This window comes from Salvelinus fontinalis, chromosome 12 (assembly GCF_029448725.1).
Source record: "Salvelinus fontinalis isolate EN_2023a chromosome 12, ASM2944872v1, whole genome shotgun sequence".
In the NCBI taxonomy this organism is placed as follows: domain Eukaryota; kingdom Metazoa; phylum Chordata; class Actinopteri; order Salmoniformes; family Salmonidae; genus Salvelinus; species Salvelinus fontinalis.
The window spans coordinates 36225046-36292354 of NC_074676.1; the positions used below are offsets into that span (position 1 = coordinate 36225046).

The 67309-nt window shown below is 43.7% G+C and overlaps 1 protein-coding gene across 1 annotated transcript; it reads left to right on the forward strand.

Annotated features, from left to right (window-relative positions):
- Window positions 1–25727: 25727 nt before the first annotated feature.
- LOC129867270 (neurturin-like) lies at window positions 25728–41672 on the forward strand. The gene is made up of 2 exons (XM_055940557.1): window positions 25728–25975; window positions 37991–41672. The coding sequence occupies exons 1-2, from the start codon at window positions 25741–25743 to the stop codon at window positions 38407–38409; spliced, it is 654 nt and encodes a 217-aa protein (XP_055796532.1). The 5' UTR covers window positions 25728–25740; the 3' UTR covers window positions 38410–41672.
- Window positions 41673–67309: the final 25637 nt, after the last annotated feature.

Sequence of the window (67309 nt, forward strand, 5' to 3'; positions counted from 1 at the left end):
TTTTGCTGGGTATGTTCCCCTCAACAGTATGTATTCTATTCACGTAACACAGTCTTTCAGCCACTCTGGTGGCTTCACATCACTTTTTGGGCGAGCTTGTTAACCTGAGCCGGTGAGACAGGCATTGGGGAGCGTAGCCTTCTGTCCATGATGCAGTGGTGTGACTCTGTAAGCAAACAGAGCCCTATACAGATCCTTGTTCTTTTTCAGCAGCCCCTTGACTGTTTTCACAGCCCTCTCTGCCTTGACGCTTCTCTGTGCATGGTAGAGGCTACTGGTCACGTGTGAAGTCATATTATGCAGAAAAAGCAACCAGGACCTCAGCTACACCTTGCCTGGAAAAAATGATTTGAATCCATTGATAACACCAGCTGATATGGTTATGGGTGTCTTTGCTATTTCAATGTGTCTTGAATAGTAATCTAATCCAAGAGAACATATCCGCCCCTACCTTTTGCCATGGCTGTTTTGGCAGCTCAGTTGCCATCATTGGTTCAGGATGATAAGGTCGACATTTTGCACACACCTCACACTGGGCCACCAGCGTGGCAATTTGAGTACTCAGACCAAGCCTCCACACCAACTGTAGAGCTCTGTCTGCATTTGGATATCCCCTTGTACCCTCAAACTCAGTTTAGCATTTCCGGTTGTAGAGTCTCTGGGATAACTATCGGTTGTGTGTTCATGAGAAGGTCTCCATTACGGTGGAAGTCACTTTGGTGCACCCAATAGGGCTTCAGAAGCTGAGGCAGTTCCTAGTGCCTAGGCCATAGGCCATTCTTTTTTGCACACCTGTACTCTGTCGGCAGATGGGGTCTCGCTGTTGCTCCTCTGCAATCTGCTGCAGTTTGGTCTGAGACACAGGTACGCTGTCTCTTACTCCATTAACAGACACCTGTACCTCACCCTCTAGACATTGCTTCTACTCTGTTAATGGGTGTTTAATTGGGGCCCTGGAGAGTGCATCTGCTGTGATCAGTGCCTTCCCTGGCACATACACCATCTTGTAGGTGAACCTCAGCAATCTGAGTCGGAAGCGCAGAACTCTGGAAGGCAAGTCGTCCAGTGCTTTTGTCCCTAACAGAGCCAACAGTGGTTTGTGGTCAGTCTCTGCTGTAAGCTGAAGGCCAATTAACTATTGACTGAGCATTTCACATGCCCATGTGATAGCCAACGCCTTCTTCTCCACTTGTGCTTGCCTTTGCTCTGTGTCAGATAAGCTTTGTGAGATGTATGTTATTGGACACCACTCCATGTTGTCCTGCATCTGTGTGAGGACTGCCCATAGCCCAAAGGACGATGCATCTGCTGACACATTTGTCTTAGCATGGGGGCGGTACTGGGCTAGCACTCTCTGTGAGGCCATGTGTCCTCTGATTTTGTCAAATGCCGCCTGTTGCATGTGACCCTATGAACAGTCATTCTCTTTGGCTAGTCAGTCTCTCAAGGGTTTGGTTGTGTCTGAAACTTACTCACATATGTGGCCATGCCTAAGAAGGTCCTGACTTCAGCCACGTTCTGGGGGGTGGGCATGTCTGTGATAGCGCTGATCTTCTCCGGGTCCGGCTCTATTCCAGCTGCACTGATTTTGTGTTCCAAGAACAAGACGTCTGACTGTGCAAAGGGGCATTTTTGATTGAGTGTCAGGCCAGTCTTTAATCATCTTCTGTTCTGTCCCGTCCGCACACGAGCACGTCGTCCACGTGGACTATGATGCCCCTCAGCCCATCCAACAGCTGGGACATGCGTCTTTGGAAATGCTCAGGACCGGAAGCGATTCCAAATGGCAAAACGCTGAAACAGTACCGGCCAAACAGTGTGAGCACCCTACTCTCTGGTGACAGGGGTATCTGCCAGAAGCCTGAGCTGGCATCCAGCTTTGTGAAGACCTGTGAACCATCCAACTAAGCCAGTGACTGCTCCACTGATGGTAAGATGTGTCTCTCTCTGCAGTGCCTAATTCAAGTTAGTAATGTCCCCATTGGCTTTTAGGACCACCACCATCCCTGCACACCAATGGGACTCTCTATTTTAGAGACAGACACAATTTCTTCCATCCTTCCAAAGGGATAGGCACACGGCAGGGGGTGATAAGGGCATAGGGGACTGCATCCTCCTTCAGGTGGATTTTGGAGTCACTTTCTAGCCTTCCTAGGCCAGAAATCACTTTTTGGGAATTTATTTTTGAAAACCTCCCCTGGGTCCTCCAGTTCACTCACTCTCTCAATGAGTTGCAATGCTTCAATTGCTGGCAGCCCCGGCAGCGGTCTGGCTAGAGAGTCAATGACGAATACAGGCTGGATGGCACTTCTCTTTACTCTCCAGTTTACACACAATCTGCCCTACCACTGGTAATATCTTATTACTGGGACTGTACAGTTTTTTGTTTGTAGGGAGCCATCTATGCTGTAGCTATACAGCCTAGTGGGGATTTATGTCACTGCTACACCTGTGTCTAGTTTAAATGACAACACCTCCCCATTGAGTTTAATGTCGGAGTGCCAGCCAGCTTCCCCCCCGACTTCCCCCAGAAAGATGCTGACCTACTGTAACTGCTGTTCCTCCTCTGAGACCTCATGCATTTGCTTTGATTGACAGACCGTGTCCTCTCTTGTGACATTTCCTGCATTCCTCATCCTTCGCTAGGCAATCTTTCCAGCTGTGGAAAGGGGATCTCCCACATTTGCGACAAATGCTTGAACTGGCTACTGGGCCTGTCTGTGATTGTTTTCTCCACATCTGTCTCTGTTCCCCTCAGTTGTTTTAGCACGGTATGAAAACGCATGTATTTCCTCCCTCTCTTCACTCTACATAGAGCTGCCACTGCACAGCATCGCCTGCTGTTTTGTTACTGTCTCACTCTGCCTAACCTGGTTTACAGCTTTGGACAAGGTAAACTGTGAATCCAACTGTAACTGTTCAGAAAGTGGGATTTTTCTATTCTCACTAAATCAAATCAAATCAAATGTTATTTGTCACATACACATGGTTAGCAGATGTCATTGCAAATGTAGAGAAATGCTTATGCTTCTAGATCCGACAGTGCAGCAGTATCTAACAGGTAATATCTAACAATTCCACAACAAAACCTAATACACACAATCTAGTAAAGAAATGGGATGAAAATATATAAGTATAAAATATATGGATGAGCAGTGACAGAGCGGCGAAGATGCAATAGATAGTAAAGAATAGATAGTGAAGTATACAGTATATAGATATGAGATGAGTAATGCGAGATATGTAAACATTCTTAAAGTGGCATTATTAAAGTGACTAGTGTTCCATTAATTAAAGTGGCCAATGAAATCAAGTCTGTAGGTGGGCAGCTGCCTCTCTATGCTAGTGGTGGCTGTTTAACAATCTGATGGCCTTGAGATAGAAGCTGTTTTTCAAACTCTCTGTCCCAGCTTTGATGCACCTATACTGACCTCGCCTTCTGGATGGTATCGGGGTGAACAGGCAGTGGCTCGGGCGGTTATTGTCCTTGATGATCCTTTTTGCCTTCCTGTGACTTCGGGTGTTGTAGGTGTCCTGGAGGGCAGGTAGTTTGCCCCCGGTGATGCGTTGTGCAGACCACACCACCCTCTGGAGGGACCTGCGGTTGTGGGAAATGCAGTTGCCATACCAGGCGGTGATACAGTCTGACAGGATGCTCTCAATTGTGCACCTGTAAAAGTTAGTGAGTGTTTCCAGTGACAAGCCACATTTTTCCAGCCTCCTGAGGTTGAAGAGGCGCTGTTGTGCCTTCTTCACCACACTGTCTGTGTGCATGGACCATTTTAGTTTGTAGGTGATATGTACACCAAGGAACTTAAAACTTTCCACCTTCTCCATTGCTGTCCCGTCAATGTGGATAGAGGTGAACAGGTAGTCCACGATCATCTCTTTTGTTTTGCTGACATTGAGTGAGAGGTTATTTTCCTGACTCCAGACTTCGAGGGCCCTCACCTCCTCCCTGTAGGCCGTCTCGTTGTTGTTGGTAATCAAGCCTACAACTGTAGTGTCGTCTGCAAACTTGATGATTGAGTTGGAGGCGTGCATGGCCACACAGTCGTGGGTGAGCAGGGAGTACAGGAGAGGGCTGAGAACGCACCCTTGTGGGGCCCCAGTGTTGAGGATCAGCGGAGTGGAGATGTTGTTTCCTACCTTCACCACCTGGGAGCGGACCGTCAAGAAGTCCAGGACCCAGTTGTACAGGGCGGGTTCAAGACCCAGGGTTTCGAGCTTAATGATGAGTTTGAAGGGTATTATGGTGTTGAATGCCGAGCTGTAGTCAATGAACAGCATTCTTACATAGGTATTCCTCTTGTCCAGATGGGTTAGGGCAGTGTGCAGTTTGATGGCGATTGCATCGTCTGTGGACCTATTGGGGCGGTAAGAAAATTGGAGTGGGTCTAGGGTGTCAGGTAGAGTGGAGGTGATATGATCCTTGACTAGTCTCTCAAAGCACTTCATGATGACAGAAGTGAGTGCTACGGGACAATAGTAATTTAGTTCAGTTACCTTAGCTTTCTTGGGAACAGGAACAATGCTTGCCTTCTTGAAGCATGTTGGGATAGGGTTTGATTGAATATGTCCTTAAACACACCAGCCAGCTGGTTTGCGCATGCTCTGAGGCTAGGGATGCCGTCTGGGCCGGCAGCCTTGCGAGGGTTAAGAGGTTTAAATGTTTTACTCATGTCGGCCACAGAGAAGGAGAGACCACAGTCTTTAGTAGCGGGCCGTGTCGGTGGAACTGTATTGTCTTCAAAGCGCACAAAGATGTTGTTTAATTTGTCTGGGAGCAAAATGTCGATGTCCGCGACGGGGCTGGTTTTATTTTTGTGATCCGTGATTCTCTGTAGACCCTGCCACATATCTCGTGTTTCAGCCGTTGAAGTGCGACTCCACTTTGTCTCTATCCTGATGCTTTGCTTGTTTGATTGCTTTACGTAGGGAATAACTACACTGTTTGTATTCGGCCATGTTTCCAGTTGCCTTGCCATGATTAAATGTGGTGGTACGTACTTTCAGTTTTGTGCGAATGTTGCCAGCAATCCACGGTTTCTGGTTAGGGAAGGTTTTAATAGTCACAGTGGGTACAACATTTCCTATACACTTCCTTATAAACTTGCTCACCGAGTCAGCGTATACGTCAATGTTGTTGTATGAGGCTACCCGGAACATATCCCAGTCCACGTGATCGAAGCAATCTTGAAGCGTGATCCGATTGGTCAGACCAGGGTTAGGTAGACCTAAGCACTGGCGCTTCCTGTTTTAGTTTCTGCCTATAGGAGGGGAGCAACAAGATGAAGTCATGGTCAGATTTGCCAAAAGGAGGGCGGGGGAGGGCCTTGTATGCATTGCAGAAGTTAGAGTAGCAGTGGTCGAGTGTGTTTCTCACTCGTTTACTGCAATCGATATACTGATAGTATTTAGGTAGCATTGTTCTCGGATTAGCTTTGTTAAAATCCCCAGCTACAATAAATGCAGCCTCAGAATATATGGTTTCCAGTTTGCATAAAGTCCAGTGAAGTTCCTTGATGGCTGTCTTGGTATCCGCTTGCGGGGTATATACACGGCTGTGATGTTAACCGAGGAGAGTTCTCTTGGGAGATAATACAGTCGGCATTTGATTGTGAGGAATTCTAGGTCAGGTGAACAAAAAGACTTGAGTTCTTGTATGTTGTTACAATTACACCATGAGTCGTTAATCCTGAAACGTACACCCCGCCCTTCTTCTTACCAGAGAGATGTTGTTCCTGTCAGCGCGATGCACGGAAAATCCCGTTGGCTGTACGGACTCCGTACAGCCATGTCTCTGTGAAACAGAATATGTTACAATCCTGGATATCTCTTTGGAAAGCAACTCTTTCCCTAATTTCGTCGACTTTGTTTACTAGGGACTGGACATTAGCGAGTAATACACTCAGAAGCGGTGGGTGGTGTGCCCGCATCCGAAGCCTAACTAAAAGACCGCTCCGGCACCCTCTCCTCCAGCGTTGTTTTGGGTCGGCCTCTGGAATCATTTCAAATGCCTTCGGAGGTGCAGACAAAGGATCCGCTTTGGGAAAGTCATATTCCTGGTCGTAGTGCTGGTTGTGCTGGTAAGTTGTGCTGGTAAATTGACGTCTCTCTGATATACAATCCGATCTCGGATCAGTTCTTCCATGAGTGCTCCAAACTGACTATGTTCCGCTAGCTTCTGAACAGCTGTGATAAATCTGCCGGCGGTTTCACCCTGCTTCTGCACACATTAAACCTAGCTCTCTTAAACATAATGTTGTGTCTCCCCACGAAATGCGTTTCATAACAGTCTTTAATTGCACTGTAGTTAAGTTTCTCTTCCTCAGTCAACGATGAAACATTTAATATTTCCCCAGCTTCATCACCTATAGAGTAAATCAGTGTATTAACTTGAAATGACAGATTTGCCATGTTTAAGTCTGAAACTACTCAAAGCGCCTGATCCATTTTGGCCAGTTTTGAATGTCCATACAATCAAAATTCTCGTGGGGCTAATGTGAAATCCGTCAGCACTAGCCACTGGCCTGTTCATGTTCGCGAGAGTGCCCATTGAACTTGGAGTTGACAACCCTGAAATCCCGACAGTAAGATGTTGCTAGCAGTAACTTAATCCTCGCTCGTTAACTAAGACCAATGATGATCTGCGCTGTTTATCTCCAAAACTGTGCCCTCCTTGCTATGAAACAGTCTGTCAGCATGGATTTATGATTTACGTGGTAAGTCCTTCACGTTTTTGTCATTATTAAAACCACTCTGACACCATGTATTATTATCTAAAATAAGGAGGCACGACAAGGCCCTAGTGTCAGGATGTTAACTAGCCTAGTCTGCGCATGTCATACACAGCGCATTCAGAAAGTATACAGACCCCTTGATTTTTTTCCACATTGTTACGTTACAGCATTATTCTAAAATGTATTAAATCGTTTTTTCCCTCATCAAATCTACACACAATATCCCATAATGACAAAGCAAATGTATTACAAATCAAAAACTAAAATATCACATTTACATAATATTAACATCACATTTACATACTCAATACTTTGTATTTGTAATTTGTAATGTACTGTTTACTGTTAATTTGTATTGTTTATTTCACTTTTGTTTATTATCTAGTTCACTTCCTTTGGCAATGTTAACATATGTTTCCCATTCCAATAAACACTGGTAAGTGTTGTTGTGTCCCCCTCACCCATGTACACACACACCCCATAATGACAAAGTGAAAACATGTTTAAAAATGTTTTTGCAAAATAGTTGAAAATGAAATACAGACACAGTGGATTCGGAAAGTATTCAACATTTTGTTACGTTACAGCCTTATTCTAAAATGTATTAAATCGTTTTTCCCCCTCAATCTACATACAATACCACGTAAATGCTAATTTATTTAAAAAACAAAACTGAAATATCACATTTACATAAGTATTCAGAACCTTTACTTTGGCAGCGATTATAGCATTGAGTCTTCTTAAGTATGAAGCTACAAGATTGGCACACCTGTATTTGGGGAGTTTCTCCCATTCTTCTCTTCTTTTGTCTTTTGTAGCCTTTTTCCTCATAGCTGTTGTTTTTTATTTACATTTTTTGTCATTTTTATCTGCAACTTCTGAATGTCATTTTTGGACTCAACCAGTACCATTTTTGTAAATATTACCACATGCACTATAAGCACCTGCAACGTCCTAAAACTGCTAGATGCCATTTTATCTTAACAGGAACTGAACTGATAAAGTGTTATTGATATAACAATTTCCAACAACGGTATACAGCAGTAACAGAGGTTTCTTCAAGTTGTTATCTAATGTATACTAGACCACCAATGAGGCTCATTTATTTAGCTGGTGTGCATGCACATAACCACAACCTATAATCCCCACATGTTTCAAACTGACTACCATCATTCCTGTTCCCAAAAACTCCAAGACATCCTGCCACAATGACTACCGCCCTGTAGCACTCACATCTGTAATAATTAAGTGTTTTGAAACTCTGGTCAAGGCACACATCAACTTCATCATCCCAGACACCCTTGGCCCACTCCAATTTGCATATAGCAACAACAGATCCACAGACAACTTAATCTCAGTTGCACTCCACACTGTCCGCCCCCACCAAGAAAAAAGGAATACCAAGAAAAAAGGAATACCAAGAAAAAAGGAATACCAATGTGAGGATGCTGTTCATCAACTACAGCTCAGCGTTCAACACCATAGTGCCCTCCAAGCACGTCACCAAGCTTGGGAACTTCTGACTGAACACCTCCCTCTGCAACGGGATCCTGGACTTCCTCATGGGCCGACCCCAGGTGGTAAGAGTAGGCAACAACACATCCGCCACACTGACCCTCAAAATGGGTTCTCCTCAGGGCTGTGTGCTTAGTCCCCTCATGTACTTCTTATTCACCCACAACTGTGTGGCCACGCGCAACTCCAACTCCATAATTAAGTTTCCTGATGACATGACGGTGGTAGGCTTGATCACCAAAGGTGGTGAGAAAGCCTATAGGGAGGATGTAAAAGACCTGTCAGTGTGATGCCAGGACAACAACCTCTCCCTTAATGTCAGCAAGACCAAGGAGCTGATTGTGGTCTACAGGAAACAGGAGTGGGTGCATACCCCATCCACATCGACGGGCCACAGTGGAGAGGGCTCGAGAGCTTCGGTGTCCACATCATTGAGGACTTATCATCATGTTCCTCTCACACCAGCACAGCCATGAAGTAGGCATGGCAGTGCCTCTTCTCCCTCAGGAAGCTGAGACAATTTGGCATGGCCCCTAAGATCCTTAGGAACTTTTACAGCTGCACCATCGAGCGCATCCTGACTTGTATGACCGTCTGGTATGGCAACTGCGTGGGGGCGTCGGGTGTGCCGTGAGAGTTATTTCAGATTCTCTTCAAAAGAAGTAAGGTTTCAGACGTTTTCGAAAGTTGGGCCAGGACTCCACTGTCCTGACTTTAAGGGGAAGCTTGTTCCACCATTGGGGTGCCAGGACAGAGAACAGTTTAAATGTATTATTATTTATCTTGCTACCAGTCACTTTCTCCTAATCCCTGCCTACATGTACATATATATCTCAATACTCCAGTATCCCTGCACATTGTAAATTTGGTTCTGGCACTGACCATGTATCTTGCTTCCTCTCTTATTTCTTATTTGTCGTGTTTTTTATTGTATTCTTATTTTGTAATTAGTTATACTTTTTGATATTGAATACTGCACTGCTGGGTAGGGCTTGCAAGTTAAGCATTTCACTGTACGTTTGCATGTGAAAAATAGACTTGAGCATGAGTCACCCTACAAGACAGAGTTGACTTCTGGGATGAGGCATACCACCCTTGGGAGCCTACTGGTATTTCCCCTGACCTGCATCACATATAATGGGAGCTCTGGTCAATGCCCTCCATCTAGTCCTCTTTCAACATGCCTCAAAGCTCTAATATTGACAAAGTACCTTTACCCCTCTCTCTGGCTGAGACATCATGTGGTGAATGAATTGCATTAATAGTAGGCTACATAATGGAAGCCAGTTATCCTTACCTATATCAAAGCTATGATGTGGGGGTTTAGAGATTGGTGTGTGTGTCATCCTGAGTCTGATGATCCCAATGGAGGACCACTCTATAGTTACTGACATCTTCAGCATGTGTAGTGGAGTGCTCTCCGAGTCCTGTGGATGAGGCTCATGGTGGTGGTTAACAGATCACCCCCCACTTCCATCCCCACACCTCCAGGCGGTGATTCCCTCCAGCCACGCTGGGTAAATTGCAGCCCACGTGATGGAAATAAACTGGGAGGCATTAGCAGTTCTAATCCAGGCCTGATCTTGGGAGCTATGCTCCGCTCTATAGGCTGCTCCCCTGTTGCCCTGCCGTTAGGCCTTGAAGACAACTGACCGCACAATAACATGAACTATTAGGAATTCAGACCAAGCCTTCTCCTCTTGGGAAGAGAAAATGTAGGTACCGTATCACTTTTCCTGCTGTGATGTTCTCGGTGTAGTGTGTCGAGTTTGAGTCTTTTTGGATTGAGTTTCGCTGAGTTACACAGGTGACCTTACGCACCTTTGATCTAAATGATCGTGCTTCTGTAGAGGCGTGGCTATTGACATTACTGTAATTGAACTTTGTCTGTCAAGTGATGGACTGAACCTGGGGTCCCCTTATGCATGCTTCTCCACCTCCTCCAAACATTTAACCCGGAAAGGACCAAAGCTTGTGGACATCACTGTACATGTACACTTGATTCTCTTGTTGCACTTGGAATCTTCCTACTTTTTAGAGGTTTTCTTATGATATTGCAATTGATCCATGGAATATAGCCTAGTAGTCAGCCCAAACATTGTGCACCATTCACAGTGATCCACCTCAACATAATTAATCCCAATTTGTAAAGCACTAAACAGCAGATTGTGTGACAAAAGCTCAATGCTTGTGTGTTTTTATCTCTACCAAGAGCATGGCATGTGCACATCAATGTCCTAGAATTCAAATATGGGGTAATCTTTATTCTGAATACTTTTTTGTGAGACCTACTTTTGCTTTAATTTCATTGAATTGCAATACTTTAATGTACTGTATGTCAGGGACTTGCACTGCACATGAGCAGATCATTGTAGAGTTGAGTTGATGATGTAAGGTTGCATGTATGGACAACTCCCATAGTGATTTACTTCCCCTTCGTACACTTGTTTATTAGTTACTGAAAGAGCCCACTTCATCACGTCTCCATGTATTTTTACTCAAGTGATTACAGCACGTAAATTACACCAATGGACACTATATGAGACAGACAGATGGGCTGAATTAGTCTCTATTGTTGTTGAGGCCTGTGAATGTCTATAGAGGAAGAGTGGCCTTGGAACATTGTGGATCTGTACCAAATGTGAATCACCTACTTGACTATAGGAGTAAGAACAATTTGGCTTATTTTAGTTTGTTTGGAATTATTCTATAAATACTCATAAAGTTGATTGATGTTGTTTCCTTTGGGTTGGGAATAGAAATGTATAAAGCCTGACATTTAAAGTTACAGCTTATTTTCCAAAACTTCCTTTGTGAATTGAATTGTCTCCTTGTGAGTGGACAGGGTGTAGTGTCCTTGGATATGGGGTCTATGAATAATAACCCTAGTTGTTTTCCTGTCTCACTGTAGTCTGCTCATTTGATATGCAAAAGGTCGCCATGAGAAAAGAATGCCTTCTCCTTGATATCAGTGGAGTAGTTGATGAAGAACTCAGCTAAAAAATACATTGTAGAAGAATGAACTTTAAAAAATGAAATACGAGTGGCTGGACTAGCTCTGTTTCTCTCACACACACACACTTTTTTTCTTGAGAGGATGGTCAGGGGGCCAGAACATAACTACAAATAATTTTTAGACTGCAAATTTACCTCAAGAAGACTAAACATATCATATTTGACTAAAACATAATAATTTCAAACTTTGCTTACATTTGTATAAGATCACAAATATCTCTCTATGTGTGGGAATACTTTGGAACAGTTTTCCAAAATTAAAATCACTTGGAGCTGAGGCTGCACTACTTTTGTGACAAAAAAAAGTACCCTGCACTGCAGACGGCTATATCGGTCCGCTAATACAGGCAAGGCCGGCCTGCTCATTAAGCAGGATTAGGCAACCGCCTATAGCGACAGACTGAAGAGGGTAGCATTTTCTGAGAAACTGACCAAGACTTACCTCCAACAACATAAAAATCCACATAATTCTGTGCCAAAACAATGACAATTTCTCTCAACCAGTTGGCAAATGGGCTTTTTATGTGAGTGTTGATGCCGCCCTGTGATAAGCAGTGCCCACTTTCTCAAAGGCGGGCGCAAAATATTTAGGTTGTCCATTCCCAGGGCACCTCTCCAGTGTACTTTTGGAGAGATCCATCGCTGCCACACTCCACCAACTTTCTGTCAAAAAAATTAACATAAATCATGTAGCAGATGTATGTGGCCTTTTTCTTTAGCCTACAGGCTGGAGATAAAATGTATGACAATGTAATGAGACAGACACTTTTTTACATCATGCAGGTTTCTCCGATCAAATAGCCTCACCTAAATGGTGCCCAATCAAAAGATTTATGTGCTGACATCTTAACAGTAACATATCCTTAAAACAGGATAAGTCAAAGTAAAATGATCAGTGGGTTCAAGTTTGTGTCCATACATTTTTGAGGAGCAGATCATAGCCAAAAAATAAAATACTTGTGCATTTCCAGTTGTGTAAACACATTGCAAATAGGCTCAGGATAACTCCTGATAAAGTTGGGTAGCTGATAATCAGAGCTTAAATACCTAAAATTGATTAGTCACAGGAATCAGGATTAATAAAGCCAATGCAACAGCCTGTTTTACAAATGTTGAGCCTAACATATGGATGGGCATTCATAAAGTTCCATTGCAGGCCTACAAGGTAGGCTACACCCCAGTAAGCACTGACGGACGCCAACGTCTTTTATATGTTGTTATTTTGGTCCTGTCTGGACTAGTCTTTTTTTGGGGTGCAGTCCAGACTGGCCTTGATTTCCTGGTCCACAGACTTTGGTTTTTGGTCCGGTGTGGACCATCCTTGATTTCGCCCTAACACAGACGTACGTCTCTGTTTGGTTCATATTTGGTTGCGGTCCAGATCGGCCTTGATTTCAACGTCCACGGACATAGATTTTTGGTCATGTCCGGACCAAATCTGAATCAATAACAGGTGTCTATGTTTGGTTCGGATAAAAAAAATTGGGGCCAGGAGTAGTAAAGGCCCAGTGCACTACTTTTGTGAGAAAAATTAGTTTCCTAATCTGCAGACGGCTATATCGGTCCGCTAATACGGGAGTTGTAAAGGCCCAGTGCACCACTTTTGTAAAAAATTGAATAAAATAAATACAAATAATTTGCCCTGCTCTGAAGCACCTCACTCACATTGCTCTCTTAGATATCTAAATTCTTATTAGCCAATGCCCGTCACGTGATCGGCTACTAGGCTACTAGTGTAGACAGACACATCTGGGATGCAATGGCGCATGTCTTTCTTATAGAATTGAGGCGCATATTGAAGATGTTAGAACTGTCCACATTTACTTTTCATCAGCTATATTACAAAAGTTGACCTATTCTATTGGTCAGTATAAGGGCACAAGGCGAGAACCAAATGCAGACACAGGAGGCAGATGGTAGAGCTCCAATATTTATTATAACAAAAGGGAGTAGGCAAAGGCAGGTCGGGGACAGGCGAGAGTTCATAAACCAGGTCAGAGTCCAAACAGTGCCAGACGATAGGCAGTCTCGAGTACAGGCCAGGCAGGGGTCAGAAACCAGATCCGAGTCCAAAACATTACAAGGGGATAGGCAGGTTTGTAGTCAGAACAGGCAGAGTGGTCAGGCAGGCGGGTTCGGAGTCAGGACAGGCAAGGGTCGAAATCAGGAGGACTAGAAACAAACAGAGACTGGGAAATATAGGAGCAAGGAAAACCGCTGGTTGACTTGGCAAACAAGTCGAACTGGCACAGAGAGACAGGAAACACAGGAATATATACACCGGGGATAATAAGCGACACCTAAAGGGGGTGGAGACGATCACAAGGACAGGTGAACAAGATCAGGGTGTGACAGTCAGCTTGTCTTTCTGTGCAATAAATACATTTTCCAAACAGACTCTGGGACAGTTGTGGGAGGAGAGATCACAAATTATTACAACCACTCTACATCAACATTTTTTTTTAAAGCAATGAGGCTGATGCAACAGATAACATTTAGCTTAACATGTTGATAAACTATTAGGCTATTTATTCACAAGTGCAACAATGCTATAGGCTATAAGCGCGAATGTTCCAAAATGCAATTAGCAGGAAAACACTGTTCTCCAAAGCTCACTGCATGGGTTGTTAATATGACTAGGATGGTGTCTTTGGCTGCTAAACAATGAAAGAAAGTTGAGAACATGAGAGAATTAGCCTACTGGTTTCAATGGCATATGAGGAAGTGTTTATAAAATAATCCCCTTAAAATGCTTATGGTCAGAACATGGTAAGACATTACGTTTATGTGTAAATAGTTTCAAAACATTCAATGCCTCCGCTCAGATTGCAAGGTGGGTGATGTTGCGGAACTTTCTCTTCTATGTCAGAATCAAGCCTTCAGAAACTAATATGACTTATCCTACATTATGTGTCAAACATGACTGGAGTTTAGTCTCATTAAAGTTTGGCTACATTTTCTGGCGCCTCCCTTCTGTCAGCATCGGTCTGGACATGACAGACAGTAGCCAATATGCTTACATGCTGACCAGACCGTGCGCGCTGATTTTGTCCCCCCACACCAGAAGTGATCAGAACATGCAGGTTGAAATATCAAAACAAACTCTGAATGTCACGGTCGTCTTGCTGTGAGAGATTGGACCAAGGCGCAGCGTGTGCAAAATACATCTTCTTTTATTAAAGAAGAGAGAAAACAAACAAGAAACGAACAACTTTACACAAACTAACAAAATAACAAAACTGACGACCGTGAAGCTATAAAGACAGATAGTGCTGACACAAACACTACACATTGACAATTACCCACAAAAAGCTAAAGCCTATGGCTGCCTTAAATATGGCTCCCAATAAGAGACAACAATAACCAGCTGTCTCTGATTGAGAACCAATTCAGGCAACCATAGACTTTCCTAGACACCTATACTAAACACTAACCCATCTACTCTACTTAACCCCCTACAACACCCTAGACAATACAAAAACACACAAAGACAACCCACCCCAACTCACGCCCTGACCAACTAAATAAATAAAAGAAAAAGGAACAATAGGTCAGGAACGTGACACTGAACCAACTATATTCATTTGGGGACAGGTAAAAAAGCATTACACTTTTATGGCAATTTAGCTAGCTAGCTTGCTGCTGCTAGCTAATTTGTCCTGGGATATATATATATATTAACATTGGGTTGTTATTTTACCTGAAATGCACATGTTTCTCTACTCCGACAATTAATCCACAGATAAAAGGGTAAATGTTTGTTTTCTAGTAATGTCTCCTCCTTCAGGCTTCTTCCTCTTTTTTGGACTTTATTTGGCGGTTGGCAACCAACTTTACGGTCCATTACCACTACCGACTGTACTGGAGTGTGGACCTCAATTCAACTTTCAATCATCGATGTGGGTATATGCTCCTAAAAACCAATGAGGAGACCGGAGAGGCAGGACTTGCAACGTGTAGAGCTTCAGAAATAGAACCAATTTCTATTTTAATGCCTGGCTACGCAGATGCTCGTGAGCAGTGTGGGTGCAATGATTGAATAACATGTATGTGTACATTTATTTTGTGACGCACACATGCTGACCAAACCGCATGCGTGCGCAAGTTAATTTTGTTCACATACACCAGACACGATCAGGAGACACGACATGCAGGTTGAAATATCAAAACAAACTCTGAACCAATTATATGAATTTGGGGACAGGTCAGAAATAATTAAACATTTATGACAATTAGCTATCTAGCTTGCTGTTGCTAGCTAATTTGTTCTGGTATATAAACATTGGGTTGTTATTTTACCTGAAATGCACAAGGTCCTCTACTCCGACAATTAATCCATAGATAAAACGGCCAACCAAATTCCTTTCTAATCATCTCTCCTCCTTCCTTCAAGCTTCTTTTTCTTCTTTGGACTTTATATGGCGATTGGCAACCACAAAGATGAACTGAGTGTGGACCGCAGTTAATTTTTCAATCACCCACGTAGGTATATGCTCCTAAAAAACAATGAGGAGATGGGAGAGGCAGGACTTGCAGTGTGTTGAGTGTCACAAATAGAACCAACTTCTATTTTAGCGCCTGGACACGCAGAACCTCGCTGTCGCGCGCGAGCAGTGTGGGTGCAATGATTGAATAACATGTATGTGTACATTTATTTTCCAACGCTCACGCACGCGACGTGAGCAGTGTGGTCAGCATGTTAGGCTAAAGCCCAAATCAAACAAAATGGGGTGTAACGCACGTGAACGACCGTGTACCTGCTGGATTTAGAATGCATGGTAGAGGGCCTCCCGGGTGACGCAGTGGTCTAGGGCACTGCATCACAGTGCTAGCTGCGCCACCAGAGTCTCTGGGTTCGCGCCCAGGCTCTGTCGCAGCCGGCCGCGACCAGGAGATCCGTGGGGCGACGCACAATTGGCATAGCGTCGTCCGGGTTAGGGAGGGTTTGGCCGGTAGGGATATCCTTGTCTCATCGCGCTCCAGCGACCCCTGTGGCGGGCCGGAAGCAGTGCGCGCTAACGAAGGGGGACAGGTACACAGTGTTTCCTCCGACACATTGGTGCGGCTGGCTTCCGGGTTGGAGGCGCGCTGTGTTAAGAAGCAGTGCGGCTTGGTTGGGTTGTGTTTCGGAGGACGCATGGCTTTCGACCTTCGTCTCTCCCGAGCCCGTACGGGAGTTGTAGCGATGAGAAAAGATAGTAATTACTAGCGATTGGATACCACGAAAATTGGGGAGAAAAGGGGATAAAATTATTTACAAAAAAGAATAATAATGAAAAAAAAGAATGCATGGTAGTGAATGACATAAAACAGACGGGCTGCAAGCTTCAATGCCGTAAAAAGCATCAGGCACTTTCAGCAGTCAATTTTTCTCACGTCTATGCGTAGCAATGCTGGTAAAGTGAACGGATAAATTGCCAGAAAATACACTGTTTCTGCATTGTTATGTCTGGAATTGTGACGTGCAGTGGGGCAAAAAAGTATTTAGTCAGCCACCAATTGTGCAAGTTCTCCCACTTAAGAAGATGAGAGAGGCCTGCAATTTTCATCATAGGTACACTTCAACTATGACAGACAAAATGAGAAAAAAAATCCAGAAAATCACATTGTAGGATTTTTTATGAATTTATTTGCAAATTATGGTGGAAAATAAGTATTTGGTCACCTACAAACAAGCAAGATTTCTGTCTCTCACAGACCTGTAACTTCTTCTTTAAGAGGCTCCTCTGTCCTCCACTTGTTACCTGTATTAATGGCACCTGTTTGAACTTGTTATCAGTATAAAAGACACCTGTCCACAACCTCAAACAGTCACACTCCAAACTCCACTATGGCCAAGACCAAAGAGCTGTCAAAGGACACCAGAAACAAAATCGTAGACCTGCACCAGGCTGGGAAGACTGAATCTGCAATAGGTAAGCAGCTTGGTTTGAAGAAATCAAGTGTGGGAGCAATTATTAGGAAATGGAAGACCTACAAGACCACTGATAATCTCCCTCGATCTGGGGCTCCACGCAAGATCTCACCCCGTGGGGTCAAAATGATCACAAGAACGGTGAGCAAAAATCCCAGAACCACACGGGGGGACCTAGTGAATGACCTGCAGAGAGCTGGGACCAAAGTAACAAAGCCTACCATCAGTAACACACTACGCCGCCAGGGACTCAAATCCTGCAGTGCCAGGCGTGTCCCCCTGCTTAAGCCAGTACATGTCCAGGCCCGTCTGAAGTTTGCTAGAGAGCATTTGGATGATCCAGAAGAAGATTGGGAGAATGTCATATGGTCAGATGAAACCAAAATAGATATTTTTGGTAAAAACTCAACTCGTCGTGTTTGGAGGACAAAGAATGCTGAGTTGCATCCAAAGAACACCATACCTACTGTGAAGCATGGTTGGTGGAAACATCATGCTTTGGGGCTGTTTTTCTGCGAAGGGACCAGGACGACTGATCCGTGTAAAGGAAAGAATGAATGGGGCCATGTATCGTGAGATTTTGAGTGAAAACCTCCTTCCATCAGCAAGGGCATTGAAGATGAAACGTGGCTGGGTCTTTCAGCATGACAATGATCCCAAACACACCGCCCGGGCAACGAAGGAGTGGCTTCGTAAGAAGCATTTCAAGGTCCTGGAGTGGCCTAGCCAGTCTCCAGATCTCAACCCCATAGAAAATCTTTGGAGGGAGTTGAAAGTCCGTGTTGCCCAGCAACAGCCCCAAAACATCACTGCTCTAGAGGAGATCTGCATGGAGGAATGGGCCAAAATACCAGCAACAGTGTGTGAAAACCTTGTGAAGACTTACAGAAAATGTTTGACCTCTGTCATTGCCAACAAAGGGTATATAACAAAGTATTGAGAAACTTTTGTTATTGACCAAATACTTATTTTCCACCATAATTTGCAAATAAATTCATAAAAAATCCTACAATGTGATTTTCTGGATTTTTTTTCTCATTTTGTCTGTCATAGTTGAAGTGTACCTATGATGAAAATTACAGGCCTCTCTCATCTTTTTAAGTGGGAGAACTTGCACAATTGGTGGTTGACTAAATACTTTTTTTGCCCCACTGTATATTTAAACATATCTATTTAGTGTTGATAAGTTTAGCTGCCAATGCCAATAATGCATATTTGAAAACAATAACTTTATGCCTACCTTTGTTGATTTCGAGCAAAGGCATGAGCCTAGGCAGGCTACAGCTGGGAAACTCGAGGAACTCTTTTTTTAGAGAGAATACTGCTATGTAAAAATAAAAACACTAAACACTAAAACACCCCTAAAAAAAAAATAAAAAAAAAAATAATAATAATAATAATAATAAATTAAAACACAAAATTCTTCATAAACTGCTAGGGTGTATTAGGTACAACTATCCTCACATTCTTGAGCCAACATATCAAGAGGCAGGAATGGTAGGACGTATAAGGTGAGTCAAAACACACAACAATAATTCACAAAGGCTACATAGAAAACATAACAAATACAAATGTTTACTATGGATTCTCATGACAATTAAGTTGGCATACAATAGACAGTGTACGTGACTTGACGCTCTCTACTCACGTGCACAAGAGCGGTTGACGGTGTCTTTTCCTGTGTGATTTGGGCTTAAGGTCACTTTGACATGTAGTCTTATCATTTATGTACATACTTTGAAGAATGTAAAATCTAAAATACATTTTGATTTGTTTGACAATTTTTGGTTACTACTTGATTCCAAATGTGTTATTTCATAGTTTTGATGTCTTCACTATTATTCCACAATGTAGAAAATAGTAAAAATAAAGAAAAACCCTTGAATGAGTAGGTGTGTCCAAACATTTGACTGGTACTGTATGTATATACGTCCTCCCCTTAGGCTGCCAAGGGTGGGGGATCTTATTATTTATAAAGAAGACACAATCAGTGTCTTAGATTTAGGCAAGTACACCATTAGCTCTCTTCCTAACTACTAGCACCACACAGAATACCCGACACCACTGCACTTAAGCTGCACAAAAGCTGCTGTGATTCAGTATCTGGATTTATACCCTTTCTCCCACTGAGACCTGTAGGTCATGCCCACTATGGAGGTAATGACTCTATTGTGCCGTTATACCAGAGGATATGACTAGTTTAGCCCGGGTAACACTCCTTGTTATTGCCAAAGTCAAGGCAATGGCAAATTGACATTTGTCAATGACAAGGAGTGGCAAGTGGAATGTTAGCTAAAGAGACTGGTACTCTGGCTATGCTGTCTAGCTAGCTTTACCACATTTCCTGTGTGTCAGTGCTGTACAGAGACACAAAATCATGAGCAACTTCAAAAGAAAGCTGTGGCTATAATGTAATGTAATAACAAAATAATACCATCGCAATGAATCATGTTTCCGCTAGAAATTGACATGCCTACCGCTCAAATAGGAGGTCAGACCATGGCATTGTGAATCAGCATATTAGGCCTACAATATAGTAGTGTGGTATGGATGAAAATGAATAGGACACTTTATATTGTTTGAATGCCTGTTTTCTATGAGCACACACCTTTCCCTATGTGCCAGTTACAATGCATGCAGCATTGCCAAGTGCTGTACATATTAGTGAGTAATCCTTTAGAGCGTGCTGTGTAAGTCCTCAGGAGATGATCTATGGGACTGTTAGTATCTGACTCTACCAAAAAACACTCAACAACAGGATGCTTCTATTTACAAGACAGTAAACCATTAAATCAAATCAAATCAAATGACATTTTATTTGTCACATACACATGGTTAGCAGATGTTAATGTGAGTGTAGCGAAATGCTTGTGCTTCTAGTTCCGACCATGCAGTAATATCTAACAAGTAATCTAACCTAACAATTTCACAACAACTACCTTATACACACAAGTGTAAAGGAATGAATAAGAATATGTACATAAAAATATATGAGTGAGTGATGGCTGAATGGCATAGGCAAGATGGTATAGAGTACAGTATATACATATGAGATGAGTAGTGTAGGGTATGTAAACATGATATAAAGTGGCATTGTTTAAAGTGGCTAGTGATACATTTATTACATACATTCTTCCGTTATTAAAGTGGCTAGAGTTGAGTCAGTATTTTGGCAGCAGCCACTCAATGTTAGTGATGGCTGTTTAACAGCCTGATGGCCTTGAGATAGAAGCTGTTTTTCAGTCTCTAGGTCCCCGCGGGGTGAACAGGCAGTGGTTCGGGTGGTTGTTGTCCTTGATGATCTTTTTGGCCTTTCTGTGACATCGGGTGGTGTAGGTGTCCTGGAGGGCAGGTAGTGCCCCCGGTGATGCGTTGTGCAGACCTCACTACCCTCTGGAGAGCCTTACGGTTTTGGGCGGAGCAGTTGCCGTACCAGGCGGTGATACAGCCCGACAGGATGCTATTGATTGTGCATCTGTAAAAGTTTGTGAGTGTTTTTGGTGACAAGCCGAATTTCTTCAGCCTCCTGAGGTTGAAGAGGCGCTGCTGCGCCTTCTATACCACGCTGTCTGTGTGGGTGGACCATTTCAGTTTGTCCGTGATGTGTACGCCGAGGAACTTAAAACTTTCCACCTTCTCCACTACTGTCCCATCAATGTGGATAGGGAGCTGCTCCCTCTGCTGTTTCCTGAAGTCCACGACCATCTCCTTTGTTTTGTTGACATTGAGTGTGAGGTTATTTTCCTGACACCACACTCCGAGTGCCCTCATTTCCTTCCTGTAGGCCGTCTCGTCGTTGTTGGTAATCAAGCCTACCACTGTAGTGTCGTCTGCAAACTTGATGATTGAGTTGGAGGCGTGCATGGCCACGCAGTCATGGGTGAACAGGGAGTACAGGAGTGGGCTGAGAATGCTCTGAGGACGCGGCTGGGGATGCCGTCTGGGCCTGCAGCCTTGCGAGGGTTAACACGTTTAAATGTTTTACTCACATTGGCTGCAGTGAAGGAGAGCCCGCAGGTTTTGGTAGCGGGCCGTGTCAGTGGCACTGTATTGTCCTCAAAGCAAGCAAAGAAGTCATTTAGTTTGTCTGGGAGCAAGACATCGTGGCCGCGACGGGGCCGGTTTTTCTTTTGTCGTCCATGATTGACTGCAGACCCTGCCACATACCTCTTGTGTCTGAGCCGTTGAATTGCGACTCTACTTTGTCTCTATACTGACGCTTAGCTTGTTTGATTGCCGCCGATTACTCACCCCGCTACACAGAGAAGTCAGACGCAGGAGAGCAGAACTGGGTAATAACCGGAGATTTATTAAGTAAAACCAACGGCATCCAGAACAACAACATAAATAGGGACAAAAATAACCCGGCGTGCGCTCACGGGGAACGTGCACAAGCACTACAATAAACAATCCACACAAAGACATGGGGGAACAGAGGGTTTAATACACAACAAGTAAATGAGGGAATTGAAACCAGGTGTGTGGAAAAACAAGACAAACAAATGGAAAATTAAAAGTGGCTCGACGATGGCTAGAAGACCGGCGACGCCGACCGCCGAGTGCCGCCCGAACAAGGAGAGGACCTGACTTCGGCGGTAGTTGTGACAGATTGCCTTGCGAAGGGAATAGCTACACTGTTTGTATTCGGTCATGTTTCCGGTCACCTTGCCCTGATTAAAAGCAGTGGTTTGCTCTTTCAGTTTTGTGCGAATGCTGAAATTAATCCACGGTTTCTGGTTGGGGAATGTTTTAATAGTGACTTTAGTGACTATTAGTGACTTTTAAAAGACGTTTGTCGGTGCCAGTGGGTAGTGTCTCAGAGTAAAAGGCAAACAACCAGTGAGTATTGCCAGGAAAACTGTAACGCAGATCTTTTCACTTCCAACCACATTTTCCCTCCTAGTCGGCCACTCTACAGAGAGGGACAGAAACACAGGCTCTGATGAAGGCCCTACAGAGGCCAACACACTCACCCCCAGTCTGGCAAAGCACTTTGACAGAGCTGATCTGGATATGTCCTCAGCCACTGTCAGTTTACCATTTCCTGAACTGGAGAAATGTTTTGCACCCCACCATCTTCCCTGCCCCGCACAAACAAAAACAGATTTCAAACATGGGAGGGATCTGAATCAACTGATACTGTTAATGGTAAAGTGTGGGAATGAACGTGGAAAGCAAAATGTGGTACAATAACATGTATTTGCATGGGAAAACAATTACAAACACCGGTGCGTGAGCAGACAAACATAAAGTAGTGAAAAGGTCAAGGGTCTTTGGTGTCTAGAACATCACTGTAACAGGATTGTTCTGTTTAGCTTCACACTTACTGTCCACAAGAAGAGGCTGGTGGGAAGAGCTATAGGAAGACGGGCTCATTGTAATGGCTGGAATGGAATAAATGGAATGGTACCAAACACATAAAAAATATGGAAAACACATGTTTGACTCAGTTCCATTTATTCTATTCCAGTCATTACAATGAGCCCATCCATTTACGGCTCCTCCCACCAGCCTCCTCTGCTGTCCACACTGACAATTAGACAGTCCAAGTCCAGGTATGAAAATTAGTGCTGAGATTCATGGCCATGTGATTAACAGTAGGCCTATGGTGAAATATCTACCGTGCTGAACAGTAGTGGTGTTTTCAAATGCTTTCTTTTGTGCACATATTGGCTTATGTTATTTGGCTAAAGCCGAACAGGTTATAATTCAAGACAGACACATCACAGTATGGTGGCATGCAACACAACACCAAACACTTAAAGGCCCAATGCAGTCGTTTTTATCTCAATGTCACATCATTAATTGGTAACAATTAACTATGTTACTGTGATTGTTTTCAATTAATGCTGCACTATGTAACTTTTTGGGCAACCCGACCAAATTCGCATAGAAATGTGAGTTATAGATATGTAATTCTCAATGAAAGTAAGTCTCAGAAGTGGTAGATCTGTTCCATGTGCGTTAATTCTATGTGTCCCGTTTAAGTTTAGTTTTTGTGTCTTTTACTTTTGGTTCTGTACACTAGCTACAAACTTCTGAAAATGCAATAGTTTTGATTATTGAAAAGATATTTCATAGAGGTTTAGATGGTACAATGACTCTACACCAGGGGTGTCAAACTCATTCCATGGGCCTAGTGTCTGCTGGTTTTTGTCTTTTCCTCTCAATTAAGACCTAGACAATGAGGTGAGGGGAGTTCCTTACTAATCAGTGACCTTAATTCATCAATCAAGGACAAGGAAGGAGCGAAAACCCGCAGACGCTCGACCCTCCGTGGAATGAGTTTGACATGTGCTCTGCACCAGTGGAGGCTGCATTATCATAATAATGTCTGGAATGGAGTGTAATGGCTGGAATGTAGTGAATGGAATGGTATCAAACATATGAAAGCCACATGTTTGATACCATTCCATCCACTCCATTCCAGTCATTACTATGAGCCATCCTTCTCTCAGCATCCTCTACTGCTGTACACTATACATTGCTTGTTTTGTCACATAAACTGAGTCGACTCTTCACTGTTGACGTTGATACTGGTGTTTTGCGGGTACTATTTCATGAAGCTGTCAGTTGAGGACTTGTGAGGCGTCTGTTTCTCAAACTAGACACTCTAATGTACTTGTCCTCTTGCTCAGTTGTGCACCGGAACCTCCCACTCCTCTTTCTACTCTGGTTAGAGCCAGTTTGCGCTGTTTTGTGAAGGGAGTAGTACACAGTGTTGTACAAGACTTTCCGTTTCTTGGCAATTTCTCGCATGGAATAGCCGTATTTTCTCAGAACAAGAATAGACTGACGAGTTTCAGAAGGAAGTTCTTTGTTTCTGGCCATTTTGAGCCTGTAATCAAACCCACAAATGCTGACTCTCCAGATACTCAACTAGTCTAAAGGCCAGTTTTATTGCTTCATTAATCAGCACAACGGTTTTCAGCTGTGCTAACATCATTGCAAAATGGTTTTCTCATGATCAATTAGTCTGTTAAAATGATCAACTTGGATTAGCTAACACATCGTGCCATTGGAACACAGGAGTGAAGGTTGCTGATAATGGGCCTCTGTACACCTATGTAGATATTCCATAAGAAATCAGCCATTTCCAGCTGCAATAGTCATTTACAACATAAACAATGTCTACACTGTATTTCGGATCAATTTGATGTTATTTTAATAGACAAAAATGTTGACTTTCTTTCAGAAACAAGAACATTTCTAAGTGACCCCAAACTTTTGAACGGTGGTGTTTATAAAACACAGACAAATCATGTTTTTGACTGCACTGGGCCTTTAAAAGAGAATACAGAAACAATATCGCAGAACATAATATGTAATATGGTGAGAGTCCACAGAAGGCTGCTGAGGGGAGAACTGCTCATAACATTGGAGCAAATGGAATGGCATCAAATTCCTGGAAACCATGTATTTTTACATCATTCCACTCCAGTCATTACTACGAGCCTGTTATCCACAATTAAGGTTGCACCCACCTCCTGTGGGTGAGACAATATTGATTACACACAGAGGCATCACTGAGAGATCCCACAACAATGGGAGCCTAAATCAAACTGTGAAGCCGATAAAACACTATTGGGTAGATAAGTAATACAACGGAATCTCTTGCTGCATAGTTCAGTTTAAACCATTACTATGTAGCCAATCCCTCGAGCAAAGCAAACTAGAAGATCGTGGAAAATTATTATCGCTCAGATCTTTCAAGGAACAATTGCGTAATTTTTCTTTGTCCGTGGTTTCAAGATGACAGAATTAGGTGTTTCTTGTGATGCTCAACGCTGCGCGATGAGTATCTTCTGTAAACTAAAGCATGGCAGGCTTACGTGAGAACCACTGTAAATTCAAAGCTGTCTCTTCAAACACAGACATACCTGACAAGTCTCTGTACTGTGAATGGGAGACTACAACTGGAACGAGATCAATCTTGTGGCGGAATGAGAGACCTCTGAGGGCTACCATGCTAGTAATCGACTTTTCATCTGGGGCTTGACACTATGCCAGAGGAGAATCCCATCTATGCTCACAATAGGGGCAAGCTCTGTAAGGGAGTTTACACAAGCTGTACGCTGACTGCTATTCTCTGCTCACTTTTGATATACTGAAACATAAAAACAATAAATAAATGCGTTCAGGGACTTCATGCATGGGTTGCCGGAACTGAGTAACACAGGTGTGTTGACATGGAGTATCTGGGCAAAGCCACACTTAGCACATCTGACAATCCACACCTGTGAAACAGCCATTGCAGAATGGCCTGAGCAGAGGGACAAAGTATTTTGTTGATGGCAATAACACTTGTGATAACATTTTGAGAATGAGATCTGTTGAAATGGAGGCCCCTGTGCCAACAAGAGGCCATTCCCACTGTAATGTACATGCGTGATACTATGGAACTAAGCCAGCTGTATTTGCCATTTATTGCATGAAGTATTTGTCCTGTCACTCCTGTGCTTTCATCATTGTGGGTGTTCCAGTAAAAACATTCCCCCATAACCTCTTCCCTTGTGTTTCCTTGTCTTTCAGAGTGTCAATGCTCATTCTAAGATGAAGTTATGGAAGTGTGCCACCATCGCCTTGACTCTTTGTGGTACAGCACTGTCCTTCTTCCTCACTAGAATCATGGTTCCCACGCCGCCGCATCACTTCCCCTCCTGGGACTCGTCTTCGCCGCGGACATCAGACTCCGCCTCCGCCTCCACCTCCAACTCTTCTTCCTCCCTGATCAGACCTCATCGCAAAGCACGGTCGACAGACGGCATCAGCAACATTTTGACAGAATGTAAGCAAAATAAACATAATCTTCAGTCACCAACCATTCTGGTCCCGATGTTCTGATTGGTTTAGATGTTCTGATTGGCCCTTGCTAAAGCTCTGATGTGATTGCATATTTCAATGGTCACTAAAGAAAACGTTGTGGTGGAGAGCAGTCAAGGGAATGTACACTTTTTCATGTGCACTTTTTCATGTGTTAAAAAGTGTCAACAGTAAATTGGATAATTATCAACCAGTCTTTGTTTGAGGGCAATTATTAGTTTACCTGAACAGATAAAGCTACCTTCCCGGACGGAGCATAGCGGCCAACTGCAGCTTACACCCAGGCAGGGTAATCAAGTCAAATGATGTGACATCCAGGGAGCAGATTACTCCATTAAGGTTTGGAGCTTCATCTCATCATCCCAGGAGAATTTGCACTATGAGTGTGATAAAACACCTGTAACCTCCTGATATGGTTTTAGAGGCTATGCAATATTCATAAGAAAATGTGACATAAAAGATTCAGAGATGTAAAATGTCAGTGATGGTCTCGGAGTATGTCCGTTAGGATGGGAATAAGAAGATTTTCAGAGAGAGTCCCACTAAGTGGGTCAGCAGAGGCTAGAAATGTGACATGCCTCGCCATGTGTCCTTCTCTCAGCACATATCAAATCTGCAGGATAAAGTTAAATCTAGACTTGGTTTCCTCTATCGTAATCGCTCCTCTTTCACCCCAGCTGCCAAACTAACCCTGATTCAGATGACCATCCTACCCATGCTAGATTAAGGAGACATAATTTATAGATCGGCAGGTAAGGGTGCTCTCCAGCGGCTAGATGTTCTTTACCATTTCAGCAATCAGATTTGCCACCAATGCTCCTTATAGGACACATCACTGCACTCTATACTCCTCTGTAAACTGGTCATCTCTGTATACCCGTCGCAAGACCCACTGGTTGATGCGTATTTATAAAACCCTCTTAGGCCTCACTCCCCCTATCTGTGATATCAACTGCAGCCCTCATCCTCCACTTACCCATTCTGCCAGTCACATTCTGTTAAAGGTCCCCAAAGCACACACATCCCTGGTCGCTCATCTTTTCAGTTCGCTGCTGCTAGCTACTGGAACGAGCTGCAACAAACACTCAAACTGGACAGTTTATCTCAAACTCTTCATTCAAAGACTCAATCATTGACACTCTTACTGACAGGTGTGGCTGCTATGCGTGATGTATTGTTGTCTCTACCTTTTTTCCCTTTGAGCTGTTGTCTGTGCCCAATAATGTTTGTACCATGTTTTGTGCTGCTTCCATGTTGTGTTGCTACCATGTTGTTGTCATGTTGTGTTGCTACTAGAGCTGCAAAGAGTTGGAAACTTTCCCGTAAATTTCCAGAATTGTTCCGGAAATATTCCATAGGAAGTTAAGCCTGGGAATGTTGGGAATAATGCTTAAATTCATCAAAAAAGTTAGCTTATAACAGTGAACCTTTTTTTGTGGGATACACATAAGGCAATTCTAGGTCTTGTGGTATATTTTGGTTAAACTATCCTCAATTCAATGGAATTGCAAACCTCTGCATGCACAGTGCATTATTTCATCACATGTACGTACAGCTGATTCTCAAGATCTTGCACACTAATGAAATGCTCCTGAGCCCACACTACTACACTGTCTGAGCCAAGGACTTCATGTTTTCTGGTAAGTTTTGATTACAATACTGGGTGGGGTGAATATATTTTACATGGCATTCTTTTTTTGTTAACTAATAAATAGTAGCCTACAGCAAAGTGTATTTAAATAATTTCTAACTTGTTAACAATTTCTGCTAGTTCGTTTTTGCTACCATGTGGGTTTTAGCTTGCTTGAGCCTGCTAACTGAGGAGTGTTAATTCACCTGTTTCCATACATGTTTCATTTTAAAACATTTATCTTACAAATGAGTTGTTTAGTCTAACTGCTTAACTATTTATCTGTACATAGAATTGTATTTGAGTATTTTTTACTCATTTTTTCCTAATCTTTACAGGAAAATGCCACGGGCACTATCTGATGTGTGGAGACATTTCACTGCAGCTAATGTAGAAGGAAAAGCTGTGTACATTTGCAAATACTGTGCCAAATCATATGTGAAGAATGCAACAAAGATGCAGAATCATCTGGCCAAGTGCACAAGCAACCTCTGACAAAAGTCCCTCTACATCTATTCGAGGTGAAAATGATGAATCAGACACCTTATCAATAGCAACAGCTCATGGTCTTCCTGGAATCAAATTTTTTTTTTGACTCAATGGAGGAACGTCGTCAGAGAAATGCTGATGAATACACTCGAGCTGTGTATGCAACTGGTTCACCTCTGATGCTCACAGGCAATGTGTATTGGAAGAGATTTCTGAATGTTCTTCGCCAGACATGCTTTATCTACTCATTTGCTGGATGCAGAGTTCAACAGAGGTTTCTTTTCTATTGTGTTATTGACTGTACGTTTGTTTATTCCGTGTGTAACTCTGTGTTGTTGTTTGTGTCGCACTGCTTTGCTTTATCTTGGCCAGGTCGTAGTTGTAAATGAGAACTTGTTCTCAACTGGCCTACCTGGTTAAATAAAGGTGAAAATAAACAGAATTTAAGTGAAGGTCAAGCAAATCATAGAGAAAGCAGACTATTGCAATCATCTCTGATGGGTGGTCGAATGTTCGTGGGCAAGGAATAATTAACGACATCATCTCCATGACCATGGACCACAGAAGGTATTTGCACTGGTGACAGACAATGCTGCGAACATGAAAGCTGCTTGGTCTAAAGTGGAGGAGTCCTACCCTCACATCAAACCCAATGGCTCCGCAAGGACATCATGGCACTAAAAACAATGGATACAATCTACAAGAGAGCCAAGGAAATGGTAAAGTATGTGAAGGGTCATCAAGTTATAGCAGCAATCTACCTCACCAAGCAAAGTGAGAAGAATAATAGCACCACATTGAAGCTGCCCAGCAACACCCGTTGGGGTGGTGTTGTCATCATGTTTGACAGTCTCCTGGAGGGGAAGGAGTCTCCAAGAAATGGCCATATCACAGCCTACCGATATGGACAGTCCCCATCAAGTGGATCCTCCTGGATGATGTATTTTGGGAGAGAGTGGTAAGCAGCCTGAAACTCCTGAAACCTATAGCAGTAGCCATTGCACGCATTGAGGGAGTCAATGCCATCCTGTCTGGTGTTCAGTCTCTGCTTGCAGATGTAAGAGAAGAAATCAGTACTGCCCTGCCCACTTCACTGTTGCTCCAAGCAGAGGAAACTGCAGTTCTGAAATACATCAAAAAGCGTGAAGACTTCTGCCTGAAGCCCATACACGCCGCAGCATACATGTTGGACCCCAAGTATGCTGGCAAGAGCATCCTGTCTATTGCAGAGATCAACAAGGCCTATGGTGTCATCACTACCGTGTCTCGCCACCTTGGCCTGGATGAGGGCAAGGTTCTTGGAAGTCTGGCGAAGTACACTTCCAAGCAAGGGCTTTGGGATGGAGATGCGATACGGCAGTCGTGCCAACATATCTCATCAGCCACCTGGTGGAAGGGACTTTGTGGATCTGAGGCACTTTCCCCTGTTGCCTCCATCATCCTCCAAATCACACCAACATAAACCGCCTCAGAGCGCAACTGGTCCTTGTTTGGGAACACGTACACCAAAGCACGCAACAAGCTGACCAATACAAGGGTTGAAGAATTGGTGGTCGTCCGGGCAAATTTGAGGCTTTTTGAACCTGACAACGAGCCATCCTCAACAAGGTTGGAAAGTGACAAAGAAGATGAGGCTTCAGAGTCTGATGTTCAAGAGGTGGACATTGAGGAGGTCCAGGGAGAAGACATGGAAGCCTGAGAGGAAGACAACCAAAGCTTTAGTTTCTGGAATATCATTTTACAGATATGTTGAAAACGGTTTTGGGAGATGCGATGGGTCATTGGGATCACTCAATATTCCCTTTCTTTTGTTGTTCAATGAAATCATCCCATGTGAAGAGTCAACTCATTTAATTAAAGTTCAATTCGTAACTAAATATATATTTTTATTTCTATTGGAAGGATTTAATCATTTGCAATTACATCTACGTATGATAAGGTTTAAAGGTTTATGTTTCTGTCTCTATGATATGGTAAATACAGTTGAAGTTGGAAGTTTACATACACTTAGGTTGGAGTCATTAAAAATAATTTTTCAACCACTCCACAAATTTCTTGTTAACAAACTATAGTTTTGGCAAGTCGGTTAGGACATCTACTTTGTGCATGACACAAGTAATTTGTCCAACAGTTGTTTACAGACAGATTATTTCACTTATAATTCACTGCATCACAATTCCAGTGGGTCAGAAGTTTACATACACTAAGTTGACTGCCTTGAAACAGCTTGGAAAATTCCAGAAAATGATTTCATGACTTTATAAGCTTCTGATAGGCTAATTGACATAATTTGAGTCAATTGGATGTGTACCTGGTGTATTTCAAGGCCTACCTTCAAACTCAGTGCCTCTTTGCTTGACATCATGGGAAAATCAAATGAAATCATCCAAAACCTCAGATAAAAACTGTAGACCTCCACAAGTCTGGTTCATCCTTAGGAGCAATTTCCAAACACCTGAAGGTACCATGTTCATCTGTACAAACAATAGTACGCAAGTAAAACACCATGGGACCAAATACTAATTGAGTGTATGTAAACTTCTGACCCACTGGGAATGTGATGAAAGAAATAAAAGCTGAAATAAATCATTCTCTCTACTATTATTCTAGCATTTCATATTCTTAAAATAAAGTGGTGATCCTAACTGACCTAAGACAGGGAAAAACTGAGTTTAAATCTATTTGGCTAAGGTGTATGTAAACTTCCGACTTCAACTGTATATCCAATGCAAAAAAAACATCTATATTTAAATGGTATTTATATTAATTTGCATATATTTCCGTTCATTCCCATATATTCCCGTTAATTCACATATATTCCCGTTAATTCCCATGGAAAGTTTCCACCTTTGAATATTCCCAAAAATGTGCAACCCTAGTTGCTACCATGCTGTGTTGTCACGTGTTGCTGCCATGCTATGTTGTCTTAGGTCTCTCTTTATGTAGTGTTGTGTTGTCTCTCTTGTCATGATATGTGTTTTGTCCTATATTTAAATGTTTTAATCCCATCCCCCGTTCCTGCAGGCCTTTTACCATTTGGTAGGCTGTCATTGTGAATAAGAATTTGTTCTTAACTGACATGCCTAGTTAAATAAATACAAATAAAAACGAGCCACCTGACCTTGTGTTAAGACACTGTCCTAACACACTGTCCCTTTGGCTTTGGACTGGGCATTACTGAGGGTTCTTGTTATCTCTCATCCGCTGATTGACATTCTATTTTCAAACTACCATAAAGTAGGTTGCAAAACTGAGCGTGACTGAGGGGAATTTCTCCAAAGTCATTTTTACTTGACCGAAATGTCTATCTGGTGTCCTTTTTCCTGCCCGGACTCAGAGTATGACTCTCAGACCTTTATTCAGATCATCCAGTAGAGATTTTCTAGGCGAGGTCAAGAGTAAGATCAGCTAGCCTAATCACCTAGCCTAATCACATAATCTTTCATGCTACTGCCAGGCCATGGGGAGATCTTCACACAAAACAAACGACTGAATGGCAAACCATTTGGGAAAAATCCCTTTGGGAAAGTCTTTTTCAGTTTGATTTGTGAATGCAAAGAACAACAAAGTGTTGTTGCTTCAAGACCACCATTTGATTACAGTGTCAGTCAGTGCGGCAAGGTAAAGCAGTGTCTGAGTTTGTAGGGTTTAATGTTTAACAAGCTCCCTGGTGTTTCAAAAGCCTTTTAAGTAAAGGTTGTGTCCTGGAGGGGATATAATTAACTGTTAATTACAGCTCTATCTATCTTTAGAACAGCACGGTGACCCTAAGGGGCGTAGTAGAACAGAATTGTCAGACAGATGAGCATAATTTTTGATTATCTTGTGAAGTAAATACCTGAAAACATAATTAAAGGGGTAACCTGCGATTGCTTCATCAATTTTTGACCTTTAAATTAATTATATATACCCATTGATTCTTGCAGAATATAACTTATAAATGCCTCATCATCTTAGTTCAACTGTCGTATCCCATCATAACCCCAAATATACAAATATTTTACTCCATCGTTTGTAAGTCATGTAATTTTATAGCCTCAAAACATGGTTAAATCTAATCTTGATCTCATGGGTGGTCAGTCCTTCCATCCATAGTTATGTCTATGAATTTGAGAATGGTTACATTTCTCCTGCCCCATCCCTCAGCTCTTAACCAAAAAACTGTTTAAACTGTAGATGCTCCTTTAATTGATATGCATATGCCTCTGTTTGTATAAACCTTGAGTATGACCATGTGTATGGAATCCCTTGCAATTAATAAAAAGGTGTTATTTGTCTATACCGTTGATGCTGTCAACACATAAACATGATGTGATCTCTACCGGCCCATTGAACACAAACGTAAATCAATTCTCAGGGTTCTATAAAGTTTTACCTCATGTTTTGACAGAATTGTTTTGGTATTTGGTAATCCCTATGGCATGAGGTTCTGGATCAGATGTTCAAATGCATTGGGCATGGGAAAGAAGTTCATTGACTCCTAATGGAGCAGGTTGAGAGCTTCAAGTTCTTTGGTGTCCTCATCACCAACAAACTAACAAGCAGACCAAAACAGTTGTGAAGAGGGCACGATAAAACCTATTCCCCCTCAGGAGACTAAAACGATTTGGCATGGGTCCCCAGATCCTCAAAAGGTTCTACAGCTGCACCATCAAGAGCATCCTGACTGGTTGCCTGGTATGGAAACTGCTCGGGCCTCCGACCGCAAGGCACTATAGATGGTAGTGCGTACAGCCCAGTACATCACTGGGGCTAAGCTTCCTGCCATCCAGGACCTCTATACCAGGCAGTGTCAGAGGAGGGCCTAAAAATTGTCAAAGACTCCAGCCACCCAAGTCATAGACTATTCTCTCTGCTATTGTACGGCAAGCGGTACCGTAGTGCCAAGTCTAGGTCCAAGAGGCTTCTAAACAGCTTCTACCCCCAAGCCACAAAACTCCTGAACATCTAATCAAAAGGCTACCTAGACTACTCTCTTTTACACCGCTGCTACTCTCTGTTATTATCTATGCATAGTCACTTTAGTAACTCTACCCACATGTACATATTACCTCAATTACCTCGACTAACCGGTGGTGTCCCCGCACATTGACTCTGTACCGGTACCCCCTGTATATAGTCTTGCTATTGTTATTTTACTGCTGCTCTTTAACTACTTGTTACTGTCACGCCCTGGCCTTATTATTCTTTGTTTTCTTGATTATTTTAGTTAGGTCAGGGTGTGACATGGGTAATGTTTATGTTTTGTTGGTTTTGGATGTTTATTTGGTAAAGGGGTTATGGGGTGTAAAATATGGTTTTGTGTTTAGTGTAGATGTCTAGCGTTGTCTATGTTGGTGAGTGATCTAGAAGAGTCTATGGTTACCTGAATGAGTTCCCAATTAGAGACAGCTGATGTCGGTTGTCTCTGATTGGGAGCCTTATTTAGGGTAGCCATAGGCTCTCATGAATTGTGGGTAATTGTCTATGTCAGAACGTTTGTAGCCTGTCTGTCTATGCACAACGTTTGTAGCTTCACGGTCGTTTTGTTATTTTGTATAGTTTTGTTAAAGTGTTTCGTGTCGTGTTCATCTTCGTCTTTTAAATAAAAAAAGAGAAGATGTATTCATATCCAGCTGCGCCTTGGTCCTCAATCTCTCCAGTACACGATCGTGACAGAATTACCCACCATAGGACCAAGCGGCATGGAAGGCGGCAACAGGACATACCTACACAGGATCTCTGGAGTTGGGAGGAGGAATTGGAAGAAGATCCATGGGCACAACCTGGAGAATATCGCCTCCCTCGTGAAGAGCTGGAGGCAGCGAAAGCCGAGAGGAGGCGATATGAGGAGGCAGCACGGAGACAAGGCTGGAGACCCGTGAGTACACCCCAAAAATTTCTTGGGGGGGGCCTTAAAGGGAGGGTGGCGAAGTCAGGTAGGAAACCTGCGCCTACTCCCTGTACTTACCGTGGAGAGCGGGAGTACGGGCAGACACCGTGTTACGCAGTAGAGCGCACGGTGTCTCCTGTACGCGTGCATAGCCCGGTTCGGTACATTTCAGCTCCACGTATCGGCCGGGCTAGACTGAGCGTTGAGCCATATGTCATGAAGCCGGCCCAACGCATCTGGTCACCAGTGCGTCTCCTCGGGCCGGCGTACATGGCACCAGCCTTACACATGGTGTCCCCGGTTCGCCTACATAGGCCGGTGCGGGTTATTCCACCTCTCCGCACTGGTCAGGCGACGGGGAGCATAGAACCAGGTAAGGTTGGGCAGGCTCGGCGTTCAAGGGAGCCAGTACGCCTGCACGGTCCGGTATTTCCGGCGCCACCTCCCCGCCCCAATCCAGTACCACCAGTGCCTCCTCCACGCACTAGCTATATGGTGCGTGTCTCCAGCCCTTTACCACCAGTGTCTAAACCACGCACCAAGCCTCCTGTGTGTCCCCAGAGTCCTGTGCGTCCTGTTGCTGCTCCCCGCACTAGCCCTGAGATGCGTGTCCCCAGCCCGGTGCCACCAGTCCCGGCACCACGCACCAGGCCTACAGTGCGCCTCAGCCGGCAGGAGTCTGCCGTCTGCACAGCATTGACTGAACTGCTCGTCTCCCCAGCGCCATCTGAGCCATCCGTCTCCCCAGCGCCATCTGAGCCATCCGTCTCCCCAGCGCCATCTGAGCCATCCGTCTGCAATGAGCCTGCAAAGCCGCCCGTCTGCCATGAGCCTGCAAAGCCGCCCGTCTGCCATGAGCCCACTGAGCCGTCCGCCAGACAGGAGCCGCTAGAGTCGCCAGCCAGACAGGAGCCGCTAGAGTCGTCCGTCAGACAGGATCTGCCAGAGCCGCCAACCAGACAGGATCTGCCAGAGCCGCCAACCAGACAGGATCTGCCAGAGCCGCCAACCAGACAGGATCTGCCAGAGCCGCCAACCAGACAGGATCTGCCAGAGCCGCCAACCAGACAGGATCTGCCAGAGCCGCCAACCAGACAGGAGCAGCCAGATCAGTCAGCCAGCCATGAGCAGCCAGATCAGTCAGCCAGCCATGAGCAGCCAGATCCGTCAGCCAGCCATGAGCAGCCAGATCCGTCAGCCAGCCATGAGCAGCCAGATCCGTCAGCTAGCCATGAGCAGCCAGATCCGTCAGCTAGCCATGAGCAGCCAGATCCGTCAGCTAGCCATGAGCAGCCAGATCCGTCAGCTAGCCATGAGCAGCCAGATCCGTCAGCTAGCCATGAGCAGCCAGATCCGTCAGCTAGCCATGAGCAGCCAGATCCGTCAGCTAGCCATGAGCAGCCAGATCCGTCAGCTAGCCATGAGCAGCCAGATCCGTCAGCTAGCCATGAGCAGCCAGATCCGTCAGCTAGCCATGAGCAGCCAGATCCGTCAGCTAGCCATGAGCAGCCAGATCCGTCAGCCAGCCATGAGCAGCCAGATCAGTTAGCCAGCCATGAGCAGCCAGATCAGTTAGCCAGCCATGAGCAGCCAGATCTGTTAGCCAGCCATGAGCAGCCAGATCTGTCAGCCAGCCATGGGCCGTCCCTCAGTCCGGAGCTGCAGTCCCTCAGTCCGGAGCTGCAGTCCCTCAGTCCGGAGCTGCCATTCCTCAGTCCGGAGCTGCCCCTTACCCTGGAGCTGCCCCTTACCCTGGAGCTGCCCCTTACCCTGGAGCTGCCCCTTACCCTGGTGCTGCCCCTGACCCTGGTGCTGCCCCTGACCCTGGTACTGCCCCTGACCCTGGTACTGCCCCTGACCCTGGTACTGCCTCTTACCCTGGTACTGCCCCTTAGTCCGGAACTGCCCCTGAATGCAATGGGGTTAATGTGGAGGGGGGTCGTTTGGAGGAGGCCTAGGAGGTGGTTAGGTACTGTGGTGACGTGGGGACTACGACCAGAGCCGGAGCCGCCACCGTGGAGGGGAGCCCACCCAGACCCTCCCCTAGACTGTGTATGGTGCGCCCGGAGTTCGCGCCTCAAGGGGGGGGTTATGTCACGCCCTGGCCTTATTATTCTTTGTTTTCTTGATTATTTTAGTTAGGTCAGGGTGTGACATGGGTAATGTTTATGTTTTGTTGGTTTTGGATGTTTATTTGGTAAAGGGGTTATGGGGTGTAAAATATGGTTTTGTGTTTAGTGTAGATGTCTAGCGTTGTCTATGTTGGTGAGTGATCTAGAAGAGTCTATGGTTACCTGAATGAGTTCCCAATTAGAGACAGCTGATGTCGGTTGTCTCTGATTGGGAGCCTTATTTAGGGTAGCCATAGGCTCTCATGAATTGTGGGTAATTGTCTATGTCAGAACGTTTGTAGCCTGTCTGTCTATGCACAACGTTTGTAGCTTCACGGTCGTTTTGTTATTTTGTATAGTTTTGTTAAAGTGTTTCGTGTCGTGTTCATCTTCGTCTTTTAAATAAAAAAAGAGAAGATGTATTCATATCCAGCTGCGCCTTGGTCCTCAATCTCTCCAGTACACGATCGTGACAGTTACTTTTATTTCTTATTCTTATTCATATTTTTAAACTGCATTGTTGGTTTGGGGCTTAAAGTAAGCATTTCATTGTAAGGTGTTGTATTCGGCGCATGTGACTAATAAAATTTGATTTGATTTAATGTGTAAATGTGCTGATGTTTAACATGTTGAACAATATTTGGAAAGTTGCTCTACCTTGTTGCCATGGTTTGAAAGGAGACATTCTGTTTCTATAGACTCAGCAGAAAATATTGTCTACTTTCTCTGTCAAGTACAAAGCTAGCAGCTGGACTGGCGATAAACCCAAGCTCAATATTTGCACAACGGACTGTTAACATTGGAAAAGGCTCATGTCACTGCCGATGTAGGAGTATGAGAGATACTTTGTCAACTATGAAAAAGTCCTAAAACTATCAGTTTTTTAAAAAATCACTTAGAGAAAATCTGTTAGTTTAGACGCACCGGTCGTTGATGATGATTATTGTTCACCACCAAGAACGTATTCTTCACCAAGCCACCAAGAACTTATTGTTCACCAAGCCACCAAGAACTTATTCTTCACCAAGCCACCAATTTATTTATTTTTTTATTTTACCGTTATTTTACCAGGTAAGTTGACTGAGAACATTTTCTCATTTGCAGCAACGACCTGGGGAATAGTTACAGGGGAGAGGAGGGGGATGAATGAGCCAATTGTAAACTGGGGATTATTAGGTGACCCTGATGGTTTGAGGGCCAGATTGGGAATTTAGCCAGGACACCGGGGTTAACACCCCTACTCTTACGATAAGTGCCATGGGATCTTTAATGACCTCAGAGAGTCAGGACACCCGTTTAACGTCCCATCCGAAAGACGGCACCCTACACAGGGCAGTGTCCCCAATCACTGCCCTGGGGCATTGGGATATTTTTTTAGACCAGAGGAAAGAGTGCCTCCTACTGGCCCTCCAACACCACTTCCAGCAGCATCTGGTCTCCCATCCAGGGACTGACCAGGACAATAACTTATTGTTCACCAAGCCACCAAGAACTTATTCTTCACCAAGCCAATGATCCATGCAGGTCTAATCAAGGATTCAAATGTTTCAATTGTTTGCAATGAATCTCTACAAAATGGGTCAAGGAAAGTCTAAAGCTAGCATTACACTGTATGTTCCAGTAAATTTCACAGGTATAGGTGATGTAGCTGTTAGCTTGTCACATTCCTATCATTTGAAAACTTGTACCAACAACCGTATGGATCTTTTATCTTTTTGTTTTCCAAACTGACATAATGGTTGAGACTGTGGTTTCACAGACATTCAAAGGTCTTCATTGTACCACAAGCCATGCTTTAGCTACGACAGATGTATTGTACGGTTCTTATGGTTATATATTCCTTTGGCATAACACCATCTCTTCATCTCTTCTCTGCAGTCATGCACATGTTCCAGAGCTTTACAGAGGGTGAGCTGAAGAAGGTGATCGGGACTCTGGTGGAGAAGAAGGCACAGCAGGAGGCCAGGCAGGAAGCTAGGCAGAGCAAAAGGACTAAACGGGCTAAGAAAGCATCAAAGCCATGTTCCCTGCGGGAAGTGGAAGTGACTGTCAGTGAGCTGGGTCTGGGCTACTACAGCGACGAAACGCTGCTCTTCAGGTACTGTAGCGGGAACTGTAATGCTAGCCGCCGAAACTACGACCTCATACTGGAAAAATGGATGAGGAAAGGCATCTCAAAGAGGGAGAGGAGCCCCTGTTGCCGGCCCAAGGAGTACGATGACATTTCCTTCTTGGACAACAGTAACAGATACCAGACGCTCCACGAGTTTTCTGCTCTAGCGTGCGGTTGTGTATAACACCTCGATGGTGGCCATTTTGACTTTCCAGATACTGTATCGAACATGGGAAACGCAACAACTACTGCTACAAAAACAAAAACAGGAGTACACAAGAATTGATCCCTACAGTATGACGCCAGGGAATACGGACATTTGAAACTACCATCTATTCTACCATCTGTTCATTCATGTTGTTTGTTTAGCTTTCTTTGCCTTTCATGGGATATTTCACTGTTGGTTTATACATTGTATATCCTAGGATTATACATTTGTCATCATGGGGCAATCACAGTTAAAGCAACGATTTGTTGCTTGATTGTGGACTATGTAGCAATGCCTTCACTACCAATACAGAAGACCAGCTAAGGTATAACTAGTGCATTGTACACTGCAAGTCTGTTCTTATACTACACTTGTAAGAGGCCTGGTTTATTTTTTCAGGAATTAGAGTGTAGAAGTGTGTACATGGAAAATAGTAGAATAATATAGGGAATGCCAAGGACGACATGTACAGTATACAAAAGGATGAAACCGTCCTGAAGCTACCACAGTGTGCTTCTCCACAACTTCTTGATCTGCACCATTGATAACGCATGAGGTATCACTAAGGCAAGTCCAATGGAGCAGCAACAGCAGTACTAGGAAAGACTAGAGGCTTGGAGAAACATGTATAGCAGGATTCACCCATTATATTATGTGTATAGGCACTCCTTCATATCACAGGTAATGAACTGAATCATGACATTTCTAGCCTTCATCAGTAACTATGAGAATCTACCTCATTTATGTTGAACAATAATGGACAACATCCGATATAAAAACACACATACATGTTCTTCAACAGCTTCCTCTGTATTCATCACTAGGACCAGACTAAAATTAGATATTTTTGTAATAAATAATGGCCTATATTGGCATATGAAGCTGTAGGGTAAAACAAAAAAAAAGAACTAGCCCACAGCCACATGCCTGTTCCATGCATGCTAAATAGAGACTTTATGGGTGATTTAGGCTTAATGACAGCAGCTTGTTAATCAAATGGAATGGTTATAGCTGTATAAATAAGCCAGTTCCCAGAAAGAACAATCCAGCAGAAAAACAATGTGCTATCAAAAATCCCTATCCTTCTACAGCAAGATCACTATGAGCGCATGAAATATAACTTAAATGGTAATACAGCAATGCAGTCTTGTTTGATCATCTAGACAGAGTGGTGCATTAAATGGGTGACTGCTGCATTCTAGATGTGACTGCGAGGGATTGTGCTTCAGTTTTACCATGAAATAGCCTCTGCAAATCCCGCAATAGACTAGCTTAATCCACTTACCTCCTTTATAACTGACTTGTCCAAAAGCACTGAGAAAGAGAGAGAAATACAAGCCACCATGCAGCATTGCTATTGTTTTTGTCACTAGAACACTGGAGATGTAAAGGACTAGCCATTGGTTTTAACCACACATGTAATAGAAATGTTACCAGAACAGGTTTGAGCAGCAATACGTGTTGATATGTGTTTCATCAAACAGAGTTATTGTCTGAAAACAAAATGGAAATCATTCATTAGATTAATTGTGGCCAAATATATTTATAATAAGATTAAAATAACACACCTTAGAAAAGTTCAAGAGCAATTCAAAAAAATGAACTCGAATGACATGAGTTCAGAAAAAATCTCTCAATCTTGAAAACTGTAAACAAATTATTATAGACTGAGTGCTATATCGAAATTATAGATTTTACCTGAGCATCTACAGTGTAGTGTGAGGTACAGTTAGGTTTAAATGGAATAGTCTGAAGCCAGTGGGAGTACCTCTTCAAGAGCCACTGAACACGCTGATTGGCAAGTGTGTTTTTCTGTTTCTCAACGAGATTTCAGTCTGTGTTTTCTCGGTGTTCAGTGGTGAATTGGTGTTTTCTGATGGATTCTGCATTTGTTTAATGATGTTTGTCCCCCATGAGAGACTGTAGACAGGAGCACCTATTATACTTCCTCAAAATCCCCAGGATGTATCTAAGATAACTCAAGAAATCTGTACTTAATTTTGACGTTTTTGTCGAGGATATTTTAGTTGTGCAATTTAACTAAGTGTGTTTGGTGCAGTATTTCTCAAGTAAAAGAAATGTGTGACGTGTTGTCTTATGCAAACAAAGTCGGAGCTGCTGGGCAGGTCTGTCTCACTGTCTATGCTATTGGATAGAGAGCAATCACCGCAGCTGTTCACCCCATGTTAGTGGGCAAATGGACATCGTCAAATCAAAATCCGACCTTCATTTACCCGTTTTAGACGAGACTGACTTCATGACCAAAATTACCCTATTTACACTTTGTAGTCAATTTTGACAGTAGAATAACTGTTTCTGACTCATATCGATGCAACATAGGCCATTTTCAAAGGGATTCGTTGCTTTTGAAAGGCAATCGCTCTTTAAGTTACGATCAATCAAATAATTAGAGCAGACAGGTAATTAAAGGCCCATGCTGGCGTTAAACCAAGAAAACAGGCCTGTCCAGCCAGGGACCAAAATAGCCTCATGTCTAAATGTGCTTAAAAACCAAAGGATTCCACACTCTCTGAACAATCAGTACACAGACAGTCGCTATACAGGTTAGCTGTAGCTGCTGCTAGTGAGAGGATAATTATGCCTAGAGCTCTTCAAGCTTGAGGTGACATGATGCTATATAGTCAGAACCATTACTAGGTTTGTGCACTAAAATGAACTGGCTTTTGAAGCCACCTTGCATGTATAGAAATGAGCATATCTCTGGCATGTTACAAATACTCCACGTTGTTGAGGACATCTCAATCAAATAAGGCTTTTTTTTAAGGACTAATAAGATATGCAATTTAGTTTTGCCTGTTCAAATGGTTGACAATTTAAGAGAAAAGAGCAACTAGAAAACAAATTGCTGTCTTAATGTTGATGATATGTATTTGTCATTATATATTTTCATAACCCCTATATTTGCCATCACAATTTACTAAGACTACGCAGCGTTAAAATATGTCTATGGGTTGAAATTCCCTCAGGATTCCTTTGTTTCCTCTCTTGGCCTACCTAGAATGCTCTCTCAAAATAAGAAGAGAATGTTTGGGAAATGACAAACAACAACCTACAGCTCTGGCATTGTTGGACTATGTTGACCAACTGCAGTAAAGTTGATGCAATGCATCTGTATTAAAGATAATGTATATTTATTGGAGCTTAAGTTATGGTTATTTATTTAGATAGCATCATAGAAAAAGAGGAACATGTTTATTTATTGAACTATTGGTGCCAAAGTGGAGTGTATGATATTCTAAACATTCTTACTGTTGAATAAACTTAATCTGCTTAAAAATATAACATTGTATGTTCTTTTCTTCGAAAAACTCCCATGTACAATGGCACACACATCCCTTAATTGATGTTACAGACATTTTGTATAATTTCATCCAGTACTTTTGAAAGTAGCGCTCATGTGCCAAAACGTGTCCCCGAAAATTGTGCACAATTCTGTAAAAAGAAATCAGTTTTATATGATATGTTACATCCTACAATTGTTTTGAAAAAACATTTAAGAAAAGAAAAAAGCAGTCATACAATATCCTACAAATGTGTAAGTCCTTAAGATCCTGTTCAATCTCTTTAAGGAGTCGATTTTCAGACCTCTCTTCAATGTGATTGCAGTGAAGGAAATTACATAACAGTTGCCAATGACCATCATGAATCTTCTAATACTTCTGTATAATTTATTTATTAAAATTTTATTTAACCTTCATTTAACTAGGCAAGTCAGTTAAGAACAAATTCTTATTTACGGCCTATCAAAAGGCAAGAGACCCCCTGCGGGGACTGTGCTGGGATAAAAAATAAAAAAATAAAAATAAATAACATATAAAAATAGGACAAAAAAACACATCACGACACGAGAGACAACACAACACTACATAAAGACAGACCTAAGACAACAACATAGCAAGGCAGCAACACATGACAACACAGCATGGTAGCAACACAACATGACAAGAATATGGTAGCAACACAATATGGAAGCAGCACAAAACATGGCACAAACATTATTGGGCACAGACAACAGCACAAAGGGCAAGAAGGTAGAGGCAACAATACATCATGCAAAGCAGCCACAACTGTCAGTAAGAGTGTCCATGATTGAGTCTTTGAATGAAGAGATTGAGACGAAACTGTGCAGTTTGAGTGTTTGTTGCAGCTCGTTCCAGTCACTAGCTGCAGCGAACTGAAAAGACGAGAGACACAGGAATGTGTGTGCTTTGGGGACCTTTAACAGAATGTGACTGGCAGAATGGGTGTTGTATGTGGGGGATGAGGGCTGCAGTAGATATCTCAGATAGGGGGGAGTGAGGCCTAAGAGGGTTTTATAAACAAGCATCAACCCGTCTTGCGACGGGTATACAGAGATGACCAGTTTACAGAGGAGTTTAGAGTGCAGTGATGTGTCCTATAAGGAGCATTGTGGCAAATCTGATTGCTGAAATGGTAAAGAACATCTAGCTCCTCGAAAGCACCCTTACCTGCTGATCTATAAATGATGTCTCCGTAATCTAGCATGGGTAGGATGGTCATCTGAATCAGGGTTAAGTTGGCAGCTGGGGTGAAAGAGGAGCGATTACGATAGAGGAAACCACGTCTAGATTTAACTTTAGCCTGCAGCTTTGATATGTGCTGAGAGAAGGACAGTGTACTGTCTAGCAATACTCCGAAGTACTTGTATGAGGTGACTACCTCAGAGGTAGTAATCACACAAGTGGGGAGAGGGGAATTCTTCTTACCAAACCACATGACCTTTGTTTTGGAGGTGTTAAGAAAAAGGTTAAGGGTGGAGAAAGCTTGTTGGACACAAAGAAAGCTTTGTTGCAGAGCATTTAACACAAACTCCGTGGAGGGGCCAGCTGAGACTGTATCATCTGCATATAAATGGATGAGAGAGCTTCCTACTGCCTGAGCTATGTTGTTGATGTAAATTGAGAAGAGCGTGGGGCCTATGATTGAGCCTTGGGGTACTCCCAAGGTCTGTTCCGAGCCATTAGAGCCGTCCGTCAGTCAGGAGCCGCTAGAGCCGTCCATCAGTCAGGAGCCGCCAGAGCCGCCAGCCAGTCAGGAGCCGCCAGAGCCGCCAGCCAGTCAGGAGCCGCCAGAGCCGCCAGCCAGTCAGGAGCCGCCAGAGCCGCCAGCCAGTCAGGAGCCGCCAGAGCCGCCAGCCAGTCAGGAGCTGCCAGAGCCGCCAGCCAGTCAGGAGCTGCCAGAGCCGCCAGCCAGTCAGGAGCTGCCAGAGCCGCCAGCCAGTCGGGAGCTGCCAGAACCGCCAGCCAGTCGGGAGCTGCCAGAACCGCCAGCCAGTCATGAGCTGCCAGAGCCGCCAGCCAGTCAGGAGCTGCCAGAGCCACCCTCCAGTCATGAGCTGCCCTCCAGTCATGAGCTGCCCTCCAGTCATGAGCTGCCCTCCAGTCATGAGCTGCCCTACAGTCCGGAGCTGCCCTACAGTCCGGAGCTGCCCTACAGTCCGGAGCTGCCCTACAGTCCGGCGCTGCCACTCAGTCCGGAGCTGCCACTCAGTCCGGAGCTGCCACTCAGTCCGGAGCTGCCACTCAGTCCGGAGCTGCCACTAGTCCAGAGTTGTCCCTCTGTCCTGAGCTACCTCTTTGTCCTTAGCTACCTCTTTGTCCTGAGCTACCTCTTTGTCCTTAGCTACCTCTTTGTCCTTAGCTACCTCTCTGTCCTGACTTGTCTCCTCTATTGTGGAGGGGCCTTAGTGAGGGTTCCTGGACCATGGTCTGGGGCGAGGGTCGCCACTCAAAGGACGCTAAGGAGGGGGACAAAGACAGTGGTGGAGTGGTGTCCTCGCCCACCGCCGGAGCCGCCACAGCGGACAGATGCCCACCCAGACCCTCCCCTTGAGTTTTAGGGGTGCGCCCGGAGTTCGCACCTTGAGGGGGGGGTTCTGTCACGTTCCTGACCTGTTTTCTGTTGTGTGGTATGTGTTTAATTGGTCAGGGCGTGAGTTTTGGGTGGGTAGTCTATGTTATGTGTTTTCTATGTTGGGTTAATGGGTTGCCTGGTATGGCTCTCAATTAGAGGCAGGTGTTTGGCGCTTCCTCTAATTGAGAGTCATATTAAGGTAGGTTGTTTCACATTGTTTGTTGTGGGTGGTTGTCTTCCGTGTCTGTGTATGTTGCGCCACACGGGACTGTTTCGGTATGTTTGTTCGTTCGGTTTTTGTGTAGTCTGTTTTCCCTGTTCGTGCGTTCTTCGTGTTACATGTAAGTTCTTAAGTTTAGGTCTGTTTAGTTCGTTTTGTTAGTTTGTAATCCTTCCAAGTGTTTGTTTTCGTGTTTCGTCGTTTGTGTCTAATAAATCATTATGTATTCACAACCCGCTGCATTTTGGTCTTCCGATCCCTCTCTCCTCTCCTCGTCCGAGGAGGAGGAAGAATATTACGACAATCGTTACAATGAAGCTGATTCTATACCATTTTACAGAGGCCAGTTCATGAAGGAAGGCTTGCTCATTAAAGTTTTTTTAGCAAGCATCTATGACAAATCAGGACAGGTTGTTTCCCTGACCAGCCATTACGAACACAGGCTGTAAAGCAGTGATCACTAAGGTCATTACAGAAAACACCAGACCTATCAGGATTATTTGTGAGGATAACATCAAGAAGAGTAGCCTTTTCTGGGTGTTTGGAGTCCTACCTTGTGGGATTGGTAATAATCTGAGAAAGATTTAGGGAGTCCCAAAGTCCCATTGCGTTAGGACTTGGTCAGGTGGTCTAAGCATGTACCAGTTTAGGTCACAAAGCAGGACAAATTCAGACTTGGTGTAAGAGGCCAGGAGAGAGCTTAGGGCAGGTAGGGTACAGGCCGGTGCTGATGGAGGACGATAGCACCCAGCAATAGTCAACAAAGAGCTATTTGAAAGTTTAATGCTTAAAACCAGCAAATCAAATTGTTTGGGGACAGACTTGATGGAGACAACCGAGCACTGAAGGTGATCCTTGGTAAAGATTGCCACTCCCCCACCTTTGGAAGATCTGTCTTGCCGAAAAAGGTTATAACCAGAAAGCTTAACATTAGTATTCAAAGCATTCTTCGTTAACCACGTCTCAGTAATGACCAACACATCTGGATTGGGGCTCTGAACCCACACTTCCAATTTATCCATTTTAGGTAATAAGCTTCTAGTGTTAACGTGCAGAAAACCCAGGCTTTTACAGGAGCAGAAAACAGTGAAGCAGAAATCATAGCATAAGTCAGAATTGGGGCTAGCAACAGTAGATGGGCCAAGGTGTACATGCACATTTCCAGATATCATCAACAATAATACAATCAAGGCACGGCATAGTACAGGGAGAGCTCTGCAGTGCTGATTTATGACATGTGAATGTGCATCCGATGGCAACAAGATCATATTGTACAGCAATTTCAACAGGTAACATGAACAGATCTAATTGTCTGCATTTGAAGTTAAATTATACTAAATGTTATTTGTAGAAGAGGAAAGCTACAGACCTTGCCACAGACTATCAAATTAAGAGGTCAAGATGAGAGCCTTAACCTCAGTCCAGAATCATGCATGCCATGGCACAATGCAATGAAAACATTGCCTCATTTGGCATGAAAGACTTGTATTCTTGCAGCTTTGGAAAAACCGTTGTGCCCCTTGCAATATGTTAATACTACCGGAGATGAAATAAACAAAGGAAATCCATGGGCATGAAAAAAACCCTCCTCATTATCAAAAATGAAATAACAACCACAACTAGAGTCTGGGGAGGATATTTGATATTAACTTCTTATGGCTGGGGGCAGTATTGAGTAGCTTGGATGTATAAGGTGCCCAGAGGTGCCCAGAGTAAACTGCCTGCTACTCAGTCCCAGCTGCTAATATATGCATAGTATTAGTATATTTGGATAGAAAACACTCTGACGTTTCTTAAACTGTTTGAATGATGTATGTGAGTATAACAGAACTCATATGGGAGGCAAAAACCTGAGAAAAAATCCAACCAGGAAGTGGGAAATCTGAGGTTGGTCGTTATTCAACTCATTCCCTAGTGAAGATACAGTCCCATTATCGGGATCTCAGCCCTAAGAAATTTTAACCAACAACGCAGTTTTAAGATAAATAAGTGTTAACAACCTAACTGAGGAACTCAATTTAACCTTGCACAATACCCTAGATGCAGTTGCACCCCTAAAAACTAAAAACATTTGTCATAAGAAACTAGCTCCCTGGTATACAGAAAATACCCGAGCTCTGAAGCAAGCTTCCAGAAAATTGGAACGGAAATGGCGCCACACCAAACTGGAAGTCTTCCGACTAGCTTGGAAAGACAGTACCGTGCAGTATCGAAGAGCCCTCACTGCTGCTCGATCATCCTATTTTTCCAACTTAATTGAGGAAAATAAGAACAATCCGAAATGTATTTTTGATACTGTCGCAAAGCTAACTAAAAAGCAGCATTCCCCAAGAGAGGATGGCTTTCACGACAGCAGTAATAAATTCATGAACTTCTTTGAGGAAAAGGTCATGATCATTAGTTAAAAAAGCAAATCACGGACTCCTCTTTTTAAATCTGCGTATTCCTCCAAAGCTCAGTTGTCCTGAGTCTGCACAACTCTGCCAAAACCTAGGATCAAGAGAGACACTCAAGTGTTTTAGTACTATATCTCTTGACACAATGACGAAAATAATCATGGCCTCTTAACATTCAAGCTGCTTACTGGCCCCTATTCCAACTAAACTACTGAAAGAGCTGCTTCCTGTGCTTGGCCCTCCTATGTTGAACATAAAAAAGGCTCTCTATCCACCGGATGTGTACCAAACTCACTAAAAGTGGCAGTAATAAAGCCTCTCTTGAAAAAGCCAAACCTTGATTTAGAAAATATAAAAACTATTGGCCTATATCGAATCTTCCATTCCTCTCAAAAGAAATTGTAAAAGCTGTTGCGCAGCAACTCACTGCCTTCCTGAAGACAAACAATGTATACGAAATGCTTCAGTCTGGTTTTAGACCCCATCATAGCACTGAGACTGCGCTTGTGAAGGTGATATATTACCTTTTAATGGCGTCAGACCGAGGCTCTGCATCTGTCCTCTGTCCATCGACCTAGACCTTAGTGCTGCTTTTGATACCATCGATCACCACATTCTTCTGGAGAGATTGGAAACCCAAATTGGTCTACACAGACAAGTTCTGGCATGGTTTAGATCTTATCTGTCGGAAAGATATCAGTATGTCTCTGAGAATTGTTTGTCGTCTGACAAATCAACTGTAAATGTTGGTGTTCCTCAAGGTTCCGTTTTAGGACCACTATTGCTTTCACTATATATTTTACCTCTTGGGTATGTCATTTGAAAACATAATGTTAACTTTCACTGCTATGCGGATGACACACAGCTGTACATTTCAATGAAACATGGTGAAGCCCCAAAATTGCCCTCGCTAGAAGCCTGTGTTTCAGACATAAGGAAGTGGATGGCTTCAAACTTTCTACTTTTAAACTCGGACAAAACAGAGATGCTTGTTCTAAGTCCCAAGAAACAAAGAGATCTTCTGTTGAATCTGACAATTAATCTTGATGGTTGTACCGTTGTCGCAAATAAAACTGTGAAGGACCTCGGCGTTCCTCTGGACCCTGATCTCTCTTTTGACGAACATATCAAGACTGTTTCAAGGACAGCTTTTTTCCATCTACGTAACATTGCAAAAATCTGAAACTTTCTGTCCAAAAATGATACTGAAAAATGTATCCATACGTTTGTTACTTATAGGTTAGACTACTGCAATGCTCTACTTTCCAGCTACCCAGATAAACCACTAAATAAACTTCAGTTAGTGCTAAATAGGGCTGCTAGAATCCTGACTAGAACAAAAACATTTTAAATTATTACTCCAGTGCTACCCTCCCTATACTGGCTTCCTGTTAAGGCAAGGGCTGATTTCAAGGTTTTATGGCTAACCTACAAAGCATTACATGGGCTTTCTCCTACCTATCTTTCCGATTTAGTCCTGCCGTACATACCTACACGTACGCTACGGTCACAAGACGCAGGCCTCCTAATTGTCCCTAGAATTTCTAAGCAAACAGCTGGAGGCAGGGCTTTCTCCTACCGAGCTCCATTTTTATGGAATGGTCTGCCTGCCCATGTGAGAGACGCAGACTCGGTCTCAACCTTTACGTCTTTACTGAAGACTCATCTCTTCAGTAGGTCATATGATTGAGTGTAGTCTGGCCCAGGAGTGTGAAGGTGAACGGAAAAAGGCTCTGGAGCAACGAACTGCCCTTGCTGTCTCTGCCTGGCCGGTTCCCCTCTCTCCACTGGGATTCTCTGCCTCTAACCCTATTACAGGGGCTGAGTCACTGGCTTACTGGTGCTCTTCCATGCCGTCCCTAGGAGGGGTGCGTCACTTGAGTGGGTTGAGTCACTGACGTGATCTTCCTGTCTGGGTTGGCGCCCCCCTTGGGTTGTGCCGTGGCGGAGATATTTGTGTGCTATACTCGGCCTTGTCTCAGTATGGTAAGTTGGTGGTTGAAGATATCCCTTTAGTGGTGTGGGGGCTGTGCTTTGGCAAAGGTGGTGGGGTTATATCCTCCCTGTTTGGCCCTGTCCGGGGGTATCATCGGATGGGGCCACAGTGTCTCCTGACCCCTCCTATCTCAGCCTCCAGTGTTTATGCTGCAGTAGTTTATGTGTCGGGGGGCTAGGGTCAGTCTGTTATATCTGGAGTACTTCTTCTGTCTTATCCGGTGTCCTGTGTGAATTTAAGTATGCTCTCTCTAATTCTCTCTTTCTTTCTCTCTCTCGGAGGACCTGAGCCCTAGGATCATGCCTCAGGACTACCTGGCATGATGACTCCTTGCTGTCCCCAGACCACCTGGCCGTGCTGCTGCTCCAGTTTCAACTGTTCTGCCTGCGGCTATGGAACCCTGACCTGTTCACCGGACGTGCTACCTGTGCCAGACCTGCTGTTTTCAGGTCTGGCACAGGTACTCCTGAGGTGCTAACTTGTTGCACCCTCGACAACTACTGTGATTATTATTATTTGACCATGCTGGTCATTTATGAACATTTGAACATCTTGGCCATGTTCTGTTATAATCTCCACCCGACACAGCCAGAAGAGGACTGGCCACCCCTCATGGCCTGGTTCCTCTCTAGGTTTCTTCCTAGATTTTGGCCTTTCTAGAGAGTTTTTCCTAGCCACCGTGCTTCTACACCTGCATTGCTTGCTGTTTTAGGTTTTAGGCTGGGTTTCTGTACAGCACTTTGAGATATCAGCTGATGTAAGAAGGGCTATATAAATAAATTTGATTTGTAGTGCCTTGTGGTCGGAGGCCGAGTAGTTGCCATACCAGGCGGTGATGCAAATAATAATCTCCTTTGTCTTGATCACGTTGAGGGAGAGGTTGTTATCCTGGCACCACACTGCCAGGTCTCTGACCTCCTCCCTATAGGCTGTCTCATCGTTGTCTGTGATCAGGCCTACACTGTTGTGTCGTCTGCAAACTTAATGATGATGTTGGAGTCATGCTTGGCCATGCAGTCATGGGTGAACAGGGAGTACAGGAGGCGACTGAGCACACACTCCTGAGGGGCCCACGTGTTGAGGATCAGCGTGGCAGACGTATTGCTAACCTTACCACCTGGGGGTGGCCCGTCAGGAAGTCCAGGATCCAGTTGCAGAGGGAAGTGTTCAGTCCCAGGGTCCTTATTTTAGTGATGAGCTTTGAGGGCACTGTGGTACTCGGTGCCTCCCTGAGTCAACATGTATTACGCAACGACTATGTTTTAGTTATTTAAGTTCTCTCAATCCTCCACCCAAAAAGTGTTACACTTTAACATTACAGAGAATTTTGTGTAGATTCTTGATCAAAAATTGCAATTAAATTCATTTTAATCCCACTTTGTAACAATAAAATGTGAATAAATCCAAGGGGTATGAATACTTTTGCAACGCACCGTAGTTTCAGTACCAATAATGAGTTCCTGTTCAAAGAGTGCAGAGACAGTTGACAATGATAACGTTTGTTTATTCCACATAAGGAAACATGCACAGCTGAGGAACGTGCTTCCTGAGAGTATACTTTTTCATATCTCAAGAAAACATACTTAAGTATACTTTCAAAAACTATATTTAACTTAAATGTCCACAAATTATATTTAAAGTATACTTTCAAAAACATGTGTGCCAAAAGTGTCCATATTACCCAGCATCCTTTTCTGCAGCTGAAGTTTGATTTCTAATATATTGTTCCTCATATTTAGCTTATTCAAATGTTTTGATGTTAATTTTTAATCCGAATAATATACTTATTAAATATGACATATTATTGAATGTTAATTTATCATCGTAATGTGAACAATTTAAGTGTGAAATGCCACTGGTGCACAGTTGCCAAACACATTCATTGTAAATTGCTCCCCCAGCCACAACTGTCACACCCTGATCAGTTTCATCTGTCCTCGTTATTGTCTCCACCCCCTCCAGGTGTCGCTTGTTTTCCCCAGTGTATTTATCCCTGTATTTCCTGTCTCTCTGTGCCAGTTCGTCTTGTATGTTTCCAAGTCAACCAGTGTTTTTCCCGTTCTCCTGCTTTTTGTATTCTCCTTTTTCTACTCCTCCCGGTTTTGACCCTTGCCTGTTTCTGGACTTTGTACATGTCTGACTGACCACGAGCCTGTCTGCTACTTTGTACCTCCTGGACTCTGATCTGGTTTTTACCTTTTTGCCTGTCCACGACCATTCTCTTGCCTACCCCTTTAGATTAATAAACATTCTAAGACTCCAACCATCTGCCTCCTGTGTCTGCATTTGGGTCTCGCCTTGTTCCTTGATAACAACTGCTTTGTAAATAGTATGTTAACATTGTCTGAGAAGATGCCTTGGTCAATCAAGTTCATTTGTAAAAGTATACTTGAAATACATTATAAATACACTTTATTTGTAAAGAAATAACATTGACACATTCAATACCGCTTTGCAAATGAGAGTTTCTATTAGACACATTCAGGTTTGTTTATACCCGTTTTGTTTTCAACAGAATTGGCGGAATGAATACGCCCCTGGTCATACGTGTAAGCACAGTTCACTTTCATAGCAGCCACATACAAACAGCATGGTCCCTTTGATCGTTGTATAATTCCTTATCGTCTCTACCCGCTCTCCTCCTCTCACCTTTTACCTTTACTTGGGGACTTCAGCTGTCTGTGACCAGGCAAAAAAACCTTTGAAGCCAAAACTTCATATAACCGCTACCCGCTACACACAGCCTACATCATCGTTAGCATATTAGCTAAAGTCATAATTAACATAGCTACTATAACTAATGCGTTAGTAAACCCGCTACAATCATGCAGTACAGAGTACAGTCAACAAGCAGTTTATCAGTTACACCAGCGGGCTCCAGTCGCAAAAATTTATAAAACCAAACGCTTACCTTGACTAGGAAAAGTTCCAGTGTTGGATAGTCATAGCCAGCAAGCTAACATAGCATCCCTCTCTGTTTGAGCCAGGTCATTGAGTAGGCTAAACTAGCTAGCTGCATTGGCTAGCTAAGTAAGTGAAAGTGAAACACAAATACAAAAAAATATAGATAGCTCTCTCACTTGCTTCTCCTTCATTTTTGAAGAAATTAATTTAGTTAAAACATGTTCAACTATTGTCTTTCTCTTTGAGTCAACTACTCACCACATTTTATGCACTTCAGTGCTAGCTATCTGTAGCTTATGAGTTCAGTACTAGATTAATTGTCTGATCCTTTGATTGAGTAGACAACATGTCAGTTCATGCTGCAAGAGTTCAGTTAGGTTGGAGGAGGCCTCTGGAAGTTGTCATAATTACTGTGTAAGTCTATGGAAGGGGGTGAGAACCACGAGCCTCCTAGGTTTTGTATTGAAGTCAATGTACCCAGAGGAGAACGGAAACTATCTGTCCTCCGGCTACACCATGGTGCTACCCTGCAGAGTGCTGTTGAAGCTACTGTAGACCTTCATTCCAAAACAGTGTGTTTGAATAAATTATTTGGTGACCCGTTTCAGGAAACTAGGCTTATGTCGCGGGTCACTACTTCACACGAGAGTCATTTGAACATAATGTTTTTTTACTTATCAAAATGCGTTTTTTGGGAAGAAATGCCTTCTGGAACATGTGAACTTTCATGTGCCTTAACCTTTTCATATGTGAGTTCCAAGTATCTCTAACGGTCGTCCCCAGCATGAGTTTTTTTATGCACGTGACGTTATAATGTTCTCTCCATTCTAGAATGTGATTGTTACGCAACAGTACATTTAATCCGTGCTGCCCTCAAACCAAGGCACGCAGCCTGTTTTTATTTATAGTCTGTTTTCAAGTTGTCAATTTTAAATGATTTTCTAACAAGTTTTTATTTTCTAAGAACAGTTTGAATTGAGGTGTGTTCCGCCTCCTCATTCACATAAAAGTAGTTATATTTTACTTTTGCGGACAATTCATTTTTTTAACATTTCTGACCCAGACAAACTTCCCCAAGCACTTCCCAATTGTTTGTGCAGTTCAAGTCTGCAGACATTTTCGCATCTCCCATCAGAACAGTATCTGCACACACGTGTTCACATTTTCCGTCTGTTGCACGCATCACAGTCATTTTTGTTTTCATTACCTGTCACGTTCTGACCTTAGTTCGTTTGTTTTGTCTTTTGTTTTAGTATGGTCAGGGCGTGAGTTGGGTGCGTTGTCTATGTTAGTTTTTCTATGATTTTCTATTTCTGTGTTTGGCCTGATATGGTTCTCAAACAGAGGCAGCTGTCAATCGTTGTCCCTGATTGGGAACCATATTTAGGTAGCCTGTTTTCTGTTGGGTTTTGTGGGTGGTTGTTTTCAGTCTTTGTGTGTCTGCACCAGACAGAACTGTTTCGGTTTTCACTTTGTTGTTTTGTAATTTGAAGTGTTCAGTTTTGGATTATTATTAAATAAGATGAACACTAACCACGCTGCACTTTGATCCTCTCCTTCCACCGACGACAACTGTTACATTACCAATAATAACTTTGGAAATGTATACGTTTCTATCAATGTAAGTGCCTTATTACGTTAAAATAGTTTCTGTATGTCGTGTTATGTTGTTTCTACTGTAGCTCACTGTATGTATGGAGCATAATATATTTGTGTATATTCCTTATAACTGCGGACACGTGAGGTAACGTCATTTCCTAAACCTTTATGGTGTTATATTTAATCGTGTTTATGTAGCTAGCTATATTCTTCTATTAGCTCTGTACAACAATGCTACTTGCGTCAGAGAAGTATTCAGCTTGTGTTGTATTTTGCAGCTATCCTGGCCTTATGACTCTCAAATGGCGCAGTGGTCTAAGACACTGCATCTCAGTGCTAGAGGTCCCCCCCTGGTTCAAATCCAGGCTGCATTTCTATCAAAGTAAGTGCCTTATTACGTTATAATAGTTTCTGTATGTGAACTGTACATCCAGTTATAAAAAATCCCTTGTTCAGTAATCATCTCACCTGTTATTTGGCAGTGAACTATGTGGCCATTGAGGGCAGCAGTGTTGATAAGATGGAAAAATATCTTCTTATACCACTTGGTCGTTTTCCGAGTGCATTCCACAAAGCTGTTTATCATGTCCACCTTATCCACTGCCCCCATTTTGAGGTTATAGTCAAGCACATAGTCTGGTTTGATTTTTCTCTCTCCCGTCAGGTGGTCCACCTTCCCTGTGGCGGACATGGTTGCTGTATAGACAGTGGAGAGGACAAAGACTTCTCGTTTGTCATGCCACTTTACTGCCAGCTGTTGACCATTCTCCTTGAACTCACCTCCCATCTCTGCATCTTCCTGCATCCGAATGCTGGCATCCCCTTCCTGTTCGACCTGACTGTGCCACAGGCCCCAGTGATGTTGGAGAGCAGATGCTGGAAGAGTGTGGAACTGCTGTAACAATTGTCCACATACAAAGTTTGTCCCTTGCTGAGATGAAGAGCCAGCATGGTCATCACCACGGACCCGGACACCCCAAGCCCCTCATAATGTTGGATGTCAGTGGTGGACTCTGTGTAAACTATGTCCTGGACAAATCCTGTCTTCACGTCGCACATGACAAAGAACTTGACCCCAAACCTGTGTCTTTTGGAGGGAATATATTGACGGAACGCCAGCCTACCTTTCCATAACATCAGGGACTCATCAATGCATAGGTCCTTGTATGGCACAAAGACCTGACCAAATGCTGATGTCAGGCTGGTAAGAACATTTCTTATTTTGCATAACGGGTCATTTAGAATGGCAGTAGCATTGTTGGCGAAATGCAGGTATTGCAGCAGAACTAGGAAGCGGTCTTGGGAAAAGAGGGTGGAAAAGAAGGGAGTTGCAAACATAGGATCTGTGCTCCAGTATTCTCTTAGGGAGTTCTTCTTTACTATCCCCAGGTGAAGGACTGTCACAAGGAAGGTATACATTTCACTAATTGTTGTCACCCATTTAGAGTTTCCCCCTCACTCTTGGCTCTCTTCTGCTGTAGCTCCAAGGCATAGCGATTGGTCTCCTCTACCATGTCTCCCACCAGCTCCTCTGTCAGAAACAACTTGAAGCACTCTGCCTCAGATGGAAATGGCAAGGGGCGTTGCACTCCAGACTGGGACTCCTCAAAGCAAACAGCAGGGCCAGGAGGGGTGAAATGGCTGGCGGCCTTCCAGCTACCACAGAACTCCTGTACTTCATCCAGTGTCGGTCTGCCTCCATCGCCACCAGCATCTTCAAAGGGACCTGGGACTTCGTCAGTGGACAAGGAGTCCTCAAATTCAATGGCTGCAAGGTTGGGGGCAGCTCCTCACTATCAGTATCCGATTCCTGACTTTCATACTCAGACTCATTGTCAGCATTTTAAAAAATCTCCAGAATTTCCACATTTGTGAGTTGTCTCCTTTTGAAAGACATAGCTAATGCTACAGCTTAGCTCACTAGCTACATACATAAACAACAACACTGAACGGCTCAGAGTGGGAGTGAGAGGTTACATGATTGACTGCCGGCACGAGCCACTTTTATCAATAAATCACTATCGGAAAATGTTTTGTGTGGTAATAATTTATATACTTACTGTTTTAGTCACATTTTCAAGTACTATTGACACATCATGCATAACAATTCTTGCATAGATTGTAATGGGCACAAATTATGTGTGTGAAATATTTTTTTGAAGGTTGTACTGACTATGATGAGCTAAGCTAATTCCAGCTATGTGTGGAGCCATGTTTGTTGACATACAATGCATTCTGGGTGTCACGTAATCGTCTGTCGGACCAAAGATGCTATAACAAAATGAGGTGAGTAAGGGTTCACTCAACTTCCAGAAGTGAATGGTGGGATGTGAACGATGGTAGACGACACACCCCCTTCAGCATGCATACTATAAACAGACCAAACTCATCTTGTCTTCTCGTATTATCTTTGGTTTCTGTGAGAAAAGCATGGTGGCGCGCAGAACCTACCCATCTTCGGATTACTTTCAATTTCTGGAAAGTGTTTTACTCAATTATTTCGATCTGTGGTGAGCTCACCCGTGATTTGATTAATTATAATAGTAATTGCTATTAGCTCATTCATATTGTAATTTGTCAGCCGAGAGTTATAAAACTATGACCACTGTTACGTCAATCTTTTCTCAGTTAGCGCTAGGACAAATGTAGCCTACAGAAACTCAGCAAAAAAGAAACGTCCTCTCACTGTCAACTGCGTTAATTGTCAGAACTTAACATGTGTAAATATTTTTATGAAGATAAGATTCAACAACTGAGACATAAACTGAACAAGTTCCACAGACATGTGACAAACAGAAATGGAATAATGTGTCCCTGAACAAAGGGGGGTCAAAATCAAAAGTAACAGTCAGTATCTGGTGTGGTCACCAGCTGCATTAAGTACTGCAGTGCATCTCCTTCTCATGGATTGCACCAGATTTGCCAGTTCTTGCTGTGAGATGTTACCCCACTCTTCCACCAAGGCACCTGCAAGTTCCTGGACATTTCTGGGGGGAATGGCCCTCACCCTGCGATCCAACAGGTCCCAGACGTGCTCAATGGGATTGAGATCCGGGCTCGTCACTGGCCATGGCAGAACACTGACATTCCTGTCTTGCAGAAAATCACGCACAGAACGAGCAGTATGGTTGGTGGCATTGTCATGCTGGAGGGTCATGTCAGGATGAGCCTGCAGGAAGGGTACCAAATTAGGGAGGAGGATGTCTTCCCAGTAATGCACAGTGTTGAGATTGCCTGCAATGACAAGGTCAGTCCGATGATGCCATGACACACCGCCCCAGACCATGACGGACCCTCCACTTCCAAATCAATCCCACTCTAGAGTACAGGCCTCAGTGTAACGCTCATTCCTTCGACGATAAACACGAATCCGACCATCACCCCTGGTGAGACAAAACTGCGACTCGTCAGTGAATAGCACTTTGTGCCAGTCCTGTCTAGTCCAGCGATGGTGAGTTTGTGCCCATAGGTGACGTTTTTGCCGGTGATGTCTGGTGAGGACCTGCCTTACAACAGGCCTACAAGCCCTCAGTCCAGCCTCTCTCAGCCTATTGCGGACAGTCTGAGCACTGATGGAGGGATTGTGCGTTCCTGGTGTAACTTGGGAAGTTGTTGTTGCCGTCCTATACCTGTCCCGCAAGTGTGGTGTTCGGATGTACCGATCCTGTGCAGGTGTTGTTACACGTGGTCTGCCACTGCGAGGACGATCAGCTGTCCGTCCTGTCTCCCTGTAGTGCTGTCTTAGGCGTCTCACAGTACAGACATTGCAATTTATTGCCCTGGCCACATCTGCAGTCCTCATGCCTCCTTGCAGCATGCCTAAGGCACGTTCATGCAGATGATCGTATGCTACACGGACCACTGTAGAATGATCACACCCGTATGTTGGTACGTGTGAAAAGGTTAATAACAAACTTGTATGCCATCTGTAAATACGAATCAAATTGTTAAATTACGAGCCTAGTTGGTTTAGCCACAGAAAAAGCCAGCAACCTTCCCGCTAACCATGATTGCCTGAGATAATGAGTGTGCTAGACATGCCGAGAAATGAGTTTGGATTGGTCTGCCATATAACATGCTTCTGTTTATTTACATTTACATTTACATTTAAAGTCATTTAGCAGACGCTCTTATCCAGAGCGACTTACAAATTGGTGCATTCACCTTATATCCAGTGGAACAGCCACTTTACAATAGTGCATCTAAATCTTTTTAGGGGGGGGGGGGGGGTTAGAAGGATTACTTTATCCTATCCTAGGTATTCCTTAAAGAGGTGGGGTTTCAGGTGTCTCCGGAAGGTGGTGATTGACTCCGCTGACCTGGCGTCGTGAGGGAGTTTGTTCCACCATTGGGGTGCCAGAGCAGCGAACAGTTTTGACTGGGTTGAGCGGGAACTGTACTTCCTCAGAGGTAGGGAGGCGAGCAGGCCAGAGGTGGATGAACGCAGTGCCCTTGTTTGGGTGTAGGGCCTGATCAGAGCCTGAAGGTACGGAGGTGCCGTTCCCCTCACAGCTCCGTAGGCAAGCACCATGGTCTTCTAGCGGATGCGAGCTTCAACTGGAAGCCAGTGGAGAGAGCGGAGGAGCGGGGTGACGTGAGAGAACTTGGGAAGGTTGAACACCAGACGGGCTGCGGCGTTCTGGATGAGTTGTAGGGGTTTAATGGCACAGGCAGGGAGCCCAGCCAACAGCGAGTTGCAGTAATCCAGACGGGAGATGACAAGTGCCTGGATTAGGACCTGCGCCGCTTCCTGTGTGAGGCAGGGTCGTACTCTGCGAATGTTGTAGAGCATGAACCTACAGGAACGGGCCACCGCCTTGATGTTAGTTGAGAACGACAGGGTGTTGTCCAGGATCACGCCAAGGTTCTTAGCGCTCTGGGAGGAGGACACAATGGAGTTGTCAACCGTGATGGCGAGATCATGGAACGGGCAGTCCTTCCCCGGGAGGAAGAGCAGCTCCGTCTTGCCGAGGTTCAGCTTGAGGTGGTGATCCGTCATCCACACTGATATGTCTGCCAGACATGCAGAGATGCGATTCGCCACCTGGTCATCAGAAGGGGGAAAGGAGAAGATTAATTGTGTGTCGTCTGCATAGCAATGATAGGAGAGACCATGTGAGGATATGACAGAGCCAAGTGACTTGGTGTATAGCGAGAATAGGAGAGGGCCTAGAACAGAGCCCTGGGGGACACCAGTGGTGAGAGCACGTGGTGCGGAGACAGATTCTCGCCACGCCACCTGGTAGGAGCGACCTGTCAGGTAGGACGCAATCCAAGCGTGGGCCGCGCCGGAGATGCCCAACTCGGAGAGGGTGGAGAGCAGGATCTGATGGTTCACAGTATCAAAGGCAACCGATAGGTCTAGAAGGATGAGAGCAGAGGAGAGAGAGTTAGCTTTAGCAGTGCGGAGTGCCTCCATGACACAGAGAAGAGCAGTCTCAGTTGAATGACTAGTCTTGAAACCTGACTGATTTGGAGCAAGAAGGTCATTCTGAGAGAGATAGCAGGAGAGCTGGCCAAGGACGGCACGTTCAAGAGTTTTGGAGAGAAAAGAAAGAAGGGATACTGGTCTGTAGTTGTTGACATCGGAGGGATCGAGTGTAGGTTTTTTCAGAAGGGGTGCAACTCTCGCTCTCTTGAAGACGGAAGGGACGTAGCCAGCGGTCAAGGATGAGTTGATGAGCGAGGTGCGGTAAGGGAGAAGGGCTCCGGAAATGGTCTGGAGAAGAGAGGAGGGGATAGGGTCAAGCGGGCAGGTTGTTGGGCGGCCGGCCGTCACAAGACGCGAGATTTCATCTGGGGAGAGAGGGGAGAAAGAGGTCAAAGCACAGGGTAGGGCAGTGTGAGCAGAACCAGCGGTGTCGTTTGACTTAGCAAACAAGGATCGGATGTCGTCGACCTTCTTTTCAAAATGGTTGACGAAGTCATCCGCAGAGAGGGAGGAGGGGGGGGGATTCAGGAGGGAGGAGAAGGTGGCAAAGAGCTTCCTAGGGTTAGAGGCAGATGCTTGGAATTTAGAGTGGTAGAAAGTGGCTTTAGCAGCAGAGACAGAAGAGGAAAATGTAGAGAGGAGGGAGTGAAAGGATGCCAGGTCCGCAGGGAGGCGAGTTTTCCTCCATTTCCGCTTGGCTGCCCGGAGCTCTGTTCTGTGAGCTCGCAATGAGTCGTCGAGCCGGGAGCAGGAGGGGAGGACCGAGCCGGCCTGGAGGATAGGGGACATAGAGAGTCAAAGGATGCAGAAAGGGAGGAGAGGAGGGTTGAGGAGGCAGAATCAGGAGATAGGTTGGAGAAGGTTTGAGCAGAGGGAAGAGATGATAGGATGGAAGAGGAGAGAGAGCGAAGGTTGGGACGGCGCGGTACCATCCGAGTAGGGGCAGAGTGGGAAGTGTTGGATGAGAGCGAGAGGAAAAAGGATACAAGGTAGTGGTCGGAGACTTGGAGGGGAGTTGCAATGAGATTAGTGGAAGAACAGCATCTAGTAAAGATGAGGTCAAGCGTATTGCCTGCCTTGTGAGTAGGTGGGGAAGGTGAGAGGGTGAGGTCAAAAGAGGAGAGGAGTGGAAAGAAGGAGGCAGAGAGGAATGAGTCAAAGGTAGACGTGGGGAGGTTAAAGTCACCCAGAACTGTGAGAGGTGAGCCATCCTCAGGAAAGGAACTTATCAAGGCGTCAAGCTCATTGATGAACTCTCCAAGGGAACCTGGAGGGCGATAAATGATAAGGATGTTAAGCTTGAAAGGGCTGGTAACTGTGACAGCATGGAATTCAAAGGAGGCGATAGACAGATGGGTCAGGGGAGAAAGAGAGAATGTCCACTTGGGAAAGATGAGGATCCCAGTGCCACCACCCCGCTGACCAGAAGCTCTCGGGGTGTGCGAGAACACGTGGGCAGACGAGGAGAGAGCAGTAGGAGTAGCAGTGTTATCTGTAGTAATCCATGTTTCCGTCAGTGCCAAGAAGTCGAGGGACTGGAGGGAAGCATAGGCTGGGATGAACTCTGCCTTGTTGGCCGCAGATCGGCAGTTCCAGAGGCTGCCGGAGACCTGGAACTCCACGTGGGTCGTGCACGTTAGGACCACCAGGTTAGGGTGGCAGCGGCCATGCGGTGTGAAGCGTTTGTATGGTCTGTGCAGAGAGGAGAGAACAGGGATAGACAGACACATAGTTGACAGGCTACAGAAGAGGCTACGCTAATGCAAAGGAGATTGGAATGACAAGTGGACTACACGTCTCGAATGTTCAGAAAGTTAAGCGTACGTTGCAAAAAATCTTATTGACTAAAATGATATAGTACTGCTGGCTGGTGAAATAGGCTAGCTAGCAGTGGCTGCGTTTTTGACTTTGTTTGAAAGTGTAGCTGGCTAGGTAACCTCTAACTGGCTAGGTAACCTCGACAATTGCTCTAGACTACACAATTATCTTGGATACAAAGACGGCTATGTAGCCAGCTAAGATCAAACAAATCAAACTGTTGTACTGTAATGAAATGAAATGTAATACTACCTGTGGAGCAAAGCGGAATGCAACTACTCGCTCCAACCCAGAAGTGCGTATCGTAGAGGGAGAGGCAATAGAAGTGTTGTTTCTTGTATTATTGTCTTTTGTGTCTTTAGAGGACTGCTTCACCTTAATGTCCCCTTTCCCCCCTTTCCCTTTTCTTCTGTCCTTATTTTGTCCCACTTTGTCCCTTCTTTGTCCCTTCTTCTCTTCTGCCAACTAGACACTCCTTGTTAGCTAGCTAGCTTCTTCCAGGAATGTCCCTAGCAACTGCCTAGCAACAGGTAAACAACTTAGCTAGCTAAGAAAACGGTATAATTTTATGAAAAAAATTGTTACTTTTTCAAAAGCCTTTCTTCTTTGTTTGCTGCTTGTTTGGTCTCCTATTCAGTTTGCAGTTTTCTTTTGATTTTTTTTCGATGTACTTTACTCTAAAAAAACATTTAAATTTCAATATTTGTAGGAGCTCATCTTTTCAGCTGCTGCTGCTTAATTTAGAACTCTGGAACAAGGATAATTCGATAATTCGATAATAATCTAAACTACACAATTATCTTAGATACAAAGACGGCTATGTAGCTAGCTAAGAAAAAAAAGTGCTAAGATCAAACAAATCAAACCGTTGTACTGTAATGAAATTAAATGTAATACTACCTGTGGAGCGAAGCGAAATGCGACTACTCGCTCCAACCCGGATCTTGATATTTGAGTTGGTTAGTATGTGTAGGTAATCCTGTCTAACGCTACATTTTTTACAAATATTTTGCTTAGTAGAACTGCATAAGTGTTGCTCTCCACTTTCTGGTTGACCGTGTTTTGAAATCAGTGTAATTAAAGTAGGATAGCTAAGGAGATGGAGAAAACACCTGTATCTGGAATACAGTACATCTTCAAACTAAGGGCAACCATGGCATCTGTGACAGGGAGAAGTGTCTAACCATGATGTATATGGGTAAGATAGTCGAGCAAGCTACAAAGACAAATCCACGTTTTATTCGTAAGAGAAATTTGAAGTGTTTTAATGAGCAGGCTTTCTTTCATGATTTGTTTTATTTTGACTGGAGCAAGATTGAGCTTATCCCTGATGTGGAAACTGCCTGGATATTCTTTCATGATGGTTTTTTCCAAATAGTAAACAAACATGCACCATTCCGCAGGTTCAGGGTTAAAGGGCGGGATAATCCATGGTTTTCTTCTGAGCTGTCTTGTATTATTCACGACCGTAATCTAGCCTGGGCTAAAGCAAGGAAATCTTGTTCTGATGCTGATTGGCTTATTTTTAGGCAGTTACGAAACAAGTGTTCTTTTCTTCTCAGGAAGGCCAAGTCTGAATATTTTATGTCTGTTACCACTGATAACCTGAATGACCCTAGAACGTTTTGGAATGCTATTAAGTCTATGTCTGGTAACAGTAATGTTAATGAATTACCGTCATGTGTTTTGAAGGACTCTGTTGCTATATATGACAAAACTGAAATGCTGAATTGTTTCAATGAGCACTTTGTATCATCTGGCAGGCTGTTTGATTCAGTGTCCTCTATCTCTGTACAACCCTGTGTGGATGAACCAGTGTCCTCTGTCTCTGTACAACCCTGTGTGGATGAACCAGTGAGAGCTGGTCAAACTTTTAGCTTTCTGCCATTCTCAGTGCAGGTCGTACATAAAGCCCTGAAATCCTTAGATCAAAGAAAGCCTGCAGGTCCTGATCTTTTGGATCCCTGCTTTTTAAATCTGGCAGCTGATTTCATAGCTGAACCACTTACATATCTGTTCAATCTAACCCTGGAATGTAATGAAATTCCAAAGATCTGGAAATCAGCATTTGTCCTACCACTTTTAAAAGGGGGAGATCCAACTCGTTTAAATAATTATAGGCCAATCGCAAAGCTGTCACCCCTGGTGAAAATACTTGAAACCCTTGTAAGTGAACAGCTAAACGAGTTTTTATTTACTAACTCTATTTTTTCAATGTACCAATCGGGCTTCAGGAAGAAGCATAGCACAATTACAGCAGCCATGAAGGTTTTAAATGATATCACTGAAGCCCTTGACAAAAAACAGCACTGTGTCTCACTTTTTATTGATCTCTCTAAGGCTTTTGATACAGTTGATCATGCTATACTAAGGCAGAGATTGTTGAGTGTAGGTCTTTCGGAGCATGCAGTTGCATGGTTTGCTAACTATCTGTCTGATAGAACTCAGTGCACTCAATTTGATGGGCTTATGTCTGTTAAATTGTCTGTCCTGAATGGTGTGCCCCAGGGCTCTGTACTTGGTCCTCTCTTATTCACTATTTATATAAATGATTTAGACAAAAATGTCCAAAATGCACAACTTCATTTGTATGCTGATGATACTGTGATTTACTGTTGTGCCTCATCTCTTACAAAAGCTTTCCTGAACTTGCAAACTGCTTTTTATACTGTTCAACATACCTTGGGTCAATTGAAGCTTATCCTCAATACTGACAAAACTAAACTAATGGTGTTTTCTAATGCAAGAAATAGATCTCTGAACCTTTCACCTGTTACTACCTGTCAGGGCAAGGAGATTGAGGTTGTAACCTCATATAAATATCTTGGAATTCTAATTGATGACGGCCTCTCTTTTAAATTGCATATTCAACAACTTACAAAAACATTGAAGCTGAAATTGGGATTTTATTTTAGGAATAAGGCCTGTTTTTCTTTTGAAGCCAGAAGGAGGCTAGTATCAGCTACATTTATGCCTTTACTAGACTATGGGGATATTTTATATATGAATGCTTCCGCTCAGTGTTTGAGATCAATTGACACTCTTTACCATGGCACTTTGAGATTTATTTTAAACTGCAAAACCCTCGTAGGCTCAGTTACTGGGATACTTTTATTTACAAAGCCATTTTGGGTTTACTACCTTTTTATTTGGGCATTTTTATTGTTCAGAAATGTGGTGGGTACTCTCTTCGTTCACTGGACTTTATCCTGCTAACTGTTCCAAATGTCCGAACTGAATTTGGTAAAAGGTCTTTTATGTACTCTGCGCCATCGTCTTGGAACACCTTACAAAATAATTTTAAACTGGAAGAACTTGTCCCGATTGGTGTTTTTAAATCACTGATGAAGGATTTTGAGGCTGATTCCCTGACCTGTCAATGTTTTTAATTTGCTGTTTTTGATATTGTTATACTCTTGTGTATTCATGAATGGTTTTTACTAGATTACTTGTAGTTTTTCATGTTGTCTGTCTGTAATTTTTTGTAATGACTTGGTGCTGCCTATCTTGGCCAGGACGCTCTTGAAAAAGATATTTTAAATCTCAATGAGCCCTTCCTGGTTAAATAAAGGTTAAATAAATAAATAAAAAACTTGCGTGTCTTAACTTGTTTGGTATAGGGGGCAGCATTTTCACTTTTGGATGAATTTCGTGCCCATAGTGAACTGCCTCCTACTCTGTCCCGCATGCTAATATATGTTTGGTATAGGGGGCAGCATTTTCACTTTTGGATGAATTTCGTGCCCATAGTGAACTGCCTCCTACTCTGTCCCGCATGCTAATATATGCACATTATTAGTACTATTGGATAGAAAACACTCTGAAGTTTCTAAAACTGTTTGAATGATGTCTGTGAGTATAACAGAACTCATATGGCAGGCAAAAACCTGAGAAAAAATACAAACAGGAAGTGAAAATTCTGAGAGTGGTCGTTGTTAAAGTCATCGCCTATTCAATTCCCTGTAATATATGGATCTGTTTGCACTTCATACGCCTTCCCCTAGATGTCAACAGTCAGTAGAACGTGGAATAAAGCTTATGCTGTGTTGTGGGACCGGATGGGAGGGGAATGAGTCAGTGGTCTGGCAGATTGCCAGTTCTTGGTCACGTGCTTTCCTCATTATATCGTCTTGCGTTCCATTACTTATAGAGACTGAAAATAATTCTCCGGTTGGAACCTTATTGGATATAAATGATAACAACATCCTGAAGATTGATTCTCTACTAAGTTTGACCAGTTTATTCGACTTGTAATATAACTTTTTGAAGTTTTTGTCTGACATTTGCGCGAGCGTTTGGACACGTGTACTACACATGCTAGCAAAATTAGCTAATTTGACATAAGTAATGGACATTATCGAACAAAACAACGATTTATTGTGGAACTAGGATTCCTGGCACTGCATTCTGATGAAGATAATCCAAGGTAAGGGAATATTATTGATTTTTATAGTAATATATTGGAATTTGGCGCGCTACATTTTTCTGGATTTTGGCCAAGTGGGACGCTACCGTCCCACCTATCCTAGAGAAGTTAACAATCGACTCCACTATGCAAGTGTCCATTTTAATAGAATGTCACTGCGACAAATGTTAGCCAGTTAGCTTGGGTGCTTGACTGCTGTTGTTAGCACAGAACGCTCAGATCAACCCTTTAAGATGTTGATGGAGCTAAAGCTGTCAACAATGCTGAATGGGTATAGACAAAGCAGAGCTCTCCAGTAGATACCAAAACATTCAATGGCCATTTTCTCAAAAGTGAGGTTACAAGTTTATCAACTTTTGAAGCAGAATTACTTTCCAATTGTACCTAAAATGCAGTGTATGATATACCATTTTGTAGCTCTGTGTCTCTGCTTTTATCCAACGTAAAAACATCACTTCAAATGTTGCTACATAAGACCGAATCAAGGCAGTCAGTCACATATTTAGTATAGTTTTATCTAAAAAGGATAACTTTTCAAATATTTCTATTTTTCTGAAATTCAATGAGGAAGATGGTCCTCCCCTTCCTCCTCTGAAGAGCCTCCACTGCTATACATCCACATAGGGAATGCAAGCAGACATGTTTACCTGTTAACTTAGATATGCTTTTACAAATTTCTCAAGAAAATTATTTGAAAAATGAAAGCGTAATAGGTTTCACATTCTCCACGCATTCAACCTGTCCAGCTTTGCATCAACATGGATTTCTATTTGAGTTGTTTTGTCTTTTCTGTCCTGCCCCTTATCAATGTGTGTGTGGTTTTTACTGGAAGAAGCTGATAGAGAGATGCTATCTACAACCAATGCCAGAGCCTTTACTTGGCAGTCAATTCTCTGGAAACCGCAGCAGTAGCGTGGGTAAAATCACTGGGGAAACCAAGCCAGAAAAACAAGCCATATTACAACCTATGTGTTGTGATAATTGCGTTGTTTGCTCTATAGCCTGTTAGTTCATATGCCTTGCACCCGTGATATATAGGCCTCAGGTCAAGACAAAAAAAGGCACAGTGGCAGAATAAATTCAACCGCACCTTTGTTTTATCACAAACCAGAGAGCAACCTCTGTCCGGTGAAGTCCACAAAGCACAATTGCATGTAACAAACAGTTACAGTTGAAGTCGGAAGTTTACATGCACTTAGGTTGGAGTCATTAAAACTTGTTTTTCAACCACACCAAAATGTTCTTGTCAACAAACTATAGTTTTGGCAAGTCGGTTCAAACATCTACTTTGTGCATACAACAAGTCAATTTTCCAACAATTGTTTACAGAGAGATTATTTCACTTATAACTCACTGTATCACAGTTCCAGTGGGTCAGAAGTTTACATACACTATGTTGACTGTGCCTTGAAACAGCTTGGAAAATTCCAGAAATGATTTCATGGCTTTATAAGCTTCTGATAGGCTAATTGACATCATTTGAGTCAATTGGAGGTGTACCTGTGGATGTATTTCAAGGCCATACCTTCAAACTCAGTGCCTCTTTGCTTGACATCATGGAAAAATCAAAAGAAATCAGCCAAGACCTCAGAAAAACATTGTAGAATTCCACAAGTCTGGTTCATCCTTGGGAGCAATTTCCAAACGTCTGAACGTACCACGTTCATCTGTACAATCAATAGTACGCAAGCATAAACACCATGGGACCACACAGCCGTCATACCGCTCAGGAAGGAGACGCGTTCTGTCTCCCAGAGATGAACGTACTTTGGTGCGAAAAGTGCAAAAACAACAGCAAAGGACCATGTGAAGATGCTGGAGGAAACAGGTAAAAAAGTATCTATAGCCACAGTAAAACGAGTCCTATATCGACATAACCTGAAAGGCCGCTCAGCAAGGAAGAAGCCACTGCTCCAAAACCGCCATAAAAAAGCCAGACTACGGTTTGCAACTGCACATGGGGACAAAGATTGCGCTTTTTGGAGAAATTTCCTCTGGTCTGATTAAACACAAATAGAACGGTTTGGCCATAATGACAATCGTTATGTTTGGAGGAAAAAGCGGGATGCTTGCAAGTCGAAGAACACCATCACAACCGTGAAGCATGGGGGTGGCGGCATAATGTTGTGGGGGTGCTTTGCTGCAGGAGGGACTGGTGCACTTCACAAAATAGATGGCGTCATGAGGAAGG

Coding starts and splice junctions, on each gene's coding strand:
- LOC129867270 (XM_055940557.1), top strand. CDS start 25,741: ATGAAGTTATGGAAGTGTGCCACCATCGCCTTGACTCTTTGTGGTACA. Junction 25,976..37,990: donor CAGCAACATTTTGACAGAAT/GTAAGCAAAATA, acceptor TCTTCTCTGCAG/TCATGCACATGTTCCAGAGC.